At 33.4% G+C, this 60,444-nt stretch overlaps 8 protein-coding genes across 10 annotated transcripts in view; 4 read left to right on the top strand and 4 right to left on the bottom strand.

The window, feature by feature from the left end:
• Positions 1 to 2,022, bottom strand: part of LOC106106736 (integral membrane protein GPR180-like) — a 5,714-nt gene extending 3,692 nt beyond the window's left edge. The window contains exons 1-2 of the mRNA XM_013287382.1: positions 1,332 to 2,022; positions 304 to 579 (exon numbers count right to left, since the gene is read on the bottom strand). Of these exons, the coding sequence (XP_013142836.1) occupies positions 304 to 579; positions 1,332 to 1,801 (746 nt within the window). The 5' untranslated portion in view covers positions 1,802 to 2,022. The remainder of the gene's footprint in view (positions 1 to 303; positions 580 to 1,331) is intronic.
• Positions 2,023 to 2,482: 460 nt separating this feature from the next.
• LOC106106684 (phosphatidylinositol 3-kinase regulatory subunit gamma) lies at positions 2,483 to 7,989 on the top strand. Its single transcript, XM_013287311.1, has 5 exons — positions 2,483 to 2,499; positions 2,805 to 3,005; positions 3,998 to 4,696; positions 5,261 to 5,557; positions 6,457 to 7,989. The coding sequence occupies exons 2-5, from the start codon at positions 2,926 to 2,928 to the stop codon at positions 6,689 to 6,691; spliced, it is 1,311 nt and encodes a 436-aa protein (XP_013142765.1). The 5' UTR covers positions 2,483 to 2,499; positions 2,805 to 2,925; the 3' UTR covers positions 6,692 to 7,989.
• A 2,171-nt stretch (positions 7,990 to 10,160) lies between these two features.
• Positions 10,161 to 12,114, top strand: LOC106106626 (serine/arginine-rich splicing factor 7-like). Of its 2 annotated transcripts, none has more exons than XM_013287234.1 (4): positions 10,161 to 10,327; positions 10,408 to 10,595; positions 10,689 to 10,879; positions 11,855 to 12,114. In XM_013287234.1, exons 2-4 carry the CDS (start codon positions 10,419 to 10,421, stop codon positions 11,937 to 11,939), a joined length of 453 nt encoding a protein of 150 aa, XP_013142688.1. In that variant the 5' UTR covers positions 10,161 to 10,327; positions 10,408 to 10,418; the 3' UTR covers positions 11,940 to 12,114. The 2 variants fall into 2 exon arrangements, with proteins under 2 accessions (XP_013142688.1, XP_013142689.1); XM_013287235.1 differs by lacking the exon at positions 11,855 to 12,114 and adding an exon at positions 11,090 to 11,794.
• A 986-nt stretch (positions 12,115 to 13,100) lies between these two features.
• LOC106106624 (striatin-3) lies at positions 13,101 to 24,339 on the top strand. Of its 2 annotated transcripts, none has more exons than XM_013287232.1 (9): positions 13,101 to 13,553; positions 14,685 to 14,933; positions 15,378 to 15,552; positions 15,980 to 16,162; positions 18,064 to 18,165; positions 20,722 to 20,909; positions 21,345 to 21,635; positions 21,738 to 22,004; positions 22,174 to 24,339. In XM_013287232.1, exons 1-9 carry the CDS (start codon positions 13,335 to 13,337, stop codon positions 22,546 to 22,548), a joined length of 2,049 nt encoding a protein of 682 aa, XP_013142686.1. In that variant the 5' UTR covers positions 13,101 to 13,334; the 3' UTR covers positions 22,549 to 24,339. The 2 variants fall into 2 exon arrangements, with proteins under 2 accessions (XP_013142686.1, XP_013142687.1); XM_013287233.1 differs by having other exon boundaries at positions 18,121 to 18,165.
• Positions 24,340 to 25,920: 1,581 nt separating this feature from the next.
• LOC106106535 lies at positions 25,921 to 31,423 on the bottom strand. The gene is made up of 16 exons (XM_013287133.1): positions 31,169 to 31,423; positions 30,613 to 30,811; positions 30,366 to 30,539; positions 29,812 to 29,947; positions 29,480 to 29,620; positions 29,122 to 29,261; positions 28,899 to 29,047; positions 28,603 to 28,755; positions 28,280 to 28,410; positions 27,924 to 28,100; positions 27,676 to 27,826; positions 27,357 to 27,503; positions 27,048 to 27,154; positions 26,561 to 26,678; positions 26,302 to 26,484; positions 25,921 to 26,107 (listed from the first exon to the last, which is right to left on the bottom strand). Exons 1-16 carry the CDS (start codon positions 31,331 to 31,333, stop codon positions 25,982 to 25,984), a joined length of 2,397 nt encoding a protein of 798 aa, XP_013142587.1. The 5' UTR covers positions 31,334 to 31,423; the 3' UTR covers positions 25,921 to 25,981.
• Positions 31,424 to 31,560: 137 nt separating this feature from the next.
• LOC106106429 lies at positions 31,561 to 32,471 on the bottom strand. The gene is made up of 3 exons (XM_013287008.1): positions 32,348 to 32,471; positions 31,983 to 32,283; positions 31,561 to 31,811 (listed from the first exon to the last, which is right to left on the bottom strand). The coding sequence occupies exons 1-3, from the start codon at positions 32,360 to 32,362 to the stop codon at positions 31,561 to 31,563; spliced, it is 567 nt and encodes a 188-aa protein (XP_013142462.1). The 5' UTR covers positions 32,363 to 32,471.
• Positions 32,472 to 32,731: 260 nt separating this feature from the next.
• Positions 32,732 to 33,924, top strand: LOC106106572. The gene is made up of 5 exons (XM_013287173.1): positions 32,732 to 32,750; positions 32,940 to 33,004; positions 33,176 to 33,328; positions 33,403 to 33,543; positions 33,719 to 33,924. Exons 2-5 carry the CDS (start codon positions 32,969 to 32,971, stop codon positions 33,887 to 33,889), a joined length of 501 nt encoding a protein of 166 aa, XP_013142627.1. The 5' UTR covers positions 32,732 to 32,750; positions 32,940 to 32,968; the 3' UTR covers positions 33,890 to 33,924.
• A 2,356-nt stretch (positions 33,925 to 36,280) lies between these two features.
• Positions 36,281 to 39,119, bottom strand: LOC106106522. Its single transcript, XM_013287117.1, has 4 exons — positions 38,755 to 39,119; positions 37,781 to 37,952; positions 37,525 to 37,633; positions 36,281 to 37,340 (listed from the first exon to the last, which is right to left on the bottom strand). The coding sequence occupies exons 1-4, from the start codon at positions 39,117 to 39,119 to the stop codon at positions 37,165 to 37,167; spliced, it is 822 nt and encodes a 273-aa protein (XP_013142571.1). The 3' UTR covers positions 36,281 to 37,164.
• Between the last annotated feature and the right edge of the window lie 21,325 nt (positions 39,120 to 60,444).

Below are 60,444 nucleotides of genomic sequence, written 5' to 3' on the forward strand. Positions count from 1 at the left end.
AGTTATAAATATATTAACATACTATAAAGAAACATTTATATCTTTGTATGTAACAAATAAACTCAAAAACTACTGATTGATTTAAAAAAAATTAATTTGAAAGCTACCGTATCACTGAGTAATATAGGTTATATTTATTACCAGAAAAATAACATCTACCAAAAAAAAATCTGGGAAAAGAAACAGTATGGTTACATACTTAAAAGTTCCAATTTTTTTATTACTTTGTTTGCAACAAGAGAGAAATATTCAAATGTGTATGCTTTTTTCCAAATTACATCTACATAAAAAAAGTGTATGTACCTGACAGCATAAATCTGGACAGGCAGCAGTATAATATAGCATAGCCAGAATAACAGATACAATTCCAGGGTGTTTTGTCTATCAAATGAAAACTGATAAACCAATGTATTGTACAACGAAATGTTGGGACTTCCGTTAACAAGCCAGAAATCATACTGTATATTCTGTGGCACATGTGTTAACGTTTTATTGTCAGCAGATGGTGCTCCTGTGTAATGGTGCCATAAGCATGTCACCTCATCTAAGTAACATGACACCATTGATATATACCAGAACCTGAAAACATATTGAGATATTCAAGTTCTCAGATTTACAAGTTGTCTTGTAGTGCTTCACATTAACTAGCTCCGCATGACTTAGACCATGCGGGTCACGCTGAGCAGCAGCCCATTGTTGTCAATTGATGTAAACATTAGTGCATAAGAAACTGTATTCTATTTTTTTTATGACAACAATAAAGATGTTTTATTTATTTATTTAAAGCACTTCATGACAGTCGACTGGGGAAATCCCTTAATGTTCCATCGCTTGGCAGATTAGAATACTACAGTATATGTACAAGTTATGTATAGAAAACCAGCTGTTTAGATGCCCTAAATTACATATGACATACAAAGCACATTGTGTAAGTTAGCTTAGCAGACATTTTTTTAAAGATTTCATTATGTCTTGTGATTGATCAATAACTGATAATAAAATGATACAAATACATTAAAACAAAAGCATTGTGATGTTCAGATAAGCAATCTATACTAACACACTGATTAGAGATGACAACAAAACAAACTATTTCATAACAACCTAATGATATCAGACTTCTTATTATCATGTTCAATTACAGATCTAGAACAAACTTACAGAAATACTTTCTCTTTAATTAATAATGAAAAATCTGACATACTACTACAATATTGTTTGTGTAAAATATGTTTCAGTAGTAAAAGACAAATTGATTGTATATATGCACAAAATATTATGGCTTCTGATTGATTTTATTAGTATTAAATACACACAAAAATAATAATTACCTAGGCTGTCCTGTGTTTTGTATCACATATGTGAATTGGTTGTTTTTGACAACATTCCAAGGTGTATCTTCATCAATACACAATTTACCTTCAGGACAAGGAATGCGACGAAATAAATCCTGGCCGCATGTATTACATTTTGGATGATAAGCAGATGAGTTTAAATTTTGAAACATAACCTGGCAAGCTGTTTCCTTGTCAGTGATGTCACGATTCTTATAATAATGAATAAAGTGTCGTCTATCTAATACTGCAAACGTGATAGGATACTTAAAATGTTGATCGGAGGTAACGTTTCCAAAAATATATCCATATGTTTCCTTCTGGAAATGTATATCTGTCTTCTGAAATCCAAATTTCACTAGGAACTTGAAAAATTCTTGTGTAGAAAACTGGCCTTTTATGTGTTCCGATGAGACACAGAGAAATAAAGTCCAGAATAAAAGAAATGCAACTTTGTTAATACACATTTTGACGTCAAAATACCGTCACACCAATTTAACATTTCTGTAATAGTATTTCATAAGCTTCCATAGTCACTTATCATATTTCATATTTCAATATGTTACAATTCTACCCATGATTTTCTTATGTGCTTAATTGAAAGTGTACCAAGTAATATTTTCTTACGCAAAAATGGACCAGGCTATCATTTGTACTATTTTATGTCTTGCATATCTATCTTTAATTGTCAAAAGTCAAAACTTAGTGTCAAATAGGACGTCAAAGTTTGTAGTTTTTAAGAATTTTGGCAATGTATCAAAGCACTCAGTCAAGTTGCACAAATTCATTTGAAAATATTTTTATGGTTTATTTTAAAAATTAAATTATCACATAAACAGTTGTTATAACAATACTTTCTATATATATAAATAGTACAATTTGAAAGAAAAAAAACTGACTATGACTGACTAAATATAATTAAAAAGCTGATATGAGCAACTACATAACATAAGAAACAATCATGGAATTTTCTGAGTGTACTTAAGCTTTATCCTAAATTATACAATTAAATTATTATAAATAATAATTATGTTATAAATATACGAAGTACTTATAGTTACATATATATCATCTGTAAGATTCTGATTGACCGCAATCTATGGTGGATGGTGTTTTACAGTTTAGATTGGTTTAGATATGTGAAGATGAGAACATAATGATACGAGTATACAATTAATATGTTCAGTGTTCGATTAGATTACTATAACTATGTTGATGATTAAAATATGTGGGAAAATGATTTCGAATGCTAACGTGATCTACTTCTGTGCTTGTCAGCCATAGAAACTGCGGTCAAAAGTACCTAGCCCGTTTCCTTTGTGATCTCCTAATCTATATTTTAGTATCAATTACTTTTATTAATGCTCAAATTTTCCCATCACTGTATCCATGGTGTACTATGATCTTATAAGGATGAACTTGGGTCATTTTTATTGTTAAAATGTTTTTTTACTTCATAACCTCCATCAGGCGGAAGCGACAATAATCTTTCATTTTCTCACTATATCAGTTTTGATGTGAAATTATAGTTTAGTAATTTGGTTTAGTTTGTAAGTTGTAGTGTTTTCTGTGTGCTTCTATCGTTACTATAATGGTGGAAATAGGAGTGAACCAACAATCAGCTGACGAGAGTTTGGAGAATGCAGAATGGTACTGGGGTGATATTACAAGGTAATAAATTTTTCATTTAAAAATAATGCAATAATTTATAACACGAATCATGCCCAATTTTCATAAAATTAACTTTATATAGATAGGAAATCCTACCATATAAAGTTAATTTAATTTACCTAATTTACATTGCTTTGAAGTTGAAGGGTCGAAAATTCGAGGGTCATTTTCTATTGTGTGATTATCATAAAAATTGTAGGGAACTGTTACTATGGGAAAGTAAAAAAAAATGTCTTTTTCTTAAAGTAAATTACTTCCCCCCCCTCCCCTCGAAAAAACTTCACAACAATGTAAATATAATAATTTCCTATATAAAATTCAGCACAGTATTCTATTGTTCAGTATTACCAAAAGTTAAACAAAAATCCATCACCAATATATAGATATGTATTGGTAATTCAACATATTCCAGCTAGGAGATGATAGAGGGCATCATTTGTGATAGTCTTGGTGAATTATGCAAGTTAATTGTTTTTGAGTTCTCATGCTATATATACATACATATTTTTACAAGATAAGTTAAAAATGCAACAACAATATTTTTTTAAAAACTATCAATTGTAACTTACTTTTTCTTCATATTTATAAAAACCATTAAAACACTGATTATTTGACAATATAGAAACATCAATTATCTGTCCAAATTAAGTAACCATTTAACTTCAATTTTTTTTCAATTTTTTCTACTGAAAATGATTGTTTAAATAGGCTAGCAGATTATTTAAAATTATAACCATTTTCTTATCTCTCCAAAAATGCATAATAACAAGGGTCTTGTTTCAAAGACACTGAAAAGGAAGGCAGTAATTCATACCCAAATTAAGCTAATGGTTTTTTAAAATACCATAAAAGCACTTAAAACATTGATATTTTTTAGAATTAGGGTAAAGAAAAGTTTGTTACAACAGATGAATAATAATTGCATGATGCATCATTGTAGTGATGATAAAATATTTCTCTTTAAGATTTCATATAATATCATAATTTTTCAGAGATGAAGCTAATGAAATCCTTAGGGATACCTGTGATGGTACTTTTCTGGTTCGCAATGCATCCAACAAAGATAGTGGTTATACATTAACTGTTAGAAAAGGTGGCACAAACAAATTAATAAAGATCTACAACCAAGATAACAGATATGGATTTTGTGAACCCTTTGAATTCAACTCTGTTGTGGATTTGGTTAAATTTTATAAAGAATATTCCCTGGCACATTGCAATAGCAGTCTTGATATTAAACTCATGTACCCATTGTCAAGGCTACAAGAGAATGATGGTGCTGATAATATCAATGATGAAGCCCTCGAGTCTAGGTACAAGGAGATCCATAAGGAGTTTGTGCTAAAAACCAAGAATTATGATGAAAGATCTGATTCATATATGAAGCTAAGAGGAAAACTCAAAATGAAGAGGCAATCTCATGATGCTTTTTGTGAAGCTGTCAAAGTCTGTGAGGAACATTTAAAGTTACAAGAAAAAATGCACACTGAAGCACAACCTCATGAGAAAAATGTTCTCATAGAAAATAACAAACAGTTAGTAGCACAAGTGAACAACTTAAAACAAGCAAAATTGCAGTTATATAATTTACTGAGGGAAACTGTTGAATCTAACTTATTGCTTGAAAGAGAAATAACCAAATTAAAATCTGATATCATTAATCTATACAAACTAAAGGACAGATACAAAGTGTAAGTTTTTATTTTTTTTTCTTCTACCTATAGAAAACCAGGGTAAGGGTATTTGTTAGTATAAATTTTAAGGGAATAGTCCAATATTGTATTTGCATGAATACTAAAATAGAAAGGAAAGAAGCTTGCATTCTTCCTATTTAATTTAATACCAATATTACCATTTGCCCAAGTTGGATAACTAATGAATAGAAAGTAAGAAAAGCTGTTTTAGAATCTGTATAGACTGAAAAATGGTGGTTTAAACCTAGGCAAAAATTAATATATTTCCTGATTTCTGTAGTTTTTACTTTATCAAACAATTTTGTGACCTAGAAAGCACAACTAGGACATTACAGCATTTTGATAACATTGATAAAACTTTTAGATGATTGTACAATACATACTTTTAATATAGAAGTAAATAAAATTGAATCTAAAATATTCATATTTTAACAACCGTTAAAGTTATTGTGCAATATATAATTTTTCTTATTTAAAAAATAAATAAAAATCGGATGAAGTTTACATTTGTTCTGTTAAAGTGTCTTAAATCATATTTATAATTTGTATTATTTTGTTCAGATGGCTTAAACGAAGAGGTAAGACCGAGGAATATATTCAAGCTTTAGAAAATAACAACATTCATGTTCTTGAACAATTGTATGCACACAATGAGTCAATAAGTTGGATGGTGGAAAATTGTACAAGAGATACGGCAGAGAAAATGCTTGAAGGAAAACCTCAAGGAACATTTTTAATAAGACCCAATTCAACGGGACAACTGGCATTGTCTATTTGCTGTAATAATATGGTTTACCATTGCATCATTTTCAAGACTGAAAGAGGATATGGATTTGCAGAACCTTACAATATTTATAAGTAAGTTGTTTTTATAGTCTGATTTGTTGCAATAGCATCTCATCAACCATTAAAAAAATGTGTTAATACCTCTTACAGTGGGCATGTTAATTATATGAAATAATTAAAATTTTATCCTGTTCTGATACTAATAAAACCACATTTATAACATTAAAATGATATTCCTCTAGTATTTTATATTTATAGTATAACTATGACTTTACTCCCTGCTTTGTCCCTCTAAAATATTGATTTTTATTTTTGCAAATAAATTTAGTCATTCGATTCCTTTTTTTTATAACATAAGGTGGCAAACGAAGGTGGCAAGCGGCCACCTGAATCCGCCAAAATGGCGAAGCGACCGCTGCCCATAGACATCCGCAATTGCAGATGCGTTGTCTACCCTTATCCGACTGAGGAGGAGACGCACATAAAGAGGATATTTCCCCTTCCTATGCATCTCCTCCTCCGTCTAATCCACTTCCCCTTCCCATCCCCTTCTTATGAGAAAAGGGTGGTAAAGAGAAAGAGACATAAATTAGTGCCCATTCATGCTAAGATGTTAAAGCGGGCACTACCACCGTTAGATATAACTGATTCTATAATAGATTCCTATAATCACTGGCAACTTAGATAATTGTTGTCAAATTGTTAGTCCTACTCTTGAGAAATTGGATTTTGTTTGTATACCTTTGTCGTCTTTTGTACACTCACAATGTATACCAGTGATCTGTTGGGATTGATGACCTTTGTATATTTGTATATGGCTGATGGATAATCTTGATGATGAAAATTTATACTTTGTAAATATATGTTTAACATGTTGATTAATCTAGCGAGTTCAATGTCATATTAAAAAAATTGTAGTGGCATTGTAATGTTAATTCAATGTATATAATATTTCCTTATTTTATTTACAGAACTTTGAACGAACTTGTTCACCATTATGCCATCAATTCGTTAGAAGAGCACAATGACCAATTACGAACCGTTCTGAAATACCCAGTTAATGCTCATTTGGTGAAAAAACCTGAGAAGAAACAGATACAAGAAATACCACATCAAGAAACAACGCCATTACAAGAAGTGCAGCAGATGGAAACACAGATATTGTCATACAGACGGCAACGAAAGCAACGTCTGCAGATGCCCTAATATGTGATCCGTTTTGATCTAGTCTGTGTATATTTTAATGAACATTATTTACATATTTTATTACAACCCAGTGATTATTTGAATGTGTAAAGAATCCTGAGTATTATGTGCATGAATTTTGTATGATAATGTTTGAAATTCATCGTAATTCTTCTTAGTTTGTTGAGGTCGTTTCACAGTAATATTTCACGGGTCAAGTGAGGGAAGTGAAACTTGTAATGGGCGTTTTCAAGTATACGCATCTCATAAAGTAAAAAGTAGAATGTGTTTGCAATATTAAAACAGGTTTGTGAGTGCTTTTACGTAAGTATTGCTGAGTTTCCTGTAGATTTGTGATATGCCAAGTCGTTTTGACTTGTTAAGATTATTTGGGAAATTCATTAGGTTTACGTACTTTTATATATGTGGAAGAGAATTGATGTTTGTGACTTCGAGTTTGTAAATTGTGCGTGGTTTTGTATCATTTTGTGAATTCTCGCACGATATGGTATCATTAAATTCTGGTGTAGTGTACGGATATATGTATGTATAATCGTAGAGTTCATAGACTAAGATAATTGTACAAAGTGATGATAAATATTATAGATATATTTATTTAAGTACTAATTATATTTTACAACAAAGTTGAAACACTTTTTTTAGTTTTTTATCGGGGTAATTACTGCATTATAACAATTTTTTTGCATATGAGCAGATAATATGATCTCTGATGTACTTTTGTGGAGGTAGCAGCCACTTTCAATGTTGTAAATTCAAGCTAAAAATATTGGCTCTGCCATCATTTCCTTTTTTTGAGTTTATTCAGATGTAAATTTTAAAATGTCTACATACTTTGCACTTAGTGCTACTACCTAGTGTACAGAAAACTATTTGAATCAGGCATGATCAGGAGCGGTGCTAGGTACGGTCCGAATTTGTGGTTTGCTCAAAGATGGAGGATAACTTTGTAATTAAAAATATTACTAAGGAAGACTCAATTTGGCAAGGTACATCAAAAGTATCAATTCTTAAACTTTTTCTCATACCACCGAAAAATGTCCAAGTGAACTATAATTTAATGGCTAGATTAACTAATGTTTTCGATTTTTTTACAAATTTATTACGCTTTGACTTTGGCCTCTTTTATGCAACTTTGGTATGTCCATCACATATTATAAACAATTAAAATCTCAGTCATGACATTTGTTGGTAGATCTTCTATTCTTCCTATATTTGGTAAACCATTAAAACTTTAATTAAAACATACTCAATATTTCGTCAATTAGATATTTTACTTTATAATATTTACACCTTTTTATTTTAATATATGATCGATGGATAACGTTTGATGTAAAAAAATTGGATTATAGTTGTAGAATTTTCTAATTTATTTTTATACTTTTATCAAAATTGAGAGCAGGTATTTCTCTACAATTTTGCACTTGCTATAATTTTAAAACCAAAATAAACACTGATAAAAGTATACCTAAAACTGTGCTCTCTTCACTTGTTGCAGAATGTTGTAAAATAATCTTAATAATAACTCATCACAAATTTTATAAAATAGTTTTTTTTTACCTTACCAAACCTTAAAATTAATATTAGGTAATATCTGCATTTGACTGAAATGAGTTAAATATTAAACTAGCAATATTGCTATGTTGTATTAATGCAATTGTTATCTAAAATTATGTGCCATCCTTTATTATTTTGTTTTTTTACTGGTCATGGGAAAATGGTGATGTTTATAATTCAACCCTTAATTTTTTATAAAAAATAAAGCTACATTCTGAAACCTGTATATAACACTAAATTTGTGAACCCCGAAAATATTACAATTCCTTATTATTCTAACTTTATGTCTATAAATTCTAATATTGTATTTCTGAAGCTTGTAACAAATATTAAAATACTGTTTTTTTTTTAGCTGAGATATTCATTTTAATACATTGTAATGCGTAATTTTTAATCAAACACTAAAACTTATAATTTTCTCCTAAAATGTAAAGAATATGTATAATGTTAATTTTTAAGTGAGATTATTATATTATAGTTATTTTTATATTTATTTAATTAATTAATATAAAGAACGCAACATTGAGTTTATGTGACGGGTATAGAGGTGTTCCAGTTAAGCGTATAATATTTTTTATCTATGTAAATTAAGTTTATATCAATATATGTATATTTAACAGCAATATACTATTAATACAAAAATATGAATTGTTTTTACAGTAACATGTTTTTACACTTTCCACACAAATATAATTTAAAAAAATTATATAAAGATGAATATTTATGAAAATACAAAATAAAATATGGGATGTACTTTTATTTTTTTAAATAAATGTATCACATCTATGAAACATATCATTTAAGTTTATACGCAACTGGTCTTGACCCTCTTTGTATTTATATAAAATATGGGTTAAATTGTATGAAGTAAATATAATGTTTTAAAAAAATGTGTTAAAATTAGATATGCTATTAATATCATTTTTGTCTTTGTTATTCAGGCCTTTAATTATCATCTATTTTCTTGGGTCGTTGAATATAATTTGATCTAATACAATAAATGCTTTGTGTATTTAGACAATGTCTTAAACTTGTGTAGAAAATAATATAATATTGATCTCAAATATAATTTTATCTACCTAAATTGCTCGATGATTTATAACAAGTGTAACATAGAATAAATAAATCTCCCTTAAGTGAGTACATCGATACCTGGATCCGTAAAAATTTATACATTGCCGCCATGTTCATAACATTGTAAAAGTAGCGTAAGTGTTAATAAACATTTTATCCAATTTATAATTGTTATCTCATTTATCAACAGTGGTAGAGCCCGCTTTAACACCTTTGCACGAATAGGTTGTCGCACCCGGTGCAATACCAGAAGTACACAAAAACAGGCGTGAAGCGTCAAGAGAAAATAATTTCTCGTATTGCCTGATGAGTGTTTTCCGGAGACCCAATTTAGTTACATATAAAATCCATAACAAAGTAATGTTTAAATATATTCATTGTCCGATAATCATTATCTCAGTAAGGGGGCTGTCGTTACCGCGTGTTTCAGATGGGATGCTAGGAATACGAAGTACGAACACTATTTGTTCATAAGCATGGGCATTGCCAGCCGATGCTCTAAGGGGGAAGGCCGATGATTTAGAGGAGGGGGTAAAAGTAGTTAAAACACCTTTTATTCCAAAAATAATGAAAGGGCTGGAAATATTGCATTATGGTATTAAGGCAATATTGCCATCCTTTGGAGTTGTTATATATATAAATAGTGTCAATGTTACGAAAATGCCGTTTTTTACGGCTTTCAGATCAACAAATTACAAAAACATAAAATGTACCCTGTAGCAGATTCTGCACCTTTTTGAAAAGCTACCTATCACATTTATACATTGATTTTTTCATTTTTATACATTGTACAATGGACACGGTCAAGGAAAAATATTTTTTTGGCAACACTGTTTATACACTGATTTTAATCCTTTTCCGCCATTTTGTGGACATTGGCGTCGGTGCTCGGATATTGTAATAATATTGTAGGAAGATAAAAGCTTCTAATTTTATTTTTAAGTTACTTTAAGTGTATTTCGGACAAATGTGGTATAATTGTTTGGAGGATTAACAAAACAAACATTGGTAATAAAAATAAAACCATGTGGACATCAAGATACGCCATAGCGTATGCGTCGGTTACTCCTGATTTGCTTTATTTACAGGCTTATAGAAAATGTCACGCTACGGTGACTGCAAGGTGTACGTTGGTGATTTAGGTAATAATGCAAGTAAACCAGAACTAGAAGATGCCTTTTCATACTACGGTCCCTTAAGGAATGTGTGGGTAGCGAGGAATCCACCCGGCTTCGCATTTGTAGAATTTGAAGATCCCCGTGACGCTGAGGATGCGGTTGGTATTTCAGAAATCCGTGATTCTTTGTATTTGTTTCTTACAAGAAACATGTACACATTCGAATGATGTTATATTATCATAATCTTTTAGATTCGTGGGTTAGATGGACGAACGATTTGTGGCCGGCGTGCTAGAGTGGAAATGTCCAATGGAAGTAGAGGGTACGGACGTGGGCCGCCGCCTAGGTCTCGTCTTCCACCGCGTCCTTATGACGATCGCTGCTACGATTGTGGGGACCGTGGTCATTATGCACGGGATTGTACACGTCGCCGGCGCCGCAGGTAGCTATATTTATATTTACACAAATGTATGTGTTTTTGGTATGGAATCTTTGAGGCTGTGAATCTTCGTAAATGTTTATATTTTTCGCATGTTTAATTGGTTCGGTACACATCATGATGTAATATTTATTAACACAAGACTGGGGTAACATTAAAGATTCCATGTCCAATGTGTGGGACTCACGTATACCAATGATAACTATGTTATAGGTTATCATTGGCCTGTGCGCCGAGAACGAACTCTTCAGAGTCTGCACTTCTTATTGTCTGCGCTACGTAGCTTACACTTCGCGGCGTGTACTCCGCTTATTGACAACTGTAACTTCGCTCTGCGAACTACGTAGTGACGGCCTACGTGCACACTTCACTTTTTGAAAACTACATTGAGCATTATGTTTGTTCAATCGACGCGACACACGTCTAATGTAATCACTGCGTGCACTCAGTGAGTTACACATTTATATCCCATATTTGTGTTCAGAGCAGGCCTGCTGTTATAATCATTTATTTTCAGTTATTCAGTTAAGTATAGTTAGGACAGTACATTAATGTACACAATGGAGTGCACATTGGGACACATAGAGGTAACGTTTGGAGCATAGAAGATTTTATATGTTACAAAGTTAACACTAACAATTAAAATTCTCATTGGGGTTGTCATAAAATATCAGTCAGAATTATTATCTTAGGACAATATTTTATTTCATGAGTACTAAAATTGATGGAGAGTTTAGCAAAAGATTCTTTATAGTAAACTTACGAAATTATCAAATAAGCTATATTCAATGTTTTTGTATCTATAATATTTAAAAAAAACTTTCCTAAACATCCTATACATATACAATTAAAATTTTTGTTTATAGTGGACAGTTGTAATAAGTATACATTCGTGGTGAGAGTGTAATGTTAGTTGTTGTGTGTCCGCCGCACGAGGTCGCGCACACCGCGCTCCGGCTCGCGGTCCCGCAGCCGTTCCCGCTCGCGCTCTCGCTCCAAGGGGAGGTCCATGTCGCGCTCCAGATCACGTTCTCCATCCAAAGATTCTAAAAAGTCCAATTAAATTTGCCACCAATCATAGTTTAATAATTCCAATGATTTAATGTTTTCATTCATAAGACATCACATTTTTGTGTTCATCCAGACTATGTTTTATCATTCCTGTCTCTTGAATGTGATGTTTTTAAGGGTACAATGATATATTGATTGTGAAATCAATATACTGTCATAACAATTAATTGCTTTTATTTCATAAATATACCTCAATCCTCATGACGCTGTATAGGTAAATTGTCTAATGAATGGAAACTAGTCTTACAAGTAATAGAAGTTTATACTCTAATGACTATAGGGTTATGAGAGAAATAAATGTTTGTCTACTTTTAGTATTTTAAACTATAATTGAATTCAATTGGAATTACAAATTATATTTATAGATGTCATCTACTGTCTGGATTTAATTTGGATTTATTGTGCCTAAATTGATGACATGTCTGTGGTCAGTCTGTGATTCTTCTTCATGATTACAACCTTATAAAAGTAAAATTGTTAAGAAAGGTTTGAATTCGACTATACATCTTTCCCTGGAGGGGACAAATATCCGTTTGTATACTATACTGTAATAATTGTCAGCTTACTATACAGTCACTCACTGTACACTACATTGCAGCAAAAGTTTAGGTACTAAAATTAACATGACAACTATTGGAATACAGTTGCAGGAAGTATTAACAATGGATTTCTTTCCATAAATTATCTCTCGTTTGCTGTTATATTTAGAATAAAAATTTACCCATATTATGCTAGTATGTAGTGGTACTAGTGCACGACGATCAAACCAGGCATTACAATGTAGCAACTGCTGGTTTTCTCATGGCTACTGTCTATCGGTTTACAAGTAAGGGAATAACTTCATATATTACTATAAGATGAATGGAAGAGTAGTACATTTACTACTGTACCGATCCGCCGTAGCAAAAAGGATAAGATGATTGTAATGTACACTTCCATTTACGAGATGTAATCGTAATATGGATGTGACACTTTTGTAACAGTATGTGTGATGTTATGAAGTAACTTTACATCTGTTGCTAAAGAAACCCTTTTGGTTTTAAGATTTACTTTTTTCCTCCCTTCTTGTAAGCATAAAATATATTTTTAATCTGTATTCAGAAAATAGAATTCGTGACAAATTAACATTCACCGAATATAATGGCAACACTCAAATTAAAAAGAAAAAAAGCAATGTATAGCGGACGGACGTCGTTTCGACTTTTGTATTCCGTCATGCAATAATTTTTGTCATTCTTGAATTCGTTATTAAAAAGAATTTTCGATGTCGCCAACGTGAACATTATTTAGATTGTTGTTAACCATGAAGTGTTAGTATTTCATTTCGCGTAGTTCATTTTGTAGTTCTTGATAGGTCTGTGACAAGTACGGTAATGGTGGCCATGTCATGAAAATCCCCACAGCCATGGATGATAGCTCCGTGTCTCATCATAACGGAGGGCAAGTGGGATCTCAAATCGGAGTTAGTGTAAATAATAAACAAAATGAAGAATCTAGCCAAAGTGTCCAGTATTCAATACCAGGCATTTTGCATTTTATCCAACATGAATGGGCGAGATTCGAGCTCGAGAGATCACAATGGGAGGTGGACAGAGCCGAATTTGAGGTAATTATTTGTAAATTTCTATTGATTTATATGTATCGACTATCCCTGTAGCCTTACACAATTTCTTTTGTATAATTTTATTTCAGTTTTCTTCGATAATTTTGTTACAATTTGCTTTGATGTGGATTGTATTATTTTGCTTTAAATTTGTTTTTGGATAAAATGTTATACAAAACAAGATACCCACGTTATTTAGACGTAAATTCTGTCTCATGCATTAATTATTTTTGATACAAAAATGCGAGTGTCAGCATACGAAACATAGAATGTTAAAATTGTATATACATAGTCGAGTAATGAGTAGACGATCTTGTTTCGTGTATCAATAATAAATCGATATCGGATTTAATCTTAATATAAGGATTTTTCTGTACTTAAAACAATGATATTTACAATTTTGTTAAGATAAAATAACATTTACATAAATAACCTTAGTTGTTTATGAAAAAACAATGTTTATGTATTAATAGTATCTCTAACATAGTAGAGATATTCTTATTACACATAATTTTTGCACAATATTGTTAATTTGTTATTGTGTCATTGTTATGCAAAAGGTTTCCTTGTCTCTTAAAAATAATTGTAAACATAAAGGAAAAGCAGAAACACACATGGATGTGCTATGTGTGTAAATGTGCTATCTAGACTTTTATAACATATATAAGATGTTAGAACCACTTTTACTATGCTCTAGTTGGCTAGTCCTATAAGATTACAAAGCACTAATGTTACTGTACAAATTGGAAATCCTGAATATTTACCTACTAATTTAGACTTACTAGTAAATGTAGTAGTAGACTAGTAAATGTGACTTAAATATAAATTGGAATCAGAGTTTTCAAAATCCTATTTTAATCTTCTACAAAGGTAAAAATAAACAATTGAAATACAAAAATTTTCATGCTAATACTCTTATATCTTAAAATGATATCCCTAAATAATTTCACTTAACTTTTTCTTACAATTTCACAATATTATAAGTAAAAGTGTAATGACCACCACATATGATATTAGATCACTATCCTATGAAGAAGAGAGAGAAATTTAATAATGATGTTTTAGTATAAAGGAATATAAAGGTGATCATTTTTACTTGTCCTTCTTTCTATTATCAAATTAATATTTCCACAGGCAAGGATTGCATTCCTTCAAGGTGAGAGAAAAGGTCAAGAAAATCTAAAAAATGATCTCGTAAGGCGGATTAAAATGTTAGAGTATGCACTAAAGCAGGAGCGAGCAAAGTTCCATAAGCTCAAATATGGTGTAGAATTACAACAGGGCGATGTACGTCCTCCACCAGAGGAGCCGCCCACGGAGCCAGAGCCTGCGGAGAAGGCACAGTGGAAACAGGGCCGACAACTCATCAAACAGTACCTCCAGGTATATACATATCACTAGTTAAATTGTTAACCATAATTCAAATTGTAGGTTATAAATTATCTTTCTAAGTAGCATATGTATTAGAAATTGTTGATTGTTGGACATAGGATGCTGCCTCTCAGAAGTATATTAAAATACCTTTAAAATCAAACTGTTTAGCTGTGTTGCATTTTATTAATGGTTTAACATATAGGTTAAGTATTAAAGATTTTCATTGTCAAAAGACAAAAGAAAAGTCACATATGATTTACCTTAGTTCTTACCTTTATTGTTATTCAAAACAGCAAAGGATTTTTGTCTAGAAACTTTTATGTACAATTATATCCTGTTCAGATTCAGTAAAGATGACTAATCTAATTCAAGGAATTGTATCTTGCTAAACTGGATAAAAATTGGTATAAGTGATTTCTACGATTAACAATACTTGATTGCTATGTCTAATAGGAAATAGGCTACACAGACACGATACTGGATGTGCGCTCTAATCGCGTGCGGACTCTGCTCGGCCTCAACAATGAGGAGCAGACAGAGGACCCCAATTATAGAAACAATGATAACAAATTCCGCGAGAGATGCGGAGATTCACCAATAAACTCCTTAATCCGCAAGTATGACTATGGTAAGTAACATCTATAATAATATTATAAAGAGGAAAGATTTGTATTTTTGTATGTATTTGATTCACACAAAAACTACTGGGCCCATTTTAAAAATACATTTACCATTAGAGTGGTAATTTATCTGGGAGTAACATAGGCTATGTTTATAGTTAGGAGCCATTATTAAACAGTGTTATTCTGGACACCAGTGTTAATTTCATGTAAATTTAGTATACTTAAAGAAATTGTTCTAATTTTTAAACAATTATAGAGTATGCAGGTCCACTTATTTATGATACCCAAACTCTTTCTAACTTTTAGTTTTCTTTCCTGAAAAATCATAGTCACACTGATGTTGCTCTATCATCATATTTAAAAAAAAACATTTTTAGATACCATTTCTTTCTCATGTAAAAATAACTATTTCATATATATTGTATGATTTAGGGGGTAAGGAGCAACGTAAAGGCGGTGTATCAACGGGTGGAGGTTACAATGAGGAGGGCCTCTCTGTACAAGAGACTGCGGCTGTGTTTGCTAACTTCGAGTTCCTCGCCAACCAGGAGATGGATATGGATGAAATAGACGATCTAGATGCAAATAAACCACACCACGCACCACCTAAACAAGGTATTATATATTCTTATAGGATTCTGTGATTGTTTTATGCTATTATATTGAATGAACAAAACTTTGCAATTTGTATTTTATGGTTATGTGATATGAAAATGATTGTTTAATTTGTTTTAAAAAGTATATCTTGTAGTTTATTTTTACTATAATATATATTGATATATGTTGAATAAAGTACTAATCATTACACTTTGTATAATAGAATATTCCAATATGCTATAATTGCCTATTTTTACTGTACCATATAATCAAACAATTGATTAAAAATGTGATATAATGAAATTCTTAAATAATTATAATAAAATTTATAGTATTCTTCACTGCATATATAATAAATCAAATTTTTAAATCAGTCTTCATTAAGATAGTTTGGAAAAAATAAATAAAAAAGTGCTCGCTTTCATAATAAGCTTTCATAGTTGACAGTGTTTATTAGCTTTGTGTTTCAAAGATTTGTTCATTCTTATATATGTTAAATAAACAATATAAGCACAGATTTCAAACATAAATTATGTATGCAGACGTAAATAATACTGTTTAACTTATTTGGAATTTTGGTTTTGAAATGTTTTTTTATGATTCTTACTGATTTGAATCTTTGCTTATTGTATTACACACCCAATGTAAGGAAATATTCTTTTATTAATAAATTCTCCATTTTTTGTGTTTTGGGCGATTACTTTCCTCTCTAGCTAGCCTAGCGTAATCATGGGATGAGTGTAAGAATATTTAATAATACTTACTATCTAGACGCACATTGGAAAACATGCTTTTATTTGAGCACAGAAATGTCCACTGGGTGCAACATTGACAATTCAACAGCCATAATGTGTAAAAAATTCTCTTGCTACTTTACCTCAGTTTTTTTTTTAAATAAATAAAAAATAAATCATATAAAATAACAAAGGGTTGATGTTTTAAAACATTTATTTTAGCAGTGAAAACCAACTATAGAGGAAAACCTTTTACTATCAAAGTCATTGTTAATTTGAAAATAATTGCTTTGTTCATGTCCTCTTTGCTTTCTACTTTATTTCTTATCCACACAACATCTTTAATATTTGATATTGTTGTAGACATTAATAGTCTTGTATTATACATATATGAAAAAAAGAAATGTCAGTAAGAATTGATGTACAGAACATATAATTATTATGGACTTGGAACATAATTTTTTAGATTATGAAAAATAAGGACATTGAAAAATAATCTCAAGGTCAAAGTTAGGTTTTTACATTACAATATTTCGTAGAATTTTTGTAATACAAAAGCTTTATCATAACCTATCAGAATAATGCATTCGTTGTGCTCAAAAAATATTGACACAAAAGAATACGCATTTTCAGTTTTCACTATTGTTTAGTTTCAAAAATAGCAACAAATGCCCATATTAAAAGTTGTGTTTTCCCCTTGCCTCTGATTTATGAACGAAACGTGATGGGAAAACTAGTGTATGAACTTACTATTTTAAAGTTAATTTAAATAAAGGCGTTTCTATGACGATGGTTAAGAATTACAAATTAAATCAAACGATATCTCGGTTCAACTAACTCGATGCAAAAATGTATAAACGTGTCGTCGGTTTGTGTGCGCGAATGTATTGCTAATTAACATAATGTTTCTTATGTTAATAGAAACTGTTTCGGTACAAGCAAACTATTCTATTCTGTTCAGGCACCCATTGGACATTCTATGATTACAATGATTACGATGTTTGGTTTTTTCTTTTTTATTCTATTGCGTTTTGACGTTTTTGTTTTTTTAATTTCCGAATATATCCGTTTATTGGATCGGTTTTTTAATGAACATTATTCGTGGTTTTTTGCTTGGGTGATGGGTGTGTGATGTTTGTTTATTTAATTAATTTATTATATATCGCTTTTGATCCTCGTAACAAGGCGAGGAGGTAGACAACGAAGCCGAGGAGGTTTTAAACGTGCTCAACTTGCTGGCAGAGAGCGAGGCCGAAGGCGGCGGACAGGGCGACGAGTGTCCAGTCGGTGAGTATATATCCCCATCTCTCTCTCCCTCTCGAGCTCCCTCCCTCTTACTGCTAGCTAGTACACGGTTTCATGATGTTCTAGTCTAATCACGTCATACTTCTAATTTTCTACTTCTATGTTGACGTCTAGATAATTCGTACTAAAATCGTTTAACTATATTACGCTCTGTTGAGACGCAAAATCTGAAAAGTATTTCAGCACCCTCATTCTAGATACAAGAGTAGATTTTTGAGATGAAAAGTTTTTTTCGAAACTCAAATAATATAAAAGTTAGATAAGTGATATTTGTAATTGCGCGTAAATACTCCAATGCGTGGATCATACCAACTGTAATAGTGAAAGTCATAACTCATTGACAGTATTTCCCTAACTTTGCTGTATTTTGTACTTACGCATCGACAAACTTTCTAAGCATTGATTATAACTCAATTAACTGGAATACGCAGTTAAATTTGTTTTGTATTACTTTTTATCTCTTAAAGTTTTAAAAGCTAGGAATGGTCGATGGCTGGCCTGTTTAATCTTATCTAGGCTATTTAATCAATATTCCAGTGTTAGATCGGTGAGAGTCGGATTATAAATAGAATTACGTTCAATCTAGATTATCTTTTGCCTTTTGTTGTATTGTGAAAGTGTGCCTTTACTACTGTATGATAATACGTTAATTATCTAATGATTAATGTGTTCTAGGTTTATTTTTGTCTGTCGATTTACGTTCTTTAATAAATTACTAGCGTTTCGTAGGATTAAGGAAATGATAGATTTTGTTTTGTTACTTAAAATATTTGTTCAATCATACTAATATTATAAATGCGAAAGTTTAGATAGATGGATGGATGTTTGTTAGAGTATGTAACCTAAACGGCAGAACGGATTTCGAAGAAATTTGGTATAGATGTAGAGGATAGTCTGGAAGACACATAGGCTTCTCACTTTCGTTTTTTTTAATTCCACGCGGACGGAGTCGTGGGCGGAAGCTAGATTACTCATAATTCTGAATGTTAAGTAATAATGACGATTCCTGTCAAGTGTTGCCAATATACGTAACACAAGGCTTAGTTGACGTTAATACGAGAGATAATTTATATAAATGTAATGAGATCTTATTAAAATGATGAGTTTTAAATCAATTAAATACATAGCGGTTTATAGTTTTGAAGACATTGATTGATTCTAAATGGCTTTAGTTGTTAACATCTAATATAAGGATAGCCAGAGGGAGCTCAGAAACAGGCCTCACGTCCTTGTCATTGGAGTGATTAATTAATAATTCCAGGAAATTAAGAGCACTACACACATGACTCACAAATAATAGATTAGAATATTAACAATTTAAACATATAAATTGTCTATAATTTAATGATTAAATTGAAACGGTCAAAGATATATAGATAATTTATATCTAAATATGGTGTTGGTCATGTGCTTTACGTTTAATTAAAAAAAACTACGCGATGTAACGTAAAAAAATCTAATCACCATTTTAAAAATAAAGTATTGTTCAACTGATAATTTGCCTTCAAAGAGTCAGGTAATAAAAATGGCTAAAATTGTCGATGGTTCAGAACGGAAGAAGAGTAATAAAGTTATAATTCATCCAGTAGTAATTGGCTATGCCGGAGCGTTTATTTCATGGGAGTATACAACATTAACTCGGCTTAAAAATAGAATTAATAGGCGCTCACATTAACGGTTTATTTTGTGAAGCAGTTCCGTGCTGATAAATTGAAAAAGTTAGTTGATTTAATACAACAATTTGACCTTTTAAAATTACTTATCTATGATTTCACATTTCATCCTCTCATTTCCTATCATCTCAGTATGATAATGATTTTCTGGCTTGGACCCACCATACTAATTTTTGCCTTTGTAGCCGAATCTATTCGGAAGTAGACATTTTAATTAGGCCGTTTCAGTGTAACCTCGAAAAACACTTTGTTTTTACTGCAATGTTTGAAAATAACCGTTCAATACTAATGAAAAACTGCTATGTAATAAAACCTTTATTAGACAGTTCTTTTATATTTATACCAAACTAGCTGTTCACGTGCAGCATAAAATTATAAAAACTATACTATTAAACTATACTATTTATTAAATTATTAATTGCAAATGTTAAAATGACATGAAATGATGACAAACCATGGCAATCTTTTTTCCTTGATGTTGGCAGTTTGTAGTTTATGGTCCCTTTCCCACATGAAGGTGTTTTTTTCAATTTATTTATCCCTTAACTTTAATAGCGTGAATATATATTGCCTAAAGCGTGTTGTAAGTGTATGAGTATATTTTATTAAAGAAAGTATTATTAATAAATCTGCTGTGAATACTGACATCCTACGCTACGAAGCAATGTGTGTTTACACTTTATAATATTGGTATAGAAGTATAGATTAGTCCTTTTTAATACAGATTGGAAATATTTATCTTATGCAGAGTCAAAAACTAGTGACTTTAAGGCTGTAACGTTTTATTTTTGTTTTTAGTAATTCTTTTATCTTATTGACGTATTATTGGAGTGACGTGTTGCATTGGTGTACGGTGCGTGTGCAGGCGTGGTGGGCGGCGGCGCGGGCGCGGCGGGCGGCGGGGAGGCGGACGAGAAGCCGCTGGCGCTGGGCGAGCTGGCGCAGCTCACGGTCAGCAACGAGCCCGAGGCGTACGACGTCTCCGGCGCCAATAAGGAGTCCTTCCGCAAGACCTGGAACGCCAAGTACACGCTGCGCTCGCACTTCGACGGGGTGAGACTTGTTTTCCCTCCGTGACAACGAGGATTTTTTTCTAATGCTGTTAATCTAGTGCCTGATTATGTACAGTAAACATGAAAATTTTCCTTTAGCGTTTACAAAATCTTATGCGACTTTTGTAAATCTGTTTATGTGTAGAGTAAATGTCTTATTTATTAATTAGCTTTATTAATTCCATACAGAAAATAACTTATAAGTACAAAATATTGTACATACATTGTATAAGTTTAGACCCCATAATTTATAATACAACTTTAAAATAATTGTTAATGATATAACAAAAAAATTATTCAAGAGCTATAAAAATGTCGCAACATTAGAATAATTCTAACACCATTAATGTTTTATGTCTGTTTTATACTATCTCAAATTGTTTTACAATTTTATGCCTTAGATAGTAGGTTAAGATTTTCTCTATTTTTTTTCTAGGTTCGTGCGCTCGCTTTCCACCCGACCGAAGCGGCGTTGGTGACGGCCTCCGAGGACCACACTCTCAAGCTGTGGAACCTGCAGCGGACCGTGCAGGCCAAGAAGTCGGCCGGCCTCGACGTGGAGCCCCTATACACGTTCCGCGCGCACACCGCGCCCGTGCTCTGTCTCGCCATGGGCCTTCCGCGCTCCGAGGAGTGCTTCTCCGGGGGCCTCGACGGCACTATCCGGGTCTGGAACCTGCCCCCGCCCACCGCAGACCCCTACGACCCCTACGATCCCGCGGTACAGGTAACCAACATCGTTTTACGTATACGTGTACTTATACAAAGAATAGAACATTTATTTTGTGAACGAAAAAAGTGTGACTTTGGATAATAAATGTGTTTACAGGGTCCGGTCCTGCGCGAGCACACGGACGCGGTGTGGTCGCTGGCGTGCGCGCACGGGCGGCTGCTGTCGGCGTCGGCGGACGGCACGGCGCGGCTGTGGGCGCCGCGCGCCGCTCGCCCGCTGCTGTGCACGCTGCGCGACGACGCCGCGCCGCACGCGCCCGCGCCCTCGCCCGCCGTCGCCGCGGACTTCGCGGACGGCGAGGCGGCCGCCGCCGTCGTCTACCGCGACGGCACCATGCTGCTCTACGACCTCGAGACCACGCAGGTGACACTCGCACACATATACTAGACAGGACTGATTTGTCACTGTTTGCCTTGAAGAGGCACAGCTTCACCTGATTTGAGGTAGCCGAGCCGAGCGCAGATGGCGCTTAGCCTAAACCCCGTAAACGATAGGAGAGAATAGGATAATGTATGTGAATTTTTGTCAACAGTCGTTCCTGCGTATCGCGTGCGACAGCCCCGCGAACCGCATCCGCGCGCACCCGACGCTGCCGCTACTGGTGAGCGCGCACGAGGACCGGCACATCCGGTTCTGGGATGTAGGTTCGGGGCGGTGCGCGCACGCGATGGTGGCGCATCTGGACGCCGTCACCGGCCTCGCGCTCGACCCCAACGGCCTCTTCCTGCTCTCCGGCTCGCACGACTGCTCCGTGCGCCTCTGGAACCTCGACACCAAGACCTGCGTGCAGGAGATCACCGCCCACCGCAAGAAGTTCGACGAGAGCATCCTCGACGTGGCCTTCCACCCGCTGCGCCCCTACATCGCCAGCGCCGGCGCCGACGGCCTCGCCAAGGTGTTCGTCTGAGCGGACGTCGCCCCGGCGTCGCCCCGACACCCCGCCGCACCCGCCGCACCCCGCACCGCCGCCGGCCCCAACACAACCGTCACATTACTAACGAACTGGATTTAAAATGCATATGTTTTGCTTTTTTTGTAATTTTGACTACAGTTTTACTGTTAATAAAGATTTCGTAGTTTGAAATAATACGGTCAAGGAATTTTGCGTAGTGGAAGAACATTAATTATTTTTATTGAAAACTTTTAGTAATTAGGACACTTCTGATATTTAAAGCGTTTATGTTATCACGTTCTTCCATTGAGCAAAAATACCGTGCGATTTATTGATTACGTTGCTCAAGTATGGACGGACGAATTTAGATCGATGTTGGACTCGACAGAGCACGTGCCTCAGGCAGGCAAAAGATACTATGTATGTGTCTACTGTAACATGTCACGGTTGTGCCTCGGGGAGGCAGGCAGGAGCTGCATTGTGCGCGTGCCTCATACAAACTGCAGTAGCACTGCACGTGCCTTGCGCAGGCAGCAGTAGCACTGCACGTGCCTCGCGCAGGCAGCAGTAGTGATGTGCGCGCGCCTCGCGCAGGCAGCAGTAGTGATGTGTGCGCGTCTCGCGCAGGCAGCAATAGCGTGGTGCGCGTGTCGCAGCGGCGGGTCGCACGGAGCGCGGGCGAGCTAACACGTGTCTCGGAGCACGTGTCTAGTCCCTTCGGTACGTTTTTAACATATTTAAACATTGTAAACGTTTCGGACGCGTTTATTCGTCGCGAGCGCGTAGTGAACTCATCTATGTATAGACATTTGAAATCTATTATAATATATTTTTAGATTTTCAGTATGTGGATTTTAGGTTTTTATTGCGAATTTTTCACACGACTCTATGATATAAAGTGAGATTATTGCTCGTTTCCATACCCTGTGCACTTTGCCATGAGATTTTATGTAAACGAACAAATAGTTCTCCCACAATGTTCGATCTATCACTGATGCCCGTATCTGATTTTGCATGTGGAAATGCTGAAATGTTTCCATTTTATGTAACCATCAAACAAACAACAGACGATATATAAATTAAAGAAACCAGAATTACAAAATTTATCTACATTTTATTAAATTAAGCATAAGACCATTAAAAATTAACTAACATAACGAGCTTTAAATTTGAATACAGCTAAAACTTAGTGTTTCAAACTATATATTTAAATTTTTAGTTGTGTACAAATTTGGATTTATAAATTTAGCTTATTTGCATGTTATTTCCATATTGCTTGAAGTTGAATTGCACTTATAAATTGTTATAACCCGAAGCAGTAAGCGTTCGTGTACATAGAATCTCATGGTGTTTTTACATGGACTAAATGCATCTGTAAGCGGATGTTTGTAATAAATATTGAATGCGATGGCGATGTTTCTTTGATACGATTCCGTTGTGTAACTGTACAGTTAGATGTTACGCAGTATTTGCTAATGCAAAGAACGAATGAAATGGTTTCTTTAGCTCTTATCTATTTTTATTTAAATCAATTGGATTTACATTAAAATATTTTTGTTATAATTTTCACATGTACTGAATAACACGCTCTCACGGTATCTTAATGTGAGCGATCGAACAAAATTATGAATGGGTAGAAATTACTTTATCGAAAGTATTTATAAGTAATGTTTGTTCATAACGAGTACTGCGATGTAGAATATAATATATATGTATTATGAAACATTACGTATTCCTTTATTTTCCTCGAATTCATACTTGTACACTTACATCCAAAATTGATAGTAAAAAGCAACATAACCGAAATATATTTTGTTTTTATTTTTTTACTTACCCTTCCTTATTAAAATTAAGCATTACATTTTAAAAGGACAAGAATCGATAGTGTTTGTATCTGTAAAAAAAATAAAAACTTGATTGAGAGATTATGAACAGTTTCATAAAATTTATCCTCACCTACCATTTTGGATGGATTAATGTTAAACTTGGCTTTAAAGTGCTACTGCACGATTTTCACAGAAGATTTTTCTCAATCACCAATCGCCGAAATATAAGTAAAACAATTGATATCAGAGTTTTTGTTTTTATCTTATTACCTTTTTATTAGGAACGACTGCAATGTCGAGGATATACCAGAAGCAGCGGCTATCTAATTTGAGTGACCGACCACATGACATGCAGATGACCTATTTCATTGTAGTCATACTATTGAGTACAATTATTGTTTACTTAGTACAATGTGTACAAACAGTTGGTCAACAGGTAATAAACAATTTTTAAGGCTCGCTATCCACTAGTGCTATGATAAAATACATATTAGTGTCATAGCTTTTATCTAAGATGTATTATTCCCTAATCAGATTATACCTAACAGAAAAAACGATTATGTAAACTCCCCTAGAGCAGAAAATGCTTCTAGCAGTGTCTAAAACAAAAATTACAAGATGATTTATAGCTTTTGTATAGCATTGTCTACAGTGTGACACAAGCCTTCTAATATACGACTCGGATTGTTTTGGCAATATTATAAGGTAACTGTAATTTCATATCAGTTTTAATTTGACTAATAGTTAGTCGTGTTTTAGAAATAACAGTGAATATACCATAATGGGCAGCTGGTAAGTTTTGTCGAATTAAAAAAAATAGACGAATTAAGACCCATCTCCTTTTGGAAGTCTATTAAAAATGTTGTATTTATATTGTCTAGGCTTTATTATTTCTACCGCATTCTAAATTGAAGGTATTAAAAATATGTTTACAGGAAGTTCATTGTGTTATTGGCGTACTGGGTGTTCAAGAGATATTTAAAGATGCGTTCGTTTAATATAACTATGGATCCTACAGATTTTAACACGATACACGCATCACCGTTCCGCTTAAAGAATTAAGCCATCTTTTAATAGATGGTTGATAATATTGATCATAAGATAAAGTTTAAGTTGATTGAAAACAAGATTTATGAAATTTATCCGAAGCTTCATGATAAGGATAATTAAAAGTCAATAATTATTCCTAAATTTTTATAATGTTAATAAAAATTATACGTACAATCTGTTGATTTTACACTTAAAATCCTTAGTTACTATGGGAGGTAGGTCATTAGTTATTCCTGTAATTAAAAATCTGTTTAAAATTTTCAACTATTTACTTTTTTAATATTGTTTAAATACTCGTATAGGTCTATAGATCATAAGTGTATAATTAAGTATATCGTTATAGATGTATACCTACCGTTGAAAATAAAGATTTTTGGCAATGTTATTGATATAGTTTTATTTTACCTTACCAAAGTCTTGGCAAATATCACCAATTTCTATTTATAGATAGTAACTATCGCATAAGAACCGGTAACCTGCCTAAATGTGCCTGACACTTTCATAAACAAAATGTCAATTCAGTAAAGTTTATTTATAAGCAGTAATAAGTAAACAAACAATAAAATTAGTTGTTACAGTATTAAGTGTGCACATATTCGGCATTGACATTCTCGCAGCGCCTTGCCGACGCTCTGGCACAAGCCGGGCCGCGATCCTGACGGTGAGCCGGCGCGCTCACCCACCCAGCTGTGTCCGCACTGAAATGTTCACATGCTTTTAATGGCTATTTGTACAAAAAATATATTTAACGATTGAGCTATTAGGCTAACTTACTAAAATATACATTTCCTGAACATAACTTGTAGATTTCATATCTAAAAGTACTGTCCAGTAAAAAGTACTCTTCACTAAAAAAACAAAAAACTGCAACGGAATTAGAAAAAGGTGTTACCGCGGCGGCCATCTTCCTGCAGTAAATTTTCCTCGCGTTCTTCTTAACAAATCTGGCGAGGAGTGCCCACGCGACGCCCGCCTGCTTGTCTATCTTGAGGGCCTCCGTCGCGCACACCACTGCGTACGCAATAGCTTGAGCTTCTCCTTTCGGTGATGCTTTCTTTGCTTCTGCTTTAGCTGCCTGTTTACAGTTGAGTCGCTTAATAGTCATTAATGCAGCTCTAGAGATTTTTGGAAGGAATGGGTCTTTTAGTTACCAGTATCCATTCTTCAGCATAAGCCATCCAGGCGTAGGCGCTAGGCTGTCGACGCAGCAGCTCTGTTAGTAACGAACGGCATCGCTCCGACTTGCTGCTCATCATGCCTAGCAGAACGCTGGCACAAAATCAAGAAAATGTAGTTATCGAACCACATCGGTATGATATTAAATGAAGTTTAAAATGTCGAATGGTGCATTAATAGAATGAGACTATTCAGTCTTCCTTGAATTATACTTAATTTAATCAATAATGTAGAGACGAGTTGATATTTATGCTGTATCGACCATTAAAATATAACATACTAGTTGACGCTGGCGACTACGACCCCGTGAAATTCAAAAATAACAAAAAACATAGCATGTGTTACTTACATATAAATTACCTATCTAATTCTTAAAATGGCCCAATATAGAGTTGGAGTTATTTCAGTACATACAAAAATACAAATGTTTCCTCTTTATAATATTAGTGACTATAAATAAACCTGTAAGAGCCAAGATTCGTATCAGCCATGTTCAAAGAAGCAATAGTGGCTGGAAGATTTTTCTGCATGTGATAGCACTCTGCCTCCAATGTCCTCAAATAACTGATCTGTGTCAAATTACAGACGAAGAGTATCTATTAAATTTGCAAATCCAGCTGTCAACCTAAAGTATTATATGTCAACTGAAGAACCACTATCTGATACTTAGTTTGGAAATTATTATGCTCCTGCCTTTATTTTAGTCTTCTATACGTTATTATCTTATAATTGTTTACTACTGGTTCCTTTAACGTTGTTTTGAAAGTGTACCTCACCAAATCTCTTGATTCCTTCACGGATATGACATAGAGCGTTATTAATGTCGCCTTTTAGACGACAACAGAGGGCCAGTAGATGATAGTAGGCAGGACAGTCGCCACAAGTATGCAGTGCTTGAGCTACACAAACTTCTGCTAACTGCAAATAATCATTATTAGAACAAAGTTAATTGTAAAATATGTCGAAATTAAAAGACTATTTTCCTGTTGATTGTTATAGCATTGTCGACCTAATCCTTGTCCTAGGATCAAGTCAATAGGCTAAGATGACTTTTAAGTTTAATTTATTAGCTGTCGCCAGGTCTACTCACTTTGATACCTCGTAACCTCAGCAGCAGATCAGCAGAGTCGAAATACAAGCTCATGCCAGGCAGTAGCGGTGTCGCGTCCCACCAATCGCCCAGCTCGTTCTCCCAAGCCCGAGGGATCTTCACTTGATCCGACAGCCCTTGTTTTTGTACACTGAAATTACCATAGAAAGCAACAGCTACAAATAATACGGATTCTATCTGGGCGTGTTCGTTTTTTTTCTCTTATAATAATAAAAATACGAACTAACTCTTTAATGCACTCTGCAATCGCATCAGCCATTTCAAAACATTCTCTATGCAAGAAATAAGCATTGACTGCAACCATCCCAGTCACCCAAAACGGCTGGAAGAATAACAAGCCCATAAAGAACGGCTCGGCCGCGTCTGGATCTTTCTTGAAGAGCATACACGCTTTAGAAAGTAGCCTGTAAAAAGCAGACCAAGTAAAGTTAGTTAGCTGACGTCTCATAGTTACAGGAAATCTAGAGGATGAGAGGAACATTTCTCTATTAATAAAAAATGTAGAGTAGTGGAAATTAATAACGGTAATTATAATTATTACGAGTAATTCATACATCTTTTAGTCTGTCCAGATTTAGCTTACGTTAGAGGGTGTCTTGGATTGAGACATAATGACTTGTCGAGACAGACATCGGCCCACTCCTGGTCGAGATCCTGCAGGCAGGTCGCAAGCTCGCGCCAAAGATTTGCGTCGCGAGGATTTTGGGACACGCACTATATCAATAATTTGCTTATTAAAGTATTAACTAGTAACATGATTTTTAAAAAAAGTTGAAACTACCAACGAAAGCGATTGCCCTTATACCACCAGGGCTTTTTGTTAGAAAGGAAGCTGAAATTCATTATTATTTAAAATTAACAACAACTGTAAAAAATTCTAAAAGTATCATGCAACTGTCAATTTACTTGAAAATAAAGTTCAACAGCGTGGTAGACGTCTTGGAAGGTGCGAGCGTGTCGCGCCGCCCTGAGGGTGGGCTCCAGCCACCGCACCTCAGGCATCAGCAGGCAATCGGAAGCCTCCCGCACAAGGCATGCGTGCGCCATTACTGTCAACTCCTATAAACATTCATTTTACCTATGTAACATCAAATAGTTTTTATCTCAGATAATTAAATTGTTTTTATTCATTCTTTAGATGTAAATGGATATTGCTGGCATTTACAAAAAAAATCTGTATGTAAGCAAAGAACAAATGTAACCTTAAACGTGTCATCTGAATCCAAGAAATCTCTGGCAACAAAGTTATTATTGACATAAACGGCAGCTTCGTCGCAAAACGACGTGACCATCTCCACTCGAGTCCGAGTCGAGCTGAACTGACGGTCAAACGTACAGAAGTCGGTTGAACCTTAAATATTGTTAAATGAGTCTGAATCAATAGAATCATCATCTTTTACAGTTAATGGCAATATTTACGCGTACCATAGTATGAAATCCTGCGCAGCGCATTAGCCGCCATCTTGACCGCGTTCACCCAATCTTTGGCAAGTTGTCCTCTCGCCGTGCACTCTCGTTGAATCTGCTGACCTTCCATGTCGTCTAACATTTTATTTATTTGTATCCTATGATTAAAGATCAGAAAAAAGTCGATTAAAATATAATTGCAATTTGTCAAACCTGCATTACCTTGTAACTTTCATAACCTCTGTGACAACAAATTATTACTAAATTAGATTGTTACTAAAGGAATGAACTCTGATTTTTTGGTTAAAAATGTGAGTATATATTGAAAAGTACGCTTATGGCTTTAAAAACATGATTTTTACAAAAGTTAACTAACGGACTTATATATGGCGGGATCGCAGGCTTCCTAATTGGATTTTTAAGAGCGACTTCTAAAACAACGAAGGCATCTGTATCATCATTCCCCGTTGTTGTCACTTGTATTGGATCAGTTTTCATTGTCCCTTCTGATATTACTCTGAAAATATTTCAAATAGACCATGTTACTAAGTGAAACTAAAATTCTAGTTTTGTAACAAACGAAATGTTTTGTGTGTTGGATTGCAAATAAATCTATTTTTGTTATACATTGTCGCTTATTTACCTTCTCATCTGAGTGCTTGATTTAGCTTAAATTAGATAAACAGAATAAATGGAAGATGTACTAACTTGCTTGATTTCCTAACATTACTAATAGTAGAGGGATCTTTTTCTGTAACTTCTAATAACTTATAACAGTTACATTTTTCCTTCATTAGTGCTTCATCCAACCATTTCAGGGGCACTGCCATGCGAATTGTATCCTCTGTAACGTATAACGGTTTTGTAAATATTAACTTCATCTATACTCTATACTATTAGAATAAAGCGTAAACACACACTTCTTTTGCCTAGGATGTCAGCAATTACAGCATGTTTTTGAATATTTTTTTTATATAAAGCTTTACACTTACGTCACGCTTTAGGCTATATATTTTCACGCTATTAAACTTAGGGGGTAAATATTTTAGATAAAAATCCTAACGTGAGAAAAAGACCATACGATACGAGCTGCCAACATTAAGGAAGAAAGGTTACCATGGTTTGTCATCAAGTCATTTTGACATTTGCATTTGATAATTTGACAAATGTAAACAACAAAATAAAATTTTCGTAATTTTGTGCGGATGAAGTCGCACGGGAACAGCTAGTCTTATATACAAACATTTAAGGGCATTTAATACCTCCAGGATAGAGTAGTCTAAACAAATCCAGAAAAGCCATTAAAGAATAATCAACGTTATTGTCGAAAGCATAAAGTTCAAATGGCCAACTGTATTGACGTATGAAGTCCAGGAACGATTGTTCTGTACTCTTCAGCAGAAGCGTTCGATGAAACGAAGCCCATATTACATTGCCTGTAGAAAATTTTATATGATATTAGTACGATAATAGACTATGGAATTTATTTTTATGTATTATAACACTCACTTGTGGATTTCTGAAAATATTTCTTCAAATCAATGTTTGCTTCGTTTTGTATGTTTTCTATTGTACAATTAAATTTTTCGAAATATTGTGCGTTGACATTTGATTGAAAACGCATAGTTTCCCATTTAGGAAAAAAGCTTACGCCGGAAAATCCTTTTGGTTCTTTGTATCCATCGTAGAATTTGGTCACAATATTACCCTGAAACAAAAGAGAATTAATCAATCCAAGGAAAATGACACATGAAATATAATTATGTGGTAATTACACTAATATTTAAACATAGTCATGGATAGAAGCGTGAAAAATCTTCTATATCTTACTAGTTTCATACTTCATACGAATATTATAAATGGGAATGTTTAGATGGATGGATGGATGTTTGTTAGAGTTTGTAGCCTAAAGGGCTGAATGAATTTCGATGAAATTTGGTGTAGATGTAGAGGATGGTCTGGAAGAACACATAGGTTACACACTTTTGTTTTTTATTAAATTCCACGCGGATGGAGTCGCGGGCGAAAGCAAAAAGCAAAGAAGTAATAATGATAAGAATTAAACCTTTTCATTATTCATGGTTGTTTTTGAAGCAGCTACAAAATTGAAATCAGTAAATGCATTCGTTATATTGTAGCAGCCGATTAGTGTTAATTTAAAATAATTAGCTTTAGCGAGAACATTATGATGTTCATCGTTCATTGGATCTCTGTCCACGGAGAGCTTCATAGTGAGAAGTGGGAGGTTGTCCCAACTGATTGCATTTAGAACTGATATTTGCGCCACGGGCTGCAGTCGTACTTTAACGTACAATTCGTCTGTATCTATAAGAAAACAGTTTCTGTATTCAGATGTCTTATTGATTATTGGAAATTGCTTTGCCGTACACAGGTTTAGTATTATTGTGGTGATAATAAATATAAAAGAACTCACAAGACACGAAATATTGTCAAATGTTATTTTTGTATATCTAAAAAGCTTCTTTTATGAAATTGGTGGAATAGCTTACCAAGAAACATTGGTAAAATGTCTACGTTGCAGCTTAAAGCGTCACTGGCCAATTGTACAGATTCCGTTGTGCGTTCAGATGTTTTTTCCGAAGCTTTATCAGAAATTTTATCTAAAGTTTTGTCTGATATTTTATCTGATGCTTTGTCAGATGTTTTGTCTGATGAATTTTCTGATATAGTTATTGGTTCGATGGTCACTGTAAAAATAACAAAGCGGGTTTACTTAACAGTTGTAAAGATGCATATAAAGATTTGACGCCTTAAAATTAGTTTTAAATTTACTCTTTAAAGGTTTATTTTCCTGTAACAACATGATAGACTCTACCGAATACAATATGATATCCCAACGTCTAGCCGAAAATTCTTACCTACTAAAGGTTCATCAGCAAATGAGCACATTTTACTATAGTCTGAAGGATCGTAGGTCATCGAACCTCTTGCAATTACACTATCATCAATACTTTGTCTTGCCCACAACGATGGGATTTGTGCGTCGAGTATTGGTATATCGAAAAACGTAACATTAATTGTAAACGAAACTCTTTCAATATCTGAGGTTTGAAGTGAAAATATTTCTACTGTCAACTTATCAATGGGAGTCTTATCAATAGATTCCTCAGGTTCTGTAACAATTTTTGAAGCAGCTACTAGCTTTGGGTCTGATTTATTCTGAAAAATGAAAACAAAATTAGTTTCAAGTACCAACCAAATATAGAATTATGATGTAACATACCTTTCCCTTTTTCATGGTTATGAAGATTAGTTTGTTCAGGTAACTTTAGTAGTTAATAGTTTTAAAAATTGTAAACCTTAAATTATAACCAATAGCGGGTATGTTTTATTTTACGTTGACATGAATGTCATGTGTTACTTGTTAAAAAATGTAATGACGTATTCTTTTTCTTTTATAAGAGAAGTGTCAATCTATTGGCAGGAACACCGAGGTGATTAACAACGCCCTCGAACATCCGCAATACCGGAGTAATTACAAATGCGTAATTATTTGTTTTTTGCGTTCCTTAATAATTAGGTGTTCCTAAATAACTATCAGTGGTGCTTATACTTAGCTTAATTGTTATTGTTTCATAATTATTAATCTATCTATTGGTTTACTACAAATTGAGGCGAATGATAGAGTAAGTATTCTTTGCAGTAAATTATATTTAGCCGTTGCATTTCTATGAGATGTAATCGTTCTATCGTATTTTATATACGATTAAATAATGATTAGTGGAAAATTATCCGTAACTCCCATTATGTACGTTTTTGAACATTTAGTTCCATTTCAACAATGACTATGATAACGTTTTTAATTTTTTTTGTAGTTTCTCTTCTGTTCCTTAATGTCGATCCTATGAATTTCGGTATCACCGAAAATTTTAACAGTTATGTAAGTTTGTACAAAGTGGTATCTTAAATATAAAAAAATCCAATATTTATTAATTAAATTTCAAAAGAAATCGATAAAGACACACTTCTGGAACTTAAGCTGTATACGTAATTTTATATATTTAAATTTATTTAGAGAATCCTTTTATTTAGAGAAAATTTATAATTACAGGGTCCATATCGCTTATGGTGGAGTCGCTACGAACCATGCAGAGGTCCGAAATCTACGAACCTCACGATCTTAAGTACAAACTTAATAAAAGATGGCGACTTTTATTATTCTTGGGTTAATTTTACATTTTTAACTCAGGCAAGAATTGATGAAGTAAGTAGATTTTGCTTGTTATCATATAATAAAATAATTTAAATAGAAAATTATCATTTCAATTATTATTTCAGATAAAAATAACTGTTTACGCGTTAAAAAATAACCGTAGTAATCTCCTAATGAGATACAAGTTGGATGATCCTTGTCAGCATTTCGCTATTGCGAGTATTATCGAAAAACAATTGAATGCTAAAAATTGTGTTGTAAAAAAGGTTAGTATATTATTACTATAGGTTCCTACTGTTCAAACACATGTACATATAGATATCTCGCTTTTTCTAAGAAATAAAAAAGAGACAAAGTCACGGTTACATATTCTACAAATTACAATTTAACTTTTTATAAATGTTTTGTGATTGCAAATTAAATTAACGAATACATTTTCAGGGAAACTATTCCTGTTACGCAAATTTCACTGAAATCTCATACGCGTTTTTCGGGAATTCATTCTTCTACGGTGAATATATGCAGAAGATTACTACATTGTCGAAAAAGGGAAACATTGCATGCATTGTTTTGAATTCAATCTTTGAAAAGAAAACAAAGCCCATGACGTAATCAAAATGTTTAATTTACAGGACAATAAAAATTATATAGTGTAGTTTTATTTTAAACTGATTATTGGAACAATAAAATTTTTCCTTTAAATATTCATTGTTTTAATTTTATTAATCACTTGATTCTCTCTACTTCGACTTGTATCACAGTTTATAACTATCCTGAAAAAGAAAAGACACAAGTTCATTTTTTACTAAAATGTAACTGTACTCTCTACTTTTTACTTATCTATATTCTATTTTAATTACTGGCTGATGTATGGAAAATCGATAAATGATATGACTACAAAGACCATTACTAACTAAGGCTTACTAACAGTAATCTACCATATAAAAGACTATCTAGGCATGGGCTTCGACAAAGAACAGTAGCACAAAGTTTTTTTCTGTTATATGGATGACAATTTATTTTTGTATAACATCGGTGATGAAAATCTCTTGCTACTTTGGTTGTACTTTTAATCTGTGTTTTTTTTTAATATAATTTAAAGCCATTTTTATATAAATACTTTTCAATGTAGTTTATGTGAATGTTAATGATTAGAATTATAGAAAATTACTTTTAGTACATGTTTGTTGGCAATTAAATAACGATTAGTATTCCACGATTGATGACCTCTAGTTATAGTAATATGTTCAGGTATTTAGTGTTTTCTCTAACAATGACAGCAACGGCGATATTGGAACTGTGCCTATTATTTTTATCATTGCAACAAGTTTATCTAGTTGATTTATCGTTAAATAAAAACTCTAATCGATACGTAAGTACACAGTTATAATAAGAAAAAAATTCTAAAACAACGATTTAAGGAGTTTATCAAACTTATATATGGTAACTTTTTTTCAGGGTCCGTATGATTTAAGGTGGGGTCGTTACGAGACTTGTAAAGGTCCAAAAGCGAATAATTTGACTACTTACCAGACAAACCTCTTTAAAAAAGGTGATATATACTTTGGCTGGGTAAACATAACGTTTCTTTCACAAGTTCACATAGATGAGGTAAACTAGTAAATTTAAAATTATTAGTAAGTAATACATTTTGATATAATCTAAATTATTTTACAGTTAAAAATAAATGTTTATGTGGTGAAAAATAAAATAACTAATTTACTATTAAATTACAAAGTAAACAATCCTTGTCAGCATTACGCTGTGTCTGTTGTTATTGAAAAAGAACTAAATGCTAAGAACTGCGTTGTAAAAAAGGTTCGTGAAAATATTCTTTCAATATTTATTAATTAACTTATAAGATATATTTCAGATTATTTAGATAACAAGAATTCCTATGTTTTTTAATTCTAGGGCGATTTTAGGAGCCTCATAAATTTCACAGACGTCGCCTCCAATTTTTTCGGAAAAACATTCTTCTACGGTGAATATATACTTAAAGCTACAGTTTTATCGAAAAAAGGAAATATTCTGTGTATTACTTTAAATCAGATTTTCGACAAGAAAAAAAATCTATGAAAACAATCAATGTGCTAAAGTATAAATAATGAGGTAACTATGAATACCGTAAATGAAAAACAATAAATAAAAATGTTTTATGTATACTTTATCTTATTAAATACTAGCTGTTCCCGCGCGGATTCATCCGCATGAAATTATGAAAATTTTATTTTATTGTTCACATTTGTCAAATTATCAATAACAAATGTCAAAATGACACGACAACCCTTAGCAATCGTTCTTTCTCGATTTTCCCAGCAACTTATGGTCTCGTTCCCACATTAGAGTTTTTATCCAAAATATTTACCCACTAAGTTTAATGGCGTGAAAATATATAGCCTAAAGCGTGACGTGATTGCCAAACTTAGGTAGAAGTATGTCTTAGTGCAGGGAGTCCCGGTGCGTTCTTTGAAGATTCCGGGACTCTCTAGGCGCACTTGAAGATGGCCGTGGGGGGTTTGATTTCCCTTCTGATATAAAAAAGTTATGATTTCAAAATATTAATCACGTTTAAATAATTGTATTTGCTTTGAAAGCACAATTTTACTGTAATAGTAATTGTTACGTTATTTTAGTAAGAATTATTCTAAGATGGAACAATTAAAAAGAGAATAAGGTGAAATAAAATATCATTTTACATAAATAAATAAACTTATAATTAACAAATCCTTAACTTCTAATGCTTTGTACTTTCCTATATTAAAATTAAATAGTATTTTTCGGTGGAAGCTTACTTGGGCAGTAAAAAAATCGATTTACAACAACAATTACTGTGCAATAAAATCGGTTTTATGAATAAAAAATAAATAGCATCAAAAATTAAAAACACATTTTTATATACTGGTAAAATTTGTCCAATGCTTGTTAACTACATTTAATTACATTTTTGCTCGCACAAATTAATACTAATCATTATAAATAATAAATACTTAAAAATTATTGTGAATAAACATAAATAGCACCTTGGTAAAAAATAATACAAAAAAAAGTAATGTCGCCTAGACTAAATTATCGCATGATGACGACTATGCTTAATGTTACTGTTGCCACCGTCTTTCTAAGAACGGTTGCACACCTTTGACTATACTATCGCAAAACTGTTCAGTCGCGCTTTGATTCTTGTGAGCTTACACGAAGGTTACACTATTCGATTTTTAGTTGTGCAACTGAACAGTTGAATGGGCGGCGAAACAATCGACAATCGTACAACGGTGTGATAGTGTGGTCAAAGGTGTGCGCCCGCTCTAAGTTTTAGCAATAATGATCAGACGATAATTACATGACACCCACCAACACCCCTTCATTTGTTTTTCTAAATGAATCACACAAACGTTCCTAACGTTCTTTTATTCAATCATACCTTTCAAGATTACTCTTAAATTACCTCGCCCAATTTAGAGAAGATGAGATTCTTTAACTTAATTCTATAATATTCATTTTGAAAGAAGTTAACATAATTTTCCATAGACAATATGAGATAAATTAGATATAAATATACATATACGAATAAATTTAGCGCTAAGCGAAAGAATTTGCACGATAAACATACATAAATATAAACATTTGTATGTTTTACAGATCTTAGGAAAATTTGCATTAAAATATATGTCTCTTTAAATTTTAACATAACAAGGAGATCGATATTTATTTAAAACATTGCTTTTCTTATTTTTTGCGTTATCTTACCCACTATTTTCCATAGGTACAAAACCTGTAGAAAAACACTTAGGTACCTAATCATTTCCTTGTTTCTAATATTTTGATGAAAGGTGAGATAATAAATTACATTTGCATATGTTTTCCAACAGTAAATACATGGTAAGGGATTACTTCCTTCCAAAGGCAATAAGCAAGCTGTAGTTAGCTCTAACACTTAAGCCATCTGTGTTATTGTTGACGCGGTCGATAAGTCGCATGTCACGCACTACAGCCAGGTAGTCCTCCATAAACTCCTCCTGCATCTCCTGAGGGATCTTGAAAGGGTTTACCGCTGATACTGCCTCTGTGGAAAAAGAATTACAATCAGAAAAGAGCAAAGTGCGAGGTATTCTGATAACGTGAATCAACGATTCTTCCTTTCGAATGAAGGTGCAGTTTTTTGGAATCGAAATTAATGGAGATGAAAAAGATTGAACAGCAAGTCTATGAGGGTCTTTTTTGTTATGAATTGTATTTTATTAACTTACTTTTCACAGCTTCGATGCTATCGTAGATGAATGATCTCTCTTTCCGCTTGACTTCTACGTCGTGGAAGCCGATCTCCTCCATCATAACCCTTATCTTTTTCTCCGGCTCCTGAAAGTAATTAGATTGAAATATATCTTTTATGTACATTCCTTGTTGTCAAATGTACCATTGTAAATTGTGTGTTTTATCTGGGGGTCGTAGTTTGTGTATTAACTTGATTATTACGCCTGAGTATGTAAGTAAAGCGCCATTAACCTGCGTATCATGGTATGGGGAGACGAAGCGATCGACGTCATGCAGCCACGGTCGCCAGCGGGCGCTGCGTGCGAGCACGCGGTACACGTCGAATACGGGCATGTGCCCCAGGAATATCAGCAAGCAGTCGCCGCCCTCCACTAGCAAGTCGAAGATATTCCTGAACGCACATCTGAAAAAAAAAGAACAACATAATGTAATTCATGTCATCTAATAATCACGATTAAGCTGTGCTAATCTCAGGAATTACGGATGTTTCCCTTTGAGACGGCCCAATGGGAAATACCCGGAATTACCAATCACATTGATAATATTAGCCTAGTTATTTCCGAAGTTAACATCGATGCAGTTAATAAAACTAGGATATAGATAATAGATTTGCGGGATGGGATGTTTGTGGTGTTTTCTTATATTTTGTTTTAAATTCCTTTTCCTTGGTACCGTACGAATACCGTTCACACTTCGAGACCTTTCCTAAACAAATGCAATGAATACTCAATAAGACCGGAGTGAGGTTAGGATGTAGTGTCAAAGACACGGGATGCATACGGTATCTGTAATATTAACCGAACTTCATATGATTATTTGCGATTTATAATATGTTTGGATCGGTAACAGAGATAAGTTGTTAAAACTAACGGAAACCTTAACAAGTATTTAAATAGACGCTAAGTTGCTATTTAAAGTATTTAAATGGCGATAGTGGTTCCCTAATGTACTGATTCTCTAAATAAAAAAAAATTTTGAATATTAGAAATTTCAAACATTCTTTGTGACAGTTATTCTTATTACTTCATGCCCTTTTCAAGGAATTTACTATTAATTTTGTCGCATCTAAGAAATAATTTCTCATGAATTTCATAAACCATGTTTGTTCTTAATTATTTTGGGATATAATTATGAAATTTACAATTTTGCAAAGTAACTTTAAAATGTTTTTCCATGCACTTATTTTAGTATTATAAATTACTTACTCTTGCCGCTTAATCCAGTGTAGGGTGTAGAAAGAGAATGCGTGGTCGAAACATTCCCTCAGGTCCCTCGGGAGCTCGCTTTCAATATCCATGACCCGGAAGCAGTTGCGGTTGTCAGCGTGGTGTCTGTTCGCGTGCTGGACCATGTTTTTGCTGATGTCGCATCCAATAAGTCTGCCATAATTATTTGGTATATAACTTCTAAGTATATTTGAAGTCACGCTGCCGTCCCCGCATCCTATATCTATTATCCGATCGTTGTAGTTTCTCCATTTAATTTTAATCGCGTACTCTTCTAAGCATTCTACGGCATCTCGTTTCTGTAAGGTGTTACTCTTTTTGTATAATTCAGCGTCGTCGTTCATTTTGGCTGTATGAACGTATAGTTTTCGACAACTGTCTCTTAATTTGAATTTAAAAAAATTAATGTCAAAATTGTTTTATTTTAATCGTATTTTTTGGGCGCGCGTGCGTTGGGTCGCCGCGTTCGGCGCGGTTTCGGCGGGCAGTCACGGCAGGAGCGGGCACCGTATGTATTTATACGGGCCACCGACGCACCGGCACGGCGTCGGCTTTTGCGCCGGTCCACTGCCGAATCTGGATATATAGGATGTGCTGGATACACCTGAAAAATAAATTGACAATTAAACAATATTGTTCAAATGCTCTCCATCCCTTTGTAAGGCTTAGATATGATCTATATGGCCCAAATCAATGTCACAAATTCTTATATCTTTTACGTAAAATTACTTTTCTGAGTGCACAATCAACAAAGTATGACACTTTAATGAAATAGAAAATTTTAAACTGTGTAGTTCTAGTACAACATGGTTTTAAAACAAAATTAATAAAAAAATCACAATAGATTTCAAATAAGAGAAAGTTAAAGTTTCAAGAGGTAGTTTATTATTTATAGGATATTGCTTGAAGAAATAAATTAAAAAGCTTTAAATCAAGAAAGCTACATTCCATAATATTAATTACAGAGCTTTTTTAAGGACGTAGTATATCGACACACGTTCTTTATAGGTAAACATACTAAGAAAGAAAACTGCAAACTTTATGTGTCGACTACACAACAATGCATAGAATTGATTATAATTATAAAGGTTTTTGGATTCCCATTCACTATAAATGGATGATTATTCAGCTTATTTGTTTATAAGCAGGTCCGGAAAAATTAGAAAAAAAGAAATACATGCGTAAGCATTGCGCGGGAAGTAGAATGAATTGCAACAAGAAAATGTACAATAACTAAATATTTTACTATAGTGTAAATAAATTGTATAGTTTATGAAATTCATACATAACTAGGTGTTCCCATGCGACTTCATCCGCATTAAATTATAAAAAAAAATCATTTTATTGTTCACATTTGTCCAATTCTCAATAGCAAATGTCAAAATGACATGAGATGACAAACCTTGGCAATCTTGCTTCTTTGATGTTGGCAGCAACTTATGGTGTCTTTCCTATATTAGGGTTTTTATCCAAAATATTTACCACCTATGTTTAATGGCGTGAAAATATATAGCCTAAAGCGTGACGTAAGTGTAGGGCTTTTTTATCAAAAAAATGATTATTCAAAAATATGCTGTAATTGCTGACATCTTAGGCAACAAAGAAGTGTGTGTTTACGCTCTATTATAATAGTATGGAAGTATAGATTTAGGCCGATAAGCTGTGTTTGCTGTGACTTCTGGCGAACAAGAAAATTCTATTCTTTGTCGAATGATGTTTGAGGAAGTATTGATTTCGTCATTCCACACGAATGAATGGAAAATCAATGATCAATATCAATACAGAGTTTTTCTTTTACGCGTTTTGTTACAACAATGTAACTAAATAATTTCATGTATACATCCGAAAATAGAGGAGATTATCTGTTGGCTTGATCGTTGACTCGTTGCTTGTGCTTCAATGTTCTATTGTGATGTATAAACCCGTGGCCTTCATCTTAACTATTTTTATTCTTGCCATTATCTAAGTTAGCCACTTATGTACGAGTACTTGCTAAACATTGTGTTTCGACATCGCTCGGTTTTATTTCGTCTGTTGGAGATTTATATCAATAAAGTTTTTAGCATTACATAACACTTGAGATAATTAAGCTGTATTATGACAAAATATATATTGATAATTATTAATAAAGCATTATGATGGTCAATGTTATGACAACAACAAAAATAAAATATAATGAGCTTTCATAGATAGTGTTCAAATAAATAAAAAACCTCTAAAACTAACCACTTAAGATTCAATGTCCTTTTTATCTGTGTAATCCTGCCAGGGTTGAAAGATTTTCCGAGAGTAAAGAATTTTTTCTTTTAAAGCAAAATAATATTTGAAAAACTTTCGCCATTAAACATCGTCGCCAAATTTGAACTTAGGAATTATCATAAATAAATATAAGTGCATACATTTCTTTAAGGTTTTGTTAAGTCGATAAATTAATTTTGAATTTGAAAGGCAAAAACCTTTTGTTTTGTACTCGTATCTCATTTAAGTGTCCTTATGTGTGTTATTTTATATCTTAAACTAATTAAATGACATTTATGAGGATTTTTTATCGCAACGTTTACCATTATACTCTTTTTATCAACACAATAGGAACCTTACATGAATATTGGAGATTGTAGTTTATGATTAGGGCTAGTGAAAAATAAGTAACTTTGATGAAGAGATTCACGTATTCGGACGAATAGTGTACCTATTTTCACACACTTAATGGCTTTAAAAAAAATATTTTTTTCATTTAATTACCTATCTTATAAGCTATTCTAAAAGTTAAAAAAAGAGAAGTTATCACGCCTAATCTTTGTATGTAATTACAACTCTGTAAGTATGTATGTCTTCAATGTTATATATCCACTGACCTCTTTAAGCAGACAGACGTGGTAATTTCGGTGCCTGTTGATGGCGGTGGTGAGAACTCGAAGGGACAGAGAATCAATTAACTGTCAGTAACGTGTTTATGTCGAAATAAAACAAAAGCTGTCATTTCCAAGCTCTCCTCTCCATTTATAGAGATCAGTAGACGTACCCCGTGAAAGTTTTGTAAAACTCATGAAAATAGTCGCATTAAATACATGTCTTAGTCGCCCATGTCGCAACGTGGGCACGTGACCAAAGTGGCGCTACCTATATTATGTAACGAATACAATAGTTATGTTAATCTCATGTAGATTATATTTCAGATTTGGTTGCGTGTATGACATTTTATTACTAAAATAGGCTTATACCTGATGTCATCTTCGATATTTTGGTAGATGGCTTGAGCTTTGTCAAGGCTAAGATAATATCAAATCATACAAGTACGGATTATTAAACTAGCTAAATCGCGGTTATCTACAGATAGGAGCTGGACGTTATGAAAAGCAGTTTTCATTTATATTATGATGCGTTTGCCAGGTGACTCGTAACGCGTTGCTGTACGCACTACGCGGTCTTGCATGGGGATTATACGCACTATGAGCAAAAACAAATATGTCACGGTTATTATATAACAAAGACTAAAGGCTATAGTGTAACAATATAAAATTGTAGTGTCTCTTTCGTTTTTAAACAAGTACTATTTCTATTTAGTTAAAATAATTAACAAGCTGCATGCTAGAAACTTATTTCTTGTTATTCATTTCTCGTTCATTTATTTATCTTAACTTTAGCTTAGCTTGAACTTGTTTAAGTAAACTATTCTTATTACAATTAAGTTGCTTCCTTCTTTTTAAAATGTACCATTATCTCATAATGTGTTACAAATTGTTAGTCACTCAAAAGATTTGCCACAAAACATCTTTGTGTTTGTGTTTGTTTATAAAAATAACAATTGATTTACGCAGCCGATAACATTTTTATATACGTGTACATTAGCAGACACATGTATAAAAGTAGTTAATCTTTGCTCAAATTTGGATTACGTGTACGACCTACCCATCATGACCTTAGTTACGTTAAACCGCCTGTACCTCGCGCACCATTACATGCCGTCGCGTATTTATCGCGATTTATTGCAAATTGGCCTCTATAGCCATTCTTAACTTTATTATATCACTTTGCACAACGCATTGATAACGTAAGAACGTCAATGCATCACTACTTTAAAGTAAAATTAATTAAATTAATTATAAGGTACTTATTCGCTGGTAAAAGTAAATAATTCAACAGTAATAAAGGAGTTTGAATTATAAATGCTGTAGATTAATTTTGATTATAATATCATATGTGTTAAGATTCAAATTTGTTTGTGCGTTATATAAAATTGTCATGCAGCTCACAAGTTTGGGCAGGATTCAGGTATTGACGATCTTCTTTGACCGACCACGAAAAAGTGCATTGCCCTGCGCCTGCGTCGGTGTCTACCTTTTTGTTATCGTTTGTTCGCGTCTCGGTATCTACACAGCTGTGTTAGGAGTCTTGACCTAGCCTAATGCGATTTGTATTGATGCCCCGATGTCCATTCAACGGTGCTTCTACTGACATACACGTGATATGAAATGAATAATGCCACGAGAACATTTATAGGAGTTATACATAGACCAGTCTTGTATTACTCTAATGTTTATTGACTTTAATACTGAAAATTACATCCTATTTATAGCACTTACAGAACAGTAATATACAGATATGTGTTGTTTGTTTTATTGTACTAAAACATCTGTAATATATACCTTTTGAATGTCATAAATCTGCATTTTATCGTACTTTATACCTCCCTAATAAGTCGTTAGAGAGCAAGACACGATCACTTGCGTCCAAAATTAAAGATATGTAAATGCGGGTGCAATCCGAGGCGTTTTGGTAAAGTGCAACGTGCATAATCTAAACTTGAAATTCAAGGACGAAGTTAAAAACCCGACGAAAAAAATTCAAGGCGGTGCATCCATACGCTATATTGCAAGTGCACTGTACATTAAACTCATACTTTGATCTCACTTGTTTGATACTTGTAACTATAGATTTGTTTGTTTTTTCCTACTATAGTTAAATGAACAACTTAATCTTATTCAAATCATTTTTCTAAAATGTCTATTTTTTCGGTGAAAGCATAAATCATTTTAATTTTTAATTAGTGAATCTTTGAAGGAGTATTAATTGATTTGTATTTAGAATACAACCTAATGTTTAGTGTTGGCAAATTAACTATTTATAGATTTTAACATAATATTTATAATATTTTTTTTACGTTACAGTTTCTGTGGGGCAGGTTAAATGTTAACTTTCTCTTTTGAAATATAGATGTTTCGGATTTAAATACATTAAGATATTGGCCCCAATAAAACCTGCATGATTTCAATACTTTTTAAAAATATAAAGTGCCTACATTTATCTAAATAAACGAATAACAAGCAGCAAAGTGGAGTGCTCCTGTATGATTAAGATACGAGTACGGTTCGTTCCTTAACAAGTAACTTAGCTAGAGAAAGTAAATAAATTGTAACAAATTAACGAACAATTTATTGAAACGTGAGATTCCTTTCCTGTTTGTTTTAACATGGTAATTCAAAAACATCTGTTATCATTTACATATATTTACATAAGTAATGTTGTGTTAAGTTATGCCATAAATACTAAGTTGAGCCAATGTTTCGAAACCGTAAAAAAATAGATTGACGATTAAAATTGCTTCTGCGCAAATCAAGAATCTATCAAGGATCCGCGTAGCAAGCTTTCCTTGCTACGTCTACGAATTAGCATTTCCGCTACGACCATTAGTGGTGACGCTACGGTTCTATTATTACGTATTGTTTTAGCGTTGTTCAAGTATCAAAACGGTTGAGTAGATGTCAAGTGCGTCCGCAATGTCACCCCGCGCGGGTTCAACCGCCGAATGTTCGAGAGCAAAAGAAAGGGCTTGAATTTGGGGAAGTTTATTGTACTTGTATACCAGACTGCACTCGACTCGTTATTTACTTGTAAGACTTCTTACATTGTAACGTCATTTATACATTTTGAATTCGACCATGGTGATATAGATTTTATTAAATTATTTTAAAAATAAATATCACTTCTTTCATAGCATAACTAATAAATGCTTATATGCTTATGGATGCACTAGCTTGTGTTACTAAATTATTTTTGACACTGTTTCTAGTTAACTTGACACACTTTTCCGCATTCGCAGGTCAATATTAAAATTATTTTTTAAAAAACCAACTAATTATGAATAACCATTGACTTGACCACGCAGGTCAGTGCTGCATTTCATATTTTTGCGATATGATTCAGCTAACATAGTTAATATTCAAGTCGTTCGTTAAGAAAGGATGTGTATACAGTTGCCTGTGTGCTAATATCCACTTTGGTAACTTTTGTGCAAAACTCAGTAATTAATAGATTTATCTAGAGATACATTATATTAGCTTCGTAACATTTGCAATCTGAAGAATTGTACATACAAATAGCGATCAAAGTGTAAGGGAAGTTAACGAAGGAAAATGTATCTTATTATAGTTTACATTTCTTTATCTATATTTATACTGATATTATGAAAAGGAAAGATGTATTTTTGTATGTATTGTAATAACTCAAAAACTACATGGCCGATTTTAAAAATTCATTCACTGTTAGAAAGGTAATTTATCTGTGAGTAACATAGGCTATATTTTTTTATTAATTGTAACTTCACGCGACGAATTCGTGAGCAACGGCTAGTATCTTATAGTTTGCAAAGTAGGATATTTATAATTTTAATATCTTAACAATGAGTATACAAATCAAAGATCTGTAGTTTTAAATTATTATGAGCTTTTTATCGTGTATGTTGGACCTTACGTGAACTTACTATAATTTATACGACATTCCCGTATCTAGGAGAGAAAGTGTCGTATGGAACCCGCTACATATATTACACTAGTCGACATTTACTGATGAGATTTGGTAGTACATTTAACTTATAGTCCACTGACCACCCAAGATGGCGATGTTATGGTGCTGATGATGAAATCGGGGAGTGAAAGTTAGAAAAAAAAAATTAAAACCGGTCACTAGCTGCCCACTGCCAGTACTTTTCTATAACACTCGCCATATAATAATACTTTAATTTTTAATGGAGAAAGCAGTCGACCTTGCAACATTTGATCTAATCCATCGAGGTCAGGGAATCGCTTACGTCGGAGCATTCCTCACATTATTGGTATATGAATCATATGTGTAATGACATGTGTTTAGTTAAATAAACAAGCTTATTAAAATAGGTATTTGTTATTGATATAGTTATTGTTGATGATATAGTGGTTTTTTAATAAGCATAACAAAAAAATTATCAAGTCTATTCAAGGTTTAATGAAGTAATGATTAAAAGAAAAGTTTATTTCAGTTGTTACAATCTTTCACTTAAATTATTGCAAAAAAAACGTACTTTCGTCCTCTCCCAACCAGTTACTGAGTGCATTGCCCCAGGGACATTATACCCAAATTTTGAATTGATATGTTTACTCTTTCTCGCAAACGTGTTGCGTCCATCTGTAAGAGGGAGCCGGAAATACAGAAGCAATTTGTTTAGGCGCGATTGTTGAATTGTCCGCGCATTGCGTCCCACTGGCTCAGACCTTAAGGCAGGTTATGTTTGAGGTCAACAGATGAGTCAGTTGCGGTAGGATTAGGAAAAATACGTGATTGATAATTAAAAAAAAACTAAGATGTGTGACTTCACATATTTTGCAAAACTACAATAATGTAAAAATCATTTACCAATTAAAATCAATGTATTAAAAAACATTATAATCCAATAATATGCCTATTGATTATGTATGCTCAGGTTTTTTTTATAAAATTTTTCAATCATAGGGAAATTAAGAGAACATAAAAAAAAATTGAAAACATGTTGCAATGTATTGATAATACTGCCATCTATATGTGGCTTTTGGAATTAGGATAGCTCCTTCAACGTTAAGTGTTCTGGAATGTGGGTAGAACCACAATAGGTGGCTCTAAAAACAAATATGATTTAACCAAAATAGTGATTATTTAGTCATAACTAATCTAATAAAATAACTAACTAATATTAGTTAAAACCAGCAAGGAATGTTTACAAGTTGTTTCGAGAATTATGATGAAAAGCAAATCATCAGGTTTAGGGATTATTTATTTACCCTATTAACCTTTTAGTGAAGATTATACTGCCTGGAAAGCGAAGTCAACTTGGATATAAACCTGTCATGCATTTGTTAGCACCTTATTGTTTGCTGGAGAAAACTCCGCGATTAATTTCGCATTGTTTTCGTTTCGCTTTCGCGTTCATGTTTTACAGTCCTTATCCATATCGCGCGAATGATTTATCACTATTTATTAGGAAAAAACGAAGAAAACACACAAGAATGTTTATGTTTTATCCCATTACATCTATACTAATATTATAAATAGGACAGATTTGTATTTTTTTATGTATTGAAATAACTCAAAAACTACTGGGCCGATTTCAAAAATTCTTTCACCATTATAAAAGTAATTTATCTGTGAGTAACAACGGCTATGTTTTACATTTTTTTTTAATTTCACGAGGGCGAAGTCGCAAAGGAAAGCTAGTTAGTGATATATCGATTCCAGTACGCAGTTCGATCAAATCAATTGCAAGTCGTTATAGATGTCGACGGGTCAAATAGAGCATATAATGTCAGATAGCGCAATATCTCATACGAATATGAATGAACGAGGAAAAAACAAACTAACAGGAAAAAATCTATAACTTCTAAGAAAAATATCTGTAAAAACTGGTATATATCTATACTAATATAATAAAGAGGAAAGATATGTATTTTTGTAAATATTGGAATAACTTGAAAAACCACTGGACCAATTTCTTCAATTCAATTTTATCATTATTAAAAAGCTACGTTACCAGTAACATAGGCTAAATTTTTTTGTCATTTTTTAATACCACGCGGACAGAGTCGCAGGAGAAAGCTAGATTATAAAAACAGTTAGCTTACTGCATATTTATTTATTTAAACGTATTATTATCGCGTCTTTATAAATTAGTTTAGTTATGGTCGTCATAATCAAATACAAATTTTATTTTTAATAGAAAGGTTTGAAAAATACATCTCTACTAAACATATTCCTTAAGTATCAAAATTAAAATAAAAGCTAACGAAAGAAACCATTAAGTTAGTATTAAAGGTGGGAATACACATGCCAGTACCTGGCACACTCGCAAGCAAGCTACAAGCACGTATCAGCAGGCATGTGTATACGCCAACGGGTATACGAGTATAGTAACTGGCATGCAAGCAACTGGCACGATATTGGATTTTGTTATACGGGCGTGCAAGTTGCGAGAGGAATCGAAAAAGGCTACGAAGCTTTACCCTGACACATCTCGTCACTTATGGATGTGAACTGGCATGCAAGCTACTGTTTTTACTGGAGTGTGTATATTCACTGTTCCAATAACTGACATGCACTCTATTTTACTGACAAGTGTATACCCGCCCTTATAGCGAGGCAAGCGGTATTATTTACCTAGATACAAATAGCCGTCCATACCTTGACTATGTATACTTGGATACACTTATAGGACATATAAAAAAATATACAAAAAGCTTTCGTAAGAATAAGCGGGACGGAGTACGGATCTTATTTTTCTCGCGGACTTTCAGTCGCTCCAGGGAGGTGGAGGTGAGGCGCTAAGGGGTGGGGATGGAGGTCCCTCCACCTCCCACTGCAATAATACTGCGTCACTATTTTGCGCCATTACCTACACTCGCTTCCCATTCTATAAGTAGTGTTTCCACTAGAACGTAAACGGAATATTATTAACATAATTTTGTATTAACGTTTAATTATTTTTTAAAAAACATAGTTTTTCTTTTTTTATAAATACAAAATTTCGAACTCGTAATCAACCATATGGTGGTTTTTACAGTAACAAATTCTACATTGTTTATTACTCAGCGACAAATATCTTTGTTTTTAATTGGTAGGATTTTTATGTAAACAAACATTCTTTACGTAAAATTAAAATAATCATTTGAAATGAAAATCTTTTACATCTAGTGCTGTCTGTATCCTTTAGTATATTACAAAAATAAATTATAACATTATATAATTTACTTCTGCCATAAAAGATAAAATAAAACAGGCATAGATTGTAGTTAAATATGTATGTGTCGGTTTACGAGCTGAGTCCTACGTGGCAGGTTTCGAGTAGTAACGTAATGTAAAGTTCTCCTTTATAACGTACAACGTGGCATCGTTTCGACACTTAGCAGGCTTTAGGTACGCGAATGCAAATTAATAAACAATGTACAAGATGTTCATAACGTAGTACATATATTTATGCATAAACCAACATGTATTCGAATTATATCTACACTGCTATACTAATATTATAAGTAGGAAAGATTTGTATTTTTGGATTTCTTTTTGTGTTGTAATAACTAAAAAACTACTGACCCGATTTAAATAACTAGTTCTTTCACCAATAATTAACTACGTTATCACAGAGTAACATAGGAATTATTTAAAAAAAAATTTCCGCGCAGACAAAGCCGCAAGCAACAGCAACATAATTAGATAAAGCACCATAAATTGTATACCAACTAGATTAGAAATAAAAATGAAAATTCTTAACCTCATTTACGTTTTAAACTACTAAATACTTAATAGTGCTTCGAACATGTGGAATAACAGGATATTTTTACCTTAAATATCTGTAAGTAGCTCCTGTATAAATATACTAGCTTTGTCAAGTACTTCGTTCGCGTGAAATAAAAAAACACAAGTGTGTAGCCTAAGTTATCCAAATTATCCTCTAAGACCATACCAAATTTCATCGAAATAGCCGTTTAGGCTACAAACCCTAACATCCATCCATCCATCTAAACTTTTACATTTATAATATTAGTATGATAAGTACATATTTTATTTTCCGTGCATTTAGTTTAGTTTTTTATATTGTATCTTGAACGACACTACGTCGAAGAATGCTTATGATTTGTTTGTCCTTTTCTATTTGTCGCAGCCTTAGGTATTTAATATCCTGGGGTATTTTGTTGTTTAACTGCATGTTTTGAAATAAACTGCATTTTGTATTTTGTCATTTAAACTAATTAGATTTTATAAGCTTTTTATCATGAAGAATTGCATTTGCTTTTCACAAAGTTTGTAGACAAAACTTGTGTATGGGTAAAATAAACCGTAACTAAACATAGGAATGGACGTTTAACAATAAGTTAGTAAAACAATGCACTATCTAACGCTGACAGGCGCTAACTGTGCTCGCCGGAATTATTCATAATCGATACATAGCAGCTTTAATTCAACTGCACTCAATACTCGCCACTCGCAACTCGCCAGTCGCACACCACTAACGTAATCAGCACGTAATTATATTTTGAAAACAAACCCACTCGTAGCACCAGTTTGTTTTCATGCTACGAATCGTTATCGTTATACAATCAATCAATGTTTTCAACGATTTATTTAATAATGAGAAAAGAAAAAAAATAATCGGCGTTTATTAAAACTTAGTAATAAACAGAAATAAGAAAAATCGTTATGCAACAAAAGTATTCTTAAAGGAAATAATGCTAAATGCTTTTTAATAAAATAAAAATTCAGAAGAAACCATTCAGAGAGTAGCAAGAACAAACACTATATCTGAACAAAACATTTCTCGTCAGAATTTGTAGACAACAATATTTGCCAAACAATATGACAGCAACTGATGACGCTGGTATAAAAGCGCCAACTAGTGGCAAACAATGTTAGCCTTTAATAAAACTCCATGAATAGTTATACATAAGCAGACTGGAAATGCAACTATCTGGTCTGAGGACACCTCAACATACCTCTGCAGATATAGGCTTGGAGACACAATGTATTCACCACTAAATGAGTTTTGAAACAATCTTAAAGCAAACGACATTTTCCATTGCACGTTCTGTTCCCAAGATTCAAAGCGCGCGATTCATGAACGGTAATGTATAGCTGAGTGGGCGTCAGACTGGTTTGCTCGGATGCGGGTAGGTGTTTATTGTAGGGGGGTGGGTGTGAGGCGACGGTCCTTTGATTCTGGCGAGATTAAACGTGCGGCAGACGGTGGCGCCTCTATCGATTGTTGTTGTAATTACAACGCTATCCTCGCCCAGTCGCAAATGAAATTGTTCCGGAGAGTGCCTGCTATGGATGCCGATGTGTTATTACATTTCTAGGCGGCATATGTTGGAACATTTTGTACCACATATTACGGCAACTTATGGAACATACGCCGCTGAAGCATTTTAATTAATAACCCACCTATGCAACGGGGCGAGCTCCTTACTGCAATATTCGTTATTAAATTCTTAATTAGTTTAAATTAAATTGACCAGATTTATGTATGCCTTTTAATATAATAGGCTGCATTATTACATATTACTATTTTTAAGCAATAAATTATTTTTTTTAGTAAGTGGACTCTATGAGTATACTCAAACGTGAGATGTAATGAGCTACTTCTCGCCTCGTGATCGCCGAGTGAAGTTAGCATGAAGGCAAAATATCATTGTCTTGAAGTTTTTAACTTACACTCTAAATAGATTGAGAGATAAGGTTTTACGCTTAGTGACAGAAACAAAGCTAAATTTAAAAGCATGGACGAGGCATCATATAACTCAACAACACTTTACAATGATTTACGAAGAAGTACGATATACAATTAGAATACAAAGAGAAAAATATAAAGGAAGTTATAATACGATCAGAGCTTATGTACGTTAGATTCGTTTACGGGACAAACGTGAACGTATAGGGGCGGGAGGGCTGCGCATTGCGACCACAAATCCACATTCGAATTCGAAATACGAATGAGAACGGAGAGAGCAGTCCAATAAAACATTCGTAACTGGCAACGTAGCTACGTGTACGTAACGTAGCCGCCCCGCGACGCATGCGTACCGCTGCAGAACAAACGGACAGTTCCAATTTCAATTGTAGAAAGAAAAAAATAACCAATTCGAAATGGAGAAGGCTTCGCGGCGACCAATCGCAACGCGCACAGTCGTAATGCCGACTGTGTAGGCGGGGCGAGTGATATCTAGCATTGGAATGTGCCTCGTATTTGTTTTGCTGGATGCGGAGGCTTTATTGCTCGGTGTTTGAGCCTTTTTCCCCTTGAGGGATCTTGCGGCGGAAAGCTCGGTACGGTTTTGGGCAGAGACTTTTCACATAATGTACAACAAATCCTTCGAAGCCTACCAATTCGTGACCTATATATGTAAGCCTTCTAGGAGTTGTAATATAAATAAAATTAAAATCATAAATAAACTCGTTTGTTGAAGGTATAGGTATATTATGTAGTTACGTTTGTATGTATATTGGATTTTTGTTCAGTAATAAACACAATTAAAATGGAAGACAAAATCTGTCGCAATTTGTCGATAGAAGACAAAGACTTGAGCGGTAATGGCATTAAACAGTGTCTCTCCATTTATATAAAACTGTGAGTATTGATTTTTCGATAGGGAAAAAACGAAGGCAACGATCTATGCAGATCTGAAGTGCTCTCGGCACATCAGATGGCACCGGCGGGGCCTCCGCAGACAATCGAACACCCCCCCCCACTGGAGGTCGGGGAGCACCACAGATTATGTAGCTATTGCTTTCAGGAATCGAAAACAACTTTCAGTGATTTTATCTGAAAAATTCTACAAAAGAGTTTTTCTGATTTCAAGTGTTTTGTATTGTATGATTTGAAAATCCGTGTTAGGCTGACACTTTTAGCGTGTAACCTCTATTTTTAGAAAAGAAATAAAACAAATATATTTTACACAAAGAGATAGTAAATTATACGAAAGGTTCAAAATACATGGTTGTTTTTTATTTCTATATATGACTTTAAATTGTTGATTTTAATAAGCTACTACCTAATTCTACGTTTAATAAGATCACAGAATAAAAACGTTTCTAGAAGTTGCTTTATCTTTGGCGATATCGACCCGGCGGCGGCGACTTCCCATTCTCGAAGTAAAACACGGCGGGAAGGAAACCGCGGGATAAACCGCCCCCCACCGCCGCCCGGAGCCCCCCACTCGCCCACCCCCCGCGTCCCACACCCAGCCCGATCTTTACGTTTCAGGAATAAATATTTCAGAGCGTGTGCTTCGAAAGTTAAAGTTATGTATCGCCCAGCGGCGGTAACAATTCGAGAACGAACGCGACGGTAACACTTTTATATAAAGTTCTTATAACGCTTTCTACATATATTATTTACAATAGACGTGGAGCGGAATTAAAGACTTTGAATGGAAATTGTATGCTTAATACACATACATACTTCTTTTTTAATTCATGCAAACATATTTTCTTTTTCATCAATTTTGAGGACTAAAAATATTCCTAGAAAAATGAAATTGAATTTTTAAGAAAGTTATACAATTACATTTATTACTTAAAAACATTAAAGAGTGATAAAGCTGTATTCCCGATACTACTGTTTATAATTTAAAAGTTACTAATAACAAAAATGTTTTATGAAATAAAAAGTCAATCAGAAGAAAGTTAATAGGTTTTTTTCTTTAATAAAAAAGAGGTATCGGCACAAAGTTACGTCTATTTACAATTTACTCGTTTACCCAATTCAATGTTATCGTCCATCCCGACTTAATCAAAACTTTTCCCTTGACTCGTCTTAAAAAAGACCTTTCTTTGTATTTATTAAAATCGTTTTAATACAACACTGAGACAAAAGACATTATAACTAGTTTTTTTTTATATAATTGAGACAAATAACATTTCTCTTATTTATAAATCCATTAAATTATTTACTATGGGTAGCCTGACAACATATATAGGAGTAAATCTAAAACGATGTTTTCAACTCAAAACAATACTTGAAGCAAAGTCGCGTGACAATTATAGATTACATTGGCAAAACGCTAAGCATGCAACTACAGCCAAATTTTTCACAAGCGAGCAACAAGTGGGTACTTTCCCCTATTGACAATTGTAAACACTAGTTCTAACAATAAATGTTCAATTAATAAAATAAAAAAAATCATAAAAAAAATCTGCCTGTCTTAATATAGTACTGATATAGTCTGCTTGTACATTCGGAATTTTTCTTTTTAAAATGTATAGAAAAAATAGTTTTGTTAAGTATCGAACCAAGCATTCATTAAAGTTATACGCACAAAGAATTGATCTGCTATATTCAGATAATACAGATAACATTTACCTTGTTTATGATGTGTTGGAGAATTTTCTTTGATGACCGTCTTTTGTTTTCTTATTCAAAATATATAAAACCAGTTTTAGAAGACACATAACATGACGAGAAGTGAAAATGAAATGAATGGCGGTAGATGAAAATTGCTTATTTATAGTAAGGAATTAACGATCTACTACGGCCACCGTAAATCTGATTGCTACGTAGTTCTCACGTTTTACGCTATTCGTGCGTTTACGTTGGTGTAGGTTGATAACGTCAGAGCTGCGACACTACGCCGAAGTGGAATCATCAATGGAACATTAAAGTAAGTAATTGCTTGATTAACTAAATGATTAAAATATTATTATATCGTTTAATTTCTTTAGAATAAGACAAGTAAATTATAATTTCGCGTCACAATTATAAACGAATTTTACAGTGTCCTCTTCCTATATATGTTGTATTTATTCTAAAATGTATTTTGCTTGAAATGAAAACTTATTTACATATTTTTTCCGTAATAATAGTATACATTTTGGTCCGTTTAACTTGTAAACTGGTCTACACTGCACGGAATTAATAAATATTAACATAACTTGCTGGGTCTTACTAAAGTTGGCGAAACTTCGAAAGACTAGTTAAAAGTTTATGTTTGACATCGTTCGAATCGAAATTTCTGTATATTCAGAAAGTGTGTTTCTATAAACTGTTAAAGCAAACTATTCGTCACCATTACTCATTCAAGTTTGATCAAAAGTTTGTGAAATAAAGTTTGGTCAAACATTTGATCTATTGTATGCAATTAAAAAAGTAAAAAATTATGAATAAAGAAATATGTTATGATGCTTGTAATATAAAAGTATTGTATACGAGGATTTTGCATGTAATTACGTATAATTTCTTCTGGAACGTTCCATTGTATATAACAGCGATATTAAATATAAAAAATCAAATAATTCTAGTGATAGATTAATTCTAATAAACATTCGGTTAGTTAACAATAGCAAAGAAAAATGTTTACCAAAAGTGCAGAACAACAGTAATGTTCGTACTAAATAATTTTAAGTATCGACTACGTACGGCGAATGACATTTCGTACGGCATACCACGTCACCACGGCTTTACGATTGTAACGCAATCCTCGTGGCCATTCGTGTCGATGCTTGAATAACGTTGGTCATGGTTAAGGTTAAATTAGTGTTGCTGACGGTGAATGGACTGATAAACGAATAATATATATTTGAATCCTTAAGTATAATTAAATTAATTGGCGTAACATAATTCTAATGAACAATTAAAACTGTAGTTATTACAATCTACGATCAAATATTCGTCAATTATCTTCAAAGGAAATAATAATTGTTTTGCTTTAAAGGTAAACGATAAGTGAATTATTTATCTAAGTTAATTTGATTCGAAGAGTCTTTTATTGTTTTTTCTATAATTTTCCATTGAATAACATGTTTTGTTTGTATGTGCATTCCTTGAGATAATTCTTTAGCCTTGCAAATTGTATCTACTAGTAGATCATATCGCAGTTGCGAGAATCTATACATCGTATAGAAGTACATCTAGTATTCAACGTTTGCTCCTATTCAAATGTTAAATACGACTTTTCAATATTATTGCAAGTGCGATATTGTTTTTTTGTGATTCATTGTTATTAAAACTACGAGTATATCGCGTAATCGGCTTTATATTATGTTTGTTTAATTTTATTAGATGTGGGTTACTAACATACTCTTTTTATTATCCTTTGAAATCATACTGATACTAATATTATAAATGCGAAAGTTTAGATGGATGGATGTTTGTTAGAGTTTGTAGCCTAAACAGCTGAACGGAATTCTATGAAAATTGGCATAGACGTAGAGGATAGTCTAGAAGAACACATAGGCTACTCAGTTTTGATTTTAAATTCCACGCGGACGGAGTCGCGGGCGAAAGCTAGTGTTACATATATTCCGAATAATTTTGCTCTCAGACATCAAATAATTTAAATTCATTATCGTCTTTAAAACATCTTTACCTCATACTAGAGTTAATCAATGTTATTTAACAGGTTTAAAGCATGTTTTATTAAGAGCGTTTTGTATTAGACATGCGCTTTTAGCTGTTTAAGACAAATAAGTTTATTTAAACATTTTTTTTATTAGGACTCCTGTGTTTGAAAATTCTTATTAGGTTTGTGGTAAAATCTAAATTTTTAAACACTTATGTGAATATCTTTAGAGAAAGTTTCGTTTATTCCTCTAACCTGGCGAAATAACTTTATGAATAAAAAAAATCTAATGTCACATATAAGGAAATATTGTAGATTTCATACAAATAAGTCAACTTTAAAATAAGTAACATAAAATCTTATAACACTTACCTAGTTACATATTCTTGTTTTAATATTCACTTTCACATCACAACACTTATATTTTTTGTATTAAGTTTCATTATTTATATCATTGTAATAAGAACAGTGATTGAGGAAGTAAACGACCGTCGTCCCTAGGTCAGTTACGCACTATGCCTTGTCATCTAGCCATCACAGTTACTATTTTTAAGATTAGTTATTAGTTGATTACTCGAATAACTGCCAGTTGCAATCGTTGGTTTATTCTTGTAACAAAATATGCTTCTATTTATTATTTAACGAGTATTCCCTTTTATTTTAAAACCACAATTAAATGACAAATTATGGATAAATAAGTAGCCAACAATGAGACCTTGATAGCGTACGGTTTTTGATTTTTTGCTATCAAGTTTTAAGCCGTTAATTAAAGATTATTAGTGATTTTCTGTGCATTGGTTTTTACTCTTTTATTTTGTTAATATGTACTAGCTTTCGCCCGCGACTCCGTCTGCGTGGTATTAAAAAACAAAAGTGAATAGCCTGTATGTTCTTCCAGACTATCCTCTACATGTATACCAAATTTCATCAAAATCCTTTCAGTCGTGTAGGCCACAAACTCTAACAAACATCCATCCATCCATCTAAACTTTCGCATTTATAATATGAGTATGATATGTTATATTCTCTATTATTAAAAATTCTTATTTTACTTCGAAGATTTTATTCTGAAATCCCTTAATTCAGCGATTTTGCAAAGTCATCGCGGCGGTTAAGCGACATGTATGTTAGTACAAAAATAAATAGAAAAAGGTAAAGAATGGTCGCGACATGAGACGGCACTAGTAAGATAAATAAAGCCCATTCCCTCCTCGCGAAACTGACTTCAGACACGATTTAGGGTTGAATTGCTTTCCAATTTCCAATCAAGCGGAATATCTGAAGTACTTTAGAGTAATATATTTTCTAACATTTGTGGAATAGCTGTCCTAATGACTCAATAGAGTTGTAACATAAAAAAAATGTTTGAAGTTTTAACTTCTTAAGGGTTAATATGTAATTAATAATTTATTATATTTTAATTTAATATGGATAATACGTCTTTGATATCATCGTCTGCAAAAAATCTATCACTGCTGAAGACGTAGGTCTTTTTTTATACAGTGACCATGAAGATGGACAACTATTGGAATAATTTAACCAATCCATTAAAGGTACTGTTAAGCTTTACTTATCAAGACTTAGAGCAGTAATAGAGATTTCGTAATTATTTTCCAGATTTGATCAAAACAACAATATTTTCTTCTATTAAACCGCCTAATAACATCCAAAAAGAAAATGTTTCCACGTCGAAAGGGTCTACGTGATCCACAACAAAAATCTGGCGCAATGACTTGTCAAATCTGCACCCTCATTCGTGGCGATACGATTAAGGCGTTTAACGACATTTTCGTTTTGCTCTTTCCCACTAATAAGATATACATAATTCAGAAAGGGACGGCTGAATGCATAAACAATGCTCAATGTTCAATCGGAAATTCGCCGAATAAGAGTAATGCCAGTTTCACACGAGGGCAGTGCAATAGAACATTAGACTGACAAACAATGCCCATAGGAAACAGTACTGTATTGACAGTAATTGTTCGTTCAATCACTAGCTTTACTGTAATGTCTACTGTTCTGCCTCACTGTTCTGCCCTTGTGTGAAACTAGCACAACGCTTAGTTTTCGAGATTGGAACCCTTCCATGCAATATGATTTGCGTCAGTGAGGATGCGTTCGGAACAGATCACCGGTCGGTAACCGAGTGGAAAAATCGCTTCTCATCGGGACCGTTACGTTGTAATACTTTAGATGCGAGTGACGTCACTAAATCTCCGGCCCGAATAGTGTTGGAAATGTTTGGACAAATTCAGATTACATGAAAAAATCAGCAACTGCCCAAATACCTCGGCTTTAAAAAGAGATTTTATATTACATGGTACATCCAAAGAGATTTAGATCTGGTCATGTAGATTGACAAATATAGCCTTATTCGCTATTTAAAGCGAATGCCTTGCATTCCCTTTTGCATAAATACTGCATGTCTACTGCACCTTTTGTGAATATACCAAGAGCTAGAGAGGTCACATTTAATATTCTATGTGGCGTCGTTTGATGGCATAAAGAAGGTCTCTTGAGCGATGACCTGCGTCCAACGTTAAAAGGAGGTAGTTAATTCGAAGATTTACATTTCAAATGCTACCAATAAACGATGATTACGATATAAAAAAACACTTCTTTATTGAAAAGGACAAGCCATCGATCTCGTAGCTTATAAATTAATGCAAGGCAATAGGGTTACTGAATCCGCGGTTCCATTGTTAGCCACATTTGATAATCTGTGCCTGTGCCTGTGGCATATAACATTGAAATTAAAAATATTCTAACCATAAACAAGAGAAATTGCGCGGTGTCTCTGGTTCGCGACAGAAGCTACCGCTACGAGGTGGGTAATGTTATCATTCCATTAATTACAACAACCATCGACGGCCGCTTTTTAAAAGTAAATTAATCCGATTAAGGGGGGAATCGACGAACCCGCTCCTTCTTTATTCAGCCAAGTTTCTTAGGAATAATTATTTTTTGTAATTAAATCCATCAACACGATTTTTTCCTAATGATTCTCCCATGGGACGCCGAGCCGGGGTGGGTGTTAGCGTCTGGGGGGATATCTTATTATTTTCTTTTTAATGATAATACTGTTGTCCTCGATATACATTATGTTCTACTTTTATATTTTTAATAGAGCACAAATTACGTAACTTATTATTTTTAAAAGTAATTAAATATTGATACCGCTGGAACTTATTTAATAGAAAAACTGAAATGTATTAATGGAAACATCTTGTAACATTAATATTTTAGAAACATAATAATAGACATAGGAGCTTGTAGAATACATAGAGTTTAAGATGAATTAGACCTGAAAGTACGAAAAAAAATAGAGTTACAATCACAAAGGCCAGGGTAGAGACATGAATGAAAGTGCCGGAACTGTAGGAAACATAAACTGAAAATAATTTCAAAGTTTATCTGTATTTTTAATCCATATAGCCGGTCGTCTGCGGGCATCGTCTCCCCATCTTCCTCTGCCGCAGTGTTAATGATATCCCGCTATAAAAGGGCACATCATTTACTTACTTCTACCGAAATTAATTGAAATGAGTTTTGACGATGAAAAGGTGGCGATACAAAGAACGTTGGCCGCTAGGTGTCGCTCTGAGATAACTTCTTACAATTTAATTAATCATTTTGCCGCAAAGAATTTGTTCACTTCGAGTTTCACCGCCCCATTCACTCGTTTGTAAAAGTATCATTTCGATTAAGAAGCAATAGAAATGTAAGAAATATTATTACTTTTATAATTACCTCGTGGGAGGTAATTTATTAATTAAGTAGCGCGTTCGTGTTGTATTAATTCAGCTAATTTTAAGTATTTAATATCTTAAGCATACCTAATGTAGTTAGTTATCACCATATATAATTTGGTCATAAAGAGAACATCCTGTGTAACTATGAAAACAATACTTACCAAAAAAAAAAGATTTTAGTTAGGACCCTGTACCTCTTCATAAATCATCAAATGTTAAAGTTAAAATAGTAAAAACTATTTCCCTTCTTAAAGATAGTTTGAAAAGTTAACACATAATAGAATGTTATGAATATGTAAACATAGGAAGGAGCAAGGTAAGCTAGAAGCCGTCCGATGATCTGCTATTTCTATGGATACCGCGAGGAATGCGCACTGGAATGCCACACCGCCGTCGGTGTGTTGCAACAAGTTGTTTTACTATTTTAGTGTCCTACACTCACTAACACTGATACATTCGATTACATAAAAAGTTACATGTTTTATATCAGTGTAAATTTTATAATAGTCTAAATTAAAATACTGTTTTGCGTGAATTTGAATTCGATAGTCTACACATAGTGTTAGCCTATTATTTAAATTATTTCTTTAGCGTAAGACATTAAAGTTTGCGTAAAGTAGCTTACAAATCAACGTGATGTGCTATTACTATGAGATGATGAGCCACGAACTGCGAGTCGTTTTACTGATCTGTTTCACCTATCCAAACCGTGAGCTGATCTGCAGTTCATTAATTATAGTTGAGATACCCATGGCTCGCGGTGGGCCACATCTGCGTGTGGACTGGAACAGTATGTGGGCCACTAGTGA

Source organism: Papilio polytes, unplaced genomic scaffold (assembly GCF_000836215.1).
Source record: "Papilio polytes unplaced genomic scaffold, Ppol_1.0 DF822178.1, whole genome shotgun sequence".
NCBI lineage: Eukaryota > Metazoa > Arthropoda > Insecta > Lepidoptera > Papilionidae > Papilio > Papilio polytes.

Coding starts and splice junctions, on each gene's coding strand:
- LOC106106684 (XM_013287311.1), top strand. CDS start 2,926: ATGGTGGAAATAGGAGTGAACCAACAATCAGCTGACGAGAGTTTGGAG. Junction 4,697..5,260: donor CTAAAGGACAGATACAAAGT/GTAAGTTTTTAT, acceptor TATTTTGTTCAG/ATGGCTTAAACGAAGAGGTA. Junction 5,558..6,456: donor GAACCTTACAATATTTATAA/GTAAGTTGTTTT, acceptor TTTTATTTACAG/AACTTTGAACGAACTTGTTC.
- LOC106106626 (XM_013287234.1), top strand. CDS start 10,419: ATGTCACGCTACGGTGACTGCAAGGTGTACGTTGGTGATTTAGGTAAT. Junction 10,596..10,688: donor CCCGTGACGCTGAGGATGCG/GTTGGTATTTCA, acceptor ATAATCTTTTAG/ATTCGTGGGTTAGATGGACG. Junction 10,880..11,854: donor ACACGTCGCCGGCGCCGCAG/GTAGCTATATTT, acceptor CCGCAGCCGTTC/CCGCTCGCGCTCTCGCTCCA.
- LOC106106624 (XM_013287232.1), top strand. CDS start 13,335: ATGAAAATCCCCACAGCCATGGATGATAGCTCCGTGTCTCATCATAAC. Junction 13,554..14,684: donor TGGACAGAGCCGAATTTGAG/GTAATTATTTGT, acceptor ATATTTCCACAG/GCAAGGATTGCATTCCTTCA. Junction 22,005..22,173: donor ACGACCTCGAGACCACGCAG/GTGACACTCGCA, acceptor TTTTGTCAACAG/TCGTTCCTGCGTATCGCGTG.
- LOC106106535 (XM_013287133.1), bottom strand. CDS start 31,333: ATGAAGCTCTCCGTGGACAGAGATCCAATGAACGATGAACATCATAAT. Junction 29,048..29,121: donor GCGCAGGATTTCATACTATG/GTACGCGTAAAT, acceptor ACAATATTTAAG/GTTCAACCGACTTCTGTACG. Junction 27,827..27,923: donor ATTGCAGAGTGCATTAAAGA/GTTAGTTCGTAT, acceptor TGGTAATTTCAG/TGTACAAAAACAAGGGCTGT.
- LOC106106429 (XM_013287008.1), bottom strand. Junction 31,812..31,982: donor TGCTGATGAACCTTTAGTAG/GTAAGAATTTTC, acceptor TTATTTTTACAG/TGACCATCGAACCAATAACT.
- LOC106106572 (XM_013287173.1), top strand. CDS start 32,969: ATGAATTTCGGTATCACCGAAAATTTTAACAGTTAT. Junction 33,005..33,175: donor CCGAAAATTTTAACAGTTAT/GTAAGTTTGTAC, acceptor TTATAATTACAG/GGTCCATATCGCTTATGGTG. Junction 33,329..33,402: donor CTCAGGCAAGAATTGATGAA/GTAAGTAGATTT, acceptor TTATTATTTCAG/ATAAAAATAACTGTTTACGC.
- LOC106106522 (XM_013287117.1), bottom strand. CDS start 39,119: ATGAACGACGACGCTGAATTATACAAAAAGAGTAACACCTTACAGAAA. Junction 37,953..38,754: donor CACTGGATTAAGCGGCAAGA/GTAAGTAATTTA, acceptor TTTTTTTTTCAG/ATGTGCGTTCAGGAATATCT. Junction 37,634..37,780: donor CCCCATACCATGATACGCAG/GTTAATGGCGCT, acceptor AATTACTTTCAG/GAGCCGGAGAAAAAGATAAG.